Source organism: Camelus ferus, chromosome 25, assembly GCF_009834535.1.
Source record: "Camelus ferus isolate YT-003-E chromosome 25, BCGSAC_Cfer_1.0, whole genome shotgun sequence".
NCBI classification, from domain to species: domain Eukaryota; kingdom Metazoa; phylum Chordata; class Mammalia; order Artiodactyla; family Camelidae; genus Camelus; species Camelus ferus.
In genome coordinates, this window is record NC_045720.1 from 35,520,608 (window position 1) to 35,592,696 (window position 72,089).

Genomic DNA, 72,089 nt, shown 5'->3' on the forward strand with positions numbered 1-72,089 from the left:
TTTGTTTTTTGCCTCCATTGGTCTATTTGTCAAACCATTACCAGTGTCACATTTCTTTAACTATAATGGCTTTATAATAAGTCTTGTCATCTAGTAGAAAAATTTCTCTCATCTTGTTTTTCTTCAAGCGAGCTTGCTTGTTCTTAGCCACTTGCATTTTCTTATAATCTTAGAAATGGCTTGTCAGTTTCCTCAGAAACAAATGTTGGGGTTTTAAGTATGATTTCTCTGACTCTATAGAAAAGCTGAGGGAGAACCAGTATTTTTGTAGTGCTGAGTCTTGCGGTCTCTATATATAATTGGAATCCTATGTTCATGAGGGAGATTAGTCCATGATTCTCCATTCTTATAATGGTTTTGTCAGGTTTAGGCATCAAGATTATGCTGGTCTCAACAACATGAGCTATTTTTATAGTCTCTAAGGGGTTTGCATAGATTTGTAGTCATTCCTTCACCAGTGAGACTGGGATCTGGCGTTTTCTTGGTAGGATGATTTTTATTTACTGATCAAACAAATTTAATAATTACAAGACTATTCTGATTTTTCTATTTCTTAGATTTTTTGTATATCACTATATATATTTAAATAATTTGTTTTTTAGAGCACTTTTAGTTTCATAACAAAATTCAGAGGAAGGTACAGAGATTCTGATATACCTCCTGCCTCCACACATGCTTAGCTGCCCCCCATTATCAATATCACCCACCAGAATGTACATTTATTAACAAGGATGCACCTACATGAACATGTCATAATCATCCAGGTCCATAATTTGCCTTAGGGTTCACTTTTGGTATATGCTGTATGGTCTGGGACAAATGAATAACGATATACATCCATTGCTATAATATCACAGAGAATATTTTCACTGCCCTAAAAATCCTCTGTGTTTTGCCTGTTCATTCCTTCCCCCACTGCCAATGCCTGGTAACCACTGATCTTTTTATAGCCTCTATAGTTTCACCTTTTCCAGAAGGTCATATAGTTGGAATCATACACTATGTAGTGTTCTCAGATTTACTTCTTTCATTTAGTAATATGTGTTTAAAGTTTCTCCACTTTTCATGGCTTGATAGCTCATTTCTTTTCAGCACAAAATAATATTCCATTGTCTAGACATACCACAGTGTATCCATTCACCTACTGAAGGACATCTTGATTGCTATCACGTTTTGATAGTTGTGAATAAAGCTGCTATAAACATCCATGTGTAGGTTTTTGTGTGGTCATAAGTTTTCCTCTCCTTTGGATAAATACCAAGGAACATGATTGCTGGGCTGCATGGTAAGAGTATGTTCACTTTTGCAAGAAACTGCCCAACTGTCTTCCAAAGTGGCTATACCACCTGCATTCCCACAAGAAACAAATGAGCTTTCCTCTTGCTCCAAATCCTCGCCAGCATTTGGTATTGTCTGTGTTCTAGATTAGGGCCATTCTAAAAGATTTGTAGTAGTATCACATTTTTGTTTTAATTTGCATTTCCCTGATGACATATGATGTGGATCATCTTTTCATATATTTATTTGCCATCTGTGCGTCTTTTTGGTGAGGTGTCTGTTAAGGTCTTTGGCCCAGTTTTTAATCTAGTCTGATATTTTGGGTTTAAATCTCCTGTCTTTTACATACATATATATTTTAAAAAATTAATCTAACCTTCTTTACGCTATTTTCCTTCTTTACTGCCTTGTTTTTTTTTGTATATTTCACATAGGTTAACTTAACTCAAGCTCGCAGCTTGTATGTAGCAAAGCTAGGAGTCATGGACACGTGGTCTCTTAATTGTAATCCGGTATTTCTCTAACTTGTCATTTAGTGACAGAAAATTAACCAGTCACCTGGAGAGATCCAGCTCTGACCTCTGTGGGTGAGCTTTTCCGCTTCTTCTTCTCTGAGCACACAGCAGCATCAGCAAATGATCCCAAGAGATGCAGGTGGTTGACCACGTGGATCATCTACTTGTTCTGTGTTTTATTGGTACATGGTACACACCTTATTTGGGGCCAGTTTTTTTCATAAGTGCCTACTGCCAGTCCACAAGAATGGAAAAAGACACCATGGATGAGTATGTACGACTTGAACGTCATTAATAGAAAAAACAATCATGTTCCACAGAGGATGTTGGTATATGAATTATTTTAACTTACTGTAAGATCTTTCACCTACATCTGAGTGACCAATTATGTCCCTTTTTTACTTTATATAGTATAAAGGAAAGTAAAAATTAAATGAATAGACTATGCAAGAAAAACTTGCTCTTGAAATGGTCAAATGTCGCATTTGTAATGTCACAAATGAGTGGCATATACATTCTTTAGTTTACCATTTTTACATTTATGCCTGATTAGCCCTCTTCAGAAGGAGGGATGTTGGCTAACCCAGCTCCTGTGGAACAATGAGGAGGTTGGACAATTCATTTTGTTTTGCACACAATTTAGCTAGAAAGCTGAAGATTTATTGATACCAAGTAAAATATTAGCGGGCAGGTAAAAATAAGCCTATTAATGAATGCGATTAGAGCAGCAGCTGGAATGAATTGCAGTGTTTGCAACATCAATGGAATTAATAGACCTTAAAATATTCAGGGAATCAATTAAAAGTCTTCTTTGGGATTCAAAAAATGTACTGTTCATGTGCTTAACTTTAAAATGAGCACCGGGAGAAGAAATGGCCAAACCTTCTGTCAGAAAAGCTTTTAAAGATTCCAAGGGCGTCTGACTGTTTCTGGGCCCAGCCAGCTTCTGAAGGAAGGGAGCCCTGGTGGGCTGAGCAGCGGGCATCTTGGAACACAGGCTCCAGACTGTGCTTGCAAGAATTAAACAATAGAAACACGTGAGAGCAATTGAAATGGGTGTCCTGGCCAGGCTCCCTGGAGGTTTTGCAACCTCGTTAACCTTTGAGAAGAGCACAGCTTCCTACCAGGATGAAAGAATAAAAGAAGGGGATGGTTTCTTAAACATGTTCTTCCTTAATGGTCACCCCGAAGACCTTGAAAAGTTTCAAGCCAGAAGTTTGAGCTGAACAGTCTTGTATAAAACTCCTTAGGGGGAATTAATTGGACAGCATAATGTCCAAGCAATGGAACACAGATATTATCTAGCATTCCTCAGACTCGATTAATTAACCTCCATTTCCTCCACTAACAAACAAATTAAATAGACTTTTTAAAGCTACGCCTTTATATTTTACCTCCAGGGATGAGACAAGAGAAGCACCCATTGTCCCCATAATTGTTCTATAATGCAAAGTTGAAGTTTCCCTTTAAATTAATATAAAATAGAAGCACAAGATAATAAAGCTGGGAGAGTATTTAGTTCAGACTATGATTTTCTAAAACCTTACTTTAATGTTGGAAATGTATTCATGCTTTATTCCGTGTCTAAGTCCAAGAGATATTTACTTGTTCACGGGTTAACTGTATCCTACACAATTTCTATGACTTTTTTCCCCCATTGTATCAGTAGGAATTTGGGCAGGGTCAGAAATCCTGCAGGCATAGCTCCTGGTTTTGTGAAGATGACTTCAGGATTTCCGGACTTGTGAAACTTCCAACTGGTTTCTCATTGCCCATGGTTCCCAGCTTCAGTGTCACCCCGAGACTCAAGCAGCCAGGCCCCAAACTGCTCATGGACATCTTTCTGGGGACAGGAGCAGCGGGGAGATGGCTGAGGGGTGTGCCCACTCAGTGCCGAGACTCCTCTTCTAGACCACACCCTGGGGAACTAGGACCTCAAAGTTCCTGCTTAAATTTGAGAACTGGCTTTTAAGACTACAGTTTGCCCTCATGAGAGTGGACTGAGGTGCTGTGAGTGCGTGTACCTGTACATCTAAGGAGTAGACAGTGGGTGGCTCTTTATGGGGGGAGAGGATGCATGGGAGGGGGTGAAGGGAGCTTAGACATGCAGATGCGCCCAGGTCCATGGTGGGGGAAATCGAGGCTGACCACACAGTTAGGGAGCCTCTGTCTGTGCTCTTGCCCCAGGCTCCACAGGCCCTGCCAGCTGCTGCAGACAACCATGGTCATGGCCACATCAGGGGATGAGCTGTCTGTGCCTTGGGTGACTGAGAAAAAAGACACTGAAGACATGATTTGCCTTCTCACCAGTTCTCTCTAGGTGTTTTCCTCAGCAACTGAAGCACCCGCTTGACATTATCAGAAGCAACAAGGGTAATCCCACTGTTGAGTCTACCTTCCTTCTAGTCTCAGAAACTTGTCTCCTATTTTAGTATCTCCTGTGGCTCCTCCTATTTGCATATTAATTTTCTGGCAGAGTCTCCCTCCATGATCCAGCCATCGGACTTGACCTCATCTCACCCCTCAACCAACTCTTCCAAGTTTTTTCTCACAGTATTACTCCCTATGGTTTTCCACTTTGGCCCCACAAATGGCTTCTATCCTCTTTGCCTTAGTCTAGTCCGCAGTTTGCCATGATGAAATTTTCAGGTGGAAGGGGAGTGCGGTGCTGTCTCCCTGTGGACACGTGTGCTTGCAGGTAGCAGAGGGAAGAGCACAGTGTATATTTTGCAGTGGACACCTTGAAGCTACAGAATCTTGAGGCTGCATATTCTTCTAGGATTTATAATATTTGTCAATTAACCACTTAAAGACTCATAAAAAGAAAAATGCATTCCCTGAGAAGAGCACCAAAGAGATAAAATTATTTATTTATTTTTGACCAAAAATGAAGAGTTAACATGTAAACCTCTTCACCAAGATCCCAGGTCCTAATCTGGGGACAAAAGGGATAGATAGAAGGTAGGCTTAAATCCCACTAGTTCAGGGGAAAAAAAAGACAATTTGAAACCAAGAAAGTACATGCATTTGAGTGGTGAAAACAATACACTGAACTGCCATGAGGTAGGAAGACTTCATTCTGGATTTTATCATCCATTACCCATGTGGACTTGAGCAGTTTACTAAAGTATTTTCAGCTTCAGTTTCCTCATTTGTTTCTGTTTCTTGTGTGTGTGTGTGTATATATATATATATATATATATATATATATATATATATAATTGAAATATAGTCAATTTACAATGTTGTGTCAATTTCTGGTGAACAGCATAATGCTTCAGTCATACATGAACACACATACATTCATTTTCATATTCTTTTTCACCATAAGTTACTACAAGATATTGAATATAGTCCCCTGTGCTATACAGTATAAACTTGTTGTTTATCTATTTTATATATATTAGTTAGTATCTGCAAATCTTAAACTCCCAATTTATCTCTTCCCACCCCCTTCTTGCTCCTGGTAACCATAAGTTTGTTTTCCATGCCTGTGAGTCTGTTTCTGTTTTGTAAATAAGTTCTTTTGTGTCTTTTTTTTTTTTAATATTCCACATATAAGTGATATCATATGGTATTTTTCTTTCTCTTTCTGGCTTACTTCACTTAGAATGACAATATCCAGATCCATCCATGTTGCTGCAAATGGCATTATTTTATTCTTTTTTATGGCTGAGTAGTATTCCATTGTATAAATATACAACAGCTTCATTTGTAAACTTAGAATATCTTCCCTGATCCCTTAGAGGGTGGTTGTGAAGATGCAGTGAGACAATGACTATGAAAACACTTTGTCTACTGGAACATACCACGCATACATGTTTGAGCCCCATGTTCTCTCCCAAGCTCAGATACGTCTAAGAGCCAGACCCAGTCAACACTAGTAAACATGGTGGTGCTTGTGCATGTTTTCCCACAAGTCGCTCTCCCCAGGACATTAAAACTTGCTGGCAAAGTGAAAATAATACAGGACAATATTCTGCTCTGTCACACAATCCTTTATCTCAGTTTTTGGTTTGTTTTGTTCTGTAAATAGAGATCTGCATATATTCTGGTAAGCCAACAAGATCACACCAAGGACCCCCCCAAACAGCTCCTTATGTAGGAAGGATAATCTCCAAGGAAGACTAATTCTATGAGACATCAGTGGTTTAAGGGTTAGAATAGCAGCTTGGCCATTATCCAGCTGTGATGGACTTTGGGCATCATGTTACCTAGCCTGTTGGAACCTAGTGTCCTTGGCTATAACATTAATATTTTGATTAATATAATTTCTAGATCTCTTTTAGGTCCAATTTCTAAGATTCTGAATCTACCATACATACACACTTAGCTTTTCTCTTTCTTTATAAAATGATGTAACAGGCAAAAGCGAAGTCAACCAGAACCTAAATCATCAAAATAATTAACTGATTGAGTAATTATTTTATTTGTTCAATGATAATTTCTTGAATATAATCTCTATGCCAGTACTAGGTGCTGGGGACACTGGGGAAAACAAGATACACAAGGTTTCTGTCTCATGGTGCTCACTGCTTAGTGGGAAGGAAAACAAAGGGACAAGTAGTGAGTAAGGGAAAAGTTGAACAGAGACATGTGCTCTAAAATGGAACATTTTAGATTCAAGTTAACCATACCTCCCCCTTCCCCAAATTCCAAGATTTCTGAGCATCACCTTTTAAGTAGACTAAGAGCACTTGGTTTGCTTGCATGGGAATGAGGGAGAGAAAATAAATTGAAACAAGTTTAGGGAATTCTGAATCTGGGAAATTATTAACTCTTTTACTTTTGATGGCAGGAAATCTAGACCCCAAATTGAGCAACTCTTGGCCTTAGACAAAGCGTCCAGTATTGGAGGTTTGTCTGAGGGGAAAATGCTGAACTGTACATACTCATCGACTTACAGTGGGTCACAGTACAGGTCTTCATTTGCATCTTGATCAAGTATATTGATAGGGAAAAGGTCCCAAATGTGATGGAACTAATTTGAAATATTACAAAGCCTTATTAGCCCAGTGAAACTAGTCACTATATATCTACAATTTTTAAAAAAGAGAGAGAGAGAAGAATATGTATATAATGCTAGGAAACAAACAAAACAGAAAACTTAAAAATAGGGAACAAATAGTTTTGAATGTATATGGACTATCAGCACTAGAAGCAAATCAGTCAAACCTGAGGAAATAAGAGAGGGAAGCCTTTGCAGGCATTTTGGCGGGTTCAGCGGTTGAGGGGGTGTCCCTTATTATGCCATTTTTGTGTGTGTGTCTAAATATATGGCTTTCCTTTTCCTTGATTTAGCGATGTCATGAATGCTACACTTACGCCTCGCAGCCGTGACTATAGTCATTTTGTTTGGTTCATAAATAGAACAAAATAAGGAGAAAAAAGTATAAAAATTTAGGGTTGAAGGATGGTTGGGAAGAAGGAAGGGATGGAGAGAGATGAGGGTGTGCAGTCACTTCAGAAAGAAGGCCTGACATGCACCCAGTCAGTAACTATGTCCTGGAGAGCCAACGTGCAGCACGGTGACTGCGGACCACAACACTGTGTCGTAAACACTGAACTTTCCAAAAGACTAGATGTTAGTTATTCCCACCACAAAACAGAAATGATAATTATTCAATGAGTGGAGGTGTTAGCTAAAGCTCTAAGGGCAATCACATTGTTGTATATAAATGTATCAAATCAACATGTTGTACACCTTAAACTCACACGATTATATTTCAGTGCTAAAGGAAGAAGAAAAGATGTGTTTAAAATTCATCCAGTTGTTGGGGGGTGAAAGGCAAGAAACAGGACAGTGGGGTGAAGGGTATTTGATCTTGTGGCCACAAAGGTAAAGGCTTCCAGGATAGTGGAACCAGCGCTGAGTATCCTCATGGTGCTGGTGACAGATTGCAACCTATGATTTATATTTGGGAATCTTTGTAAATCAGACATTGGTGTGTTAAGGTGTGCCTATATTTTGAACATTTGTCTTGGATGGACCAGTGTTTTTAACTACGCTGCATCTTCCTTTAAGACAAGCTTAATGCCCTTCTTTGTTATTCAGCAAATCCACCATCAGAATTGGATGATTTGCTGACATATTACCACCGACTACATTTTGTCCTCACTAAATGTTGAATTAGGGACTTTATGCCCAAAATATGGATTTAAAGAAATTTCCTTGCAGAGGTTAATGTGCTTAAAGGTCAACGAAGGAGGGTGTGCTTTGGAAGAACATAATATAAAGCATTTAAAAAATACAGATTTGAGAGGTCCTTTGCAAGCTTTATTGTCTAAAAGGCCATATTTGTTTCTGTGAGATTAATATGCCCACAAAAGAAATCATTACTTTGCCTGAGTTGTTTCTGAATCTACTGCAACACCAAATCTATACTGAACACGATATGCATGGGCGTCAGTGAACCTGTAACTTAGCCTCGTGTGATTATGATGTTTAAGTAGAAAACAAGATTCAGGGAAAGTGTTTTGCAACAAAGTCTTCTCCAAATAACAGAGTATTTACTGATTCACCAAGAAAACGCCAGTGTTCAAGAGGATTGTGGCTGTCACAAGCAATTAGTGTGTCTGTGAAGGATCTCCTGCAATTCCCAGGGAAGACAGGAAGATGTTACATAGAATGTGAAATGTAGGGGTCATTTCAAAAGTAATGGATACCGACACAGAGCTACAAACAATTTTAAGGTTTACACATCACTCAGAGAAATTGGATTAGAGCCAGAGAAAATGATGTTTTATATTACAGTTTCAAAAAAAAAAAATTTAAAAGGTGTTTGATACAAGACAGCATAATATCTACCTTTTTTTTTTTTGAAATGCAATGTTCACGAAGGCAAAGAGTTCTATGTCATTTTTGAGGGGAAATGTTACCATTGTCAGCGTATTACTTTCCAAAAGACTTCACACCAACAATAACCTGTACATATTAAAATAGTTTACAAGTGGCATGTAAATAAACTACCTAAATCCTAGTGTTCAAAAGCCCTTTCATCTTTTACTGAAAGAATTGCTCATCAGATGTTTCATAGCCTTTGTCTAAATTCTCAGATAGAAGCAGACTGCCACTTGCTTTTCTTAGAAACACATTTAAACAGTTTAGTGCTTTGACTCAGACTTGGGACGATATTGTTGTGGAAACACGGCCTCTGTACCCTGCTTACTGAACTGAGTCTTCAGGACAGAGTTTTGGATGAAGTAGAAAAGGCAGCTTTATTTCTTTGCCAGGCAATGGATGTCACAGTGGGCTAATGCCTCTAAGACCGTGAGTCTGTTAGGGAGAGAAGGCAGGGGGTTTTACAGTAAAGTTCCAGAGTTCAAGGGGCAGAGCTAGTTTCCACAGAGATTGTAACAAATTGTTGCAAAGTTGTTCTTGCTTTTGCAGATACAGTAGTCCCTTCCCTCTGCTGGGCATGAAGTTCACATCTGGCTTTGGGACTCTTAATATTCTTGTACCTGTAACAAAGGATGCATAGGAAGGGGGTCTGTGGAAAAGAGCTCTAGAGAAAAATTTGTGCATTTTAATGCCAGGTTGATAAATACTTTTAAGCAGGATGAGGCCTGGGACCTTCTGCTGCAGGCTTCAGCCTGAGCTCAAACAACAGGATACAAGGAAACCACAAGGGGCCAAAACCAACTGCAGACATGAGCAGTTAGGGTGAGTAATGAACAAGATGCCCAAAACACCCAACTGCCATTTCTGAGGTGTCGGGGTCTGAGGAGGGAAGGCACTGGGGGACAAAAGCAAGGCACTGGGGTCAGGAGCAGGGCACTGAGCATGATCCCCTCATGCAGCACCCCAAGGGGGTTTGGAGGACCACCCAAGTCTCCCTCCTCTCCAGCCTACCCCTGGTCAGCAAGAGAATAAGAAAAAAGAAAAAAAAAAAAAACCTTTAAACCATTATACAGTTAGGCAGTTACAAACGCCATTACAGCTATCAGATGGTCACTGATGACAACAGGGTCCTGCTCAGTTACAATATTTGTGGGCATTAGTTGGGTGAGTGGTTGATTCTTTGAGGCAGAGCTCTGATAGACATCATGAAAGATACCTCTAATTTCTGTGGACATTGTAGTGCTGCCAATGGTGGCCTCCAAAAAGACCTGCTCACTTCCTAATTCCTGAAATCTGGGGATGTTACCTTATTTGGAAAAAGCATCACTGGAGATGTAAGTCAGTCAAGGACCTTGAGATGAAGAGATCATCCTGGATTATGTGGGTGGGGCCCTAAGTCCAAAAGACAGATGTCCCTGTAAGAGAAAGGCAGAAGGAGACGTGAGACAGAAGACAAGACACTGAGGCTGAGGCAGCGTGAAGACATAGAAGAGACCGGAATGACACAGCCACGCAGCCCCGGGAGCTGAGAAATGCCGCACACCTCAATTTTGACCTCTGGCCTGTAAAACTGTGGGAAAATGATTTTTATTGTTCTAAGTACCAAGTTTGTGATCCTTTATTACTTAACAGCAGCCACAGGAAGCTAATACAGAAACCTTCAACTCGCACGGTTCTTACACACCAAAGAAAGGACAGGGTGCCACGTAGAACACAGTCTAGCTCACCCTCCCTCCATGTCTCATTCTGCACATACAAGGCCACAGGCACACCGGGCGGTGACAGAAAAGATGGAGCGAGGGGTTCTAAGTTCCAAATGCGTGAGGGAAGATAGGAACCATTTCTGTCCACTTACTTACCACCATATCTCTCTGCTTCCTCTCTGCTTGCCGCCTGTCCACCTGTTTTGGCCTTGGCCAGAGGAGGGCAGGTGAGACATTGGAAGAGGAAGGGGTTGGAAGGAAGCAAGTACTAAGATGGGATGAGAGTAGTAAGGACGCTTCTCTGTCAAGAGTGTACAACTGTGGTAAATAGATGAAGAAACCACGAGAAACAAACACACAAAAACCAGCAAAAGAAGCCAGACACAAATCCAGGATAGATGTAAGTTAACAACGAGAGAGGAATGGGACTTTTTACAACCTTAAAATTTGATGCAGTAGATAGATTTTACCATCAAATTAGAATAAATATGTCTATGTCTTGCCAAAGTGGCTGGATACAGATACACAGCAGTGACTATTCATAACATTATTTAGGCTTAAACAGATGATTATTATTTTTTTTCTTTCTGGGACAATCTGGAGTGTATCATTTTGCCCCTTATTGAAATCAGAGACTGTTTTTAGTCCCTAATACCTGTTCTCTTTCTTGCTCTCTCTTTCTGTTTTTTTTCTTTCTTTTTAGCCCTACCTTTGATTTGGGATTCCTCAGGCTTCCCTCAAAAGGAGTGAATCTTCTTGATCTTCTCAGACTGAGGTCTCCTCAGTCAATTCAATTTAGGATGTTAGTTCAACCAATTAATTTATCAATCAATTTATCAATTCAATTATGATGTTAGTTCAACCAATTAATTTATCTTTTAATGAGTGCATTTTTTGGCCTCTTGAGTTTAAGTAGGTTATATATGGATGTGTTTTTAGGAAACTCTGACTTCATACAGGCTTCATAAAATAGCAGCCTTGTCCTCTAAAGTCCAAAGAAATGGAGGGTCCTCTAAGTGAAAAGAAATACACATCTAGACAAAAGTATCGGAATTAGCTCAGGATTTACCCTGTGCAAGTTACTTTAATGGGAAAACCAAGCATTTTCGTCAAACTCTCAGAGGCTTAGAGTGTCTTACTTGGGTAATGGCAACATCTCCTAGCTGGTCTCTGTCCTGGTTGCTTCCTCCAAACCACAGTCTTCAAAAGGAAACAGAAAATGGAAAGGTGACGGTGCTTTGGTCCTGCCATCAGGACGGTGTCCAGATGCTGTGGCCTGGCCTGTGAGGCCTTGATGACCTTCCCCACCTGCCTCTCCAGTCGTGTCCCTGAAGGGCTATTCATGCTCTCCTTTCAGATTCATTGCTTGTGCTTCTCTTGGACCCCTGATTTTTGGGGAATTTTTTTTCCTGGAATTTTCTCACTCTTTTCATCTTTCAAAATAATTCCTTCTTGTCCTTTCAGAATCAGTTTAAGCAAATTCTTTTTTAGGCTGAGTGTGCTCCGTGTGCAAACACTACCACAGCACCTTCTAGCATAGCATTTCCTACGTTTTACCACAGAAATTGATATCTTTTGTTTTCTTCTCTAGCGGGGGCCAGAATTGTGTCCTATTCACAGTCTAGAGCGTGGGAATCCCAGCTGTTTTGGGCAACGATGCAGGTGAGTTTCCCCAGGAAGAACACATAGACTGAAAAGAGCATCAGGTTGAGAAAGGAGACCAGGAAGGCCAGCTGTCATCAGGTCAGTGGAAGAAAAGTACCCTCCGATGGAGACTAAAAAGAAAGAAGAATCAGAAGAGAGCCGCGTTTGGAATCCAAGGGAGGAAAAAGTTTTATGTTGAAAAAATGTTCAGCTGCATGAAATATTGTAAAAAAAAAAAAAATCAAGCTAAGTATCCACTGAAGGGTGCTCATTGGGTCTGGTGCTTGGGAGCTCACTGGTGGCCTTCACAGCAGATCACAAGATCTTTTTCAAGGGTTTAGAATACACCCGGACACTCTCTCACACCAGGGGCAGAACATGTGACTTGGCTGGAGCCTTTGGAATGCCCAGGTTGGCAAGCCTACCCTACTTCTGTCATCAGGGACACAGTCCAGGCTCTAAGTACAAAGAGGAATTTGGCAAAAGCTGAAGAAGGAGCATCTATTTCTATGCTTTGGATATGATTTTTAACACCACCTCCTGGTGCATAACAATCTTACATCCCTCATCAGAGTCTCAAATCCTCACTTGCTTGCTAGTCCCTCGGCTGCTATGTGAGACTGACCGGCCTCTGCGGGCCCATGCGGTTTCACCACCTGAGGCTGGCCAGCTGCCCTCCCGGGGTCTCTGCCTACCACGGCCACTTCCAGGCTCGGATGCGGGAGGACATGGCAGTACTACGATGGGCTCCTTCAGCAGCCGTCCGGGGAGCTGGGTGCCCTGACTTGGAATCCGGGGGAAGGAACTCCCTGTGTGGTGAACCTGGGAGACTGTAGGTGCAAAGGAGCCGAAGGGATCAATTTCCTCTCCTTCCCCCTTGAAGGGATGGCTTTGAGCAGCTTCTCTGAACAGCCTGTCTGGAGACATCCCAGGTGGCTGAGTGGCTGCATCTGCTAAGCCACCAGCTGTGTGTGTTTGCAGCTCAGGATAAAGCAGTGGTCAGTGCAATGACAAGCTGTGGCTTCCCAAACCTGCCCTGTCACCCTTCCCTCTCACTACCTCTCACAGCCTCGGGAACTCTACTTTTGAAATAAAGCACACTAGACCAGGCTCTGTTTCCAGTGGAACCCAGGCTGAGACATTCCTTTATCTCCCAGGTCCCTTAGGATGCTGGTGATTGTGGCAATACCAGCAGCAAAGCCCAGGCTTTTCCAGTCAAGAACTGACCTGTCCCTTCCTTACCAACCTCACAACAATCGATAGAGCAAGGATGTCACATGATTTGAATGTCTTGAGTAATTGGTCAGGATTCATTTTGACTGACATCCGGCCTATTCTCCAAAAGTTAAAAAATGGAATTGAATACAGAAATTGTTGTTTATTTTGGGGATGAAAATCCAAAATCCACATGCCAGCTCATCACTAAGGCACTTACTTTTCTTGGCTGCATATGGCAGGCGGATAGGCCTATTCATACATAGCGAAGAAGAAGATGATTGAATCAAAACTCCACCAGTCTACTGAGTCCACTGTCAACTGGGCCCCATCTGTCCGAATGTGAAATTGTATTCCTCTTGAAACAAGAGTCCTTTAGGTTAAAAGTAATAATATTATGTTACTTAATTGAAAGATAGTTAGGATTGTTTCTTAGGGTTTTGGCAAACCCCCCAAGAGGAAAAGTGAACTCAGATGTCCTGGAGGAGAAGGAATGAGTTAAATGCTGGAATCTGGAGTGAACTTCTTAGCAGCTGGACAAGAGGTGAGAGAACGGGAAGATTCTGAATAGGAATTGAGGGGAGAAAATAAGGTCAGTAAGTGCCAAATGCTATTTCTAGAAGTTTGGTTAGGATACAAAAGACAGTTGCCGGAGGAAGAAGCTAGGTCAAGGCATTCATCTTTTTGTACTTTAATTTTTCAATACCATGTAGAATTTTGTCTATTTACATGCAAAGGGGAAGGAGCCAGCTGGTAAGTTAGAGTGTAGACACAGAGAGAAAACGTCTCCCTTGTTACCAGGTGACTCGGGATTTTATGGCCATTTTATCTCTCTGGGCCTCAGTTTCCTTTATTTGTAAAATGGGGACACTACACTAGGTGGGCTCCGTGGTTGCTGGGGCAGATGGAAGTTTCATGTGCATTTATTTCACTGTCTAAACTGTGTTATGGGCCATGTATTGACTTGTCTTCAGGTTCCCCACCCTTTCCTTCATCTCTGGATGTCAGAATGGAAATATGTTGCATATCACTGGCCACCCTTGTTCTAATGGCAAGGTGACCACTCTGAGCACTGTATGTGAGGGAATATCAGGGTGTGACAGTAACAAAAAAATCAAAACTAAAAATAATAATACTTTAATAGATTGGCTGCACAGATCCTGAGGTCCTGATGCACCCAAGGAAGATGGCTGATGTATAGATGAGTAGAGATTAGGGCAACTGGAGACAGAGAGACAGAGAGCTAATGAATTCAGCATTGAAATAAAGATCAGGAGTCCGGGTTCTGTTCCCAGTTGGGCAATGCTTCGTGAACTCTCAGACCTACTAGCCTTCTCAAAAATTCAAACTGTCACATCTCGCTTTTGTCTCTCTGCAACTTGGTGGGAAAGATGTCACAGTCAGAGCCTTGCAACTTTTTCATGGTTATTCTCAATCATTGTCCCAAATAGTTTCTGTGCCTGTTAGCTGGTTGATGTGACAATGGCTGGGGACACAATTGAGGTAGCCTTTTAAATAGGGGAAAAGCACCTAGAATTTGGGTGGGTGGGTGTGGCAGGCCTACTGGCTTGACTGTATTTTCTGAGAATCTATAATACATGAAGGACTGCACCCCAAGATGGTGCACAGGAGTGAGCAAGACTGACAGGGTCCCTGAGCTCACGGAGCTTCCATCCCAGGTCAGGCTATCTCTTAGGGACCTGATCCCATATTCTGTGTAATGGTAAAGAATTATTTCTCATTTTTTCATAGACAGTTTAGAAGAGTGATGCAGATTTTATTCATTTAATGGACAAAGGTTTTGTTGAACATCTACTGTGTATCAATGAACTTTCCAGGTGTTGGAGATAAAATGTGGAACAAGACAGATGCTGTTCTGCCTCTTTGGAGTTCATGCTTGAGTGTGGAAAACAGAGACTGAACAAAGAATCATGTGTGGTGTTGTAAGGGTTAGGAAGAAATACCCAGGTTGGAGAGGCGCTCACGGGGGTATAGCACTGAGTGGTCAGGGAGCAGTTGCTGAAGAGGTCACATTTGAGACGCTCATTCTCAATTGTTTGAGTTTGGAAAACACAAAGCAGAGTAACATTTTAACCTCTCATTTGGCTTCCTACTCTTACCTCGAATGAATGTGGGTCGTCTCCTGTAATCAGTTGCCGCTTGCTAGAGAGCTGCATCCTCATTTGCATGCTAATATAAGCAAAACATTATTAGGAAGGTAACTTTGATCCAAATAAATAAAGAGTTCTAAAGACAAATACTAATTATTTAAAAACTGTCTGCCATGTTCAATTATCTGTGTCACTTTTGATGAACATGGGTGGTTGAGAACTGACTGTAAAATACTATTTCCAGCAGCTAATCAATCTCCTCCATAGATCAGTTTAAGTTTTATTGTTTGTGCTTAATTCTTAAAAGAGTGTTAATGTTTCTCGATTACTTTGCTGTGTATCAAATTAACCAGATCCTATGATGTTCCAGGAAAACATTTCTTAAATTCTAGCTTGAGACGCTAAGGACTCACTTGTGGGGACCGTGAGCTGTGGTGGCTAGGGACACAATCAGATAGCCCCTCAAATGGGGGAAAACGCCTATGATTTGGTTGGGCTACTAGCTTCATTAAGACTGGATGCTTTGGGCTAGCATTACCTTTCAGGCAGCAGCTAGACCAAGAATAACCTAGTCCAACTGTAGACACAAGGGAGAGGCCAAGGCCTTGGAAAGCCAGTAGCCAGGAACTGAGCATTAGGAAACCAGACCACTTGGGTTACATGTATCTTATGTCAAAACATAGGATCAAAAAACCTGCATGTCACAATTCACTGAAAAGAGTCAAAATGTAGCCAGAGCAGGGGTAACCTCAATGAGCCACCAAATTCTTAGAAGATGTCAGTTTCTATGGCCTAGAAAACCACACAGTAAATTTCAGAGCTAATTTCCATCTTCTCCAGATCTAAACCACATGTGTCCTGGAACCACGTCAGAAAGGCTTTCTGGGCTGTGGCTCAGTCTGTGCCCACCTCTCAGGTCCACTTTAATATAGAGTCAGCTGGGAACTGGCCACAAGTGCTGCATCTGGAGGAGACACAAACCGGACCTAAAGCCAAAGTCTAAGATTTTCCTGGGCTTCCAAAAGTTGTATAATTTGGGAATAATTTTAACCTTTTTTTGTGACCCATAAAAGCTGTGGAGTCTCTCTCCAGAAAAAGGCACATACACATGTACATTTGTACATAAAATGCTGCTTGTTCTTTTTCAGGGGCTTGGGGCCTCAGGTTAGGAGCTCTTAGCCAAGAGATAAAATGGAGCCCAACCACTCTTAGTCAGACTGGAATATTCTCCCATTGAGTTTTCTTTGGTGTTGACATAACGGGTCTTGGGTCTGTGGGGGGCTCCTGTTCCATTATATTCGCTTTGATATCTCTAATTTCCAGTCAATTTCAGGTGATAGAATTTCCTGTACTTCCATTCAGTCCCAAGCATAGTATCAAATAAATCCGTCATAGATCAAGTCTGCTGTCATAATCATAATACAAACCCTGACCTTTATTTAACAGTAACCTCTTTTCCCTCGGATTGTGGAACCGGAGTATGGGCCTCCTTCAGACTGGAGGCCCAAAGCTTATGTCTGGCAAGGGTTTTGCCTGGCTTCTGTTTCCTTCCCTCTGCATACTCATTTATTGTCCTGGATCCTGCCAGCTGTCATTCTGAGCCCTTGAGGGTTGGAACAAGGTGAGAAAGAAGAGGAAGGACAGCAGGAAAGACCCCACTGACAGACGCTGTTGTGATCTGGCTTCAGTTGATGATACTATTGATTTTCTGCTTTCTTACAAGATTCAGTAGACTCCGTAAGGGTAAACTGGGGTAATTTTTGGACAGCAGAAGCTGCCGGTAAATGTTTGGTGAATTATTACCCACTGTGGTTGAGTATCAATGAGCCCAATGAAGAAAATGAATCCTTATTGATGCCTCTGGCTCACTTTGGTACCACTGAGCCTTAATAATTGTGAACACTTATTAATAATACATTGTTGAAAGAATGGGCATATTCAACTATTTACAATAAGCCAGGACATGGAAACAACCTAAATGCCCAATGACAGAGGACTGGATAAAGAAGTTGTGGTGTATATATACAAAATGGAATACTACTCAGCCATAAAAATGAATAAAACAATGCCATTTGCAGCAACATGGATGGACCTGGATATTATCATTCTAAGTGATGTAAGCCAGAAAGAGAAAGAAAAATACCATATGATATCACTTATATGTGGAATCTAAAAAATAAAAAGACAAAAATGAACTTATTTACAAAATAGAAATAGACTCCCAGACATAGAATACAAACATGTTTACTGGGGGGGGGGAAGGGGTGGGAAGGGACAAATTGGGAATTCAAGATTTGCAGATACTGATAACTATATATAAAATAGATAAACAAGTTTCTACTGTATAGCATAGGGAACAGGATTCAGTATCTTGTAGTGACCTATAAAGAAAAAGAGTATGAAAATGAATATATGTATGCATATGTATGACTGAAACATTATGCCGTACACCAGAAATTGATACCACATTGTAAACTGACTATATTCAACAAAAAGAGTTTTTTTTAAAAAGAAAGAATGGGCATATTCAGATCTGACTTTCCTTATCATTAGCTTTGAAGATCCCAGTCCAACTTTAGCTAGAAATTCTCTGCACATATCTTAGCCTAATATTCTCTCTCCCTCTCTCTCTCTCTCTCTCTCTCTCTATATATATATATATATATATATGGAGATATATATATATCTCCTTTGACACAACCCCTGGCTACACTCTGCCTACTTAATGGAGTTCAGCAAGCACAGGTAGCCAACATTTGTCACTTTTAGCATTTCTCGACGGGTAGAGAAGAAAGTGTCATGAGGAGAAGGACTGTAGGCTTTGAAGACAAAAGAAGTCATGTCCCAAACTACCCTTTCTCTTCACCAGTTGTGGAAACTTGATGAGTCATGTGTTATTTTGGTGGTTAGTTTTTCCAGTTAGAGAAAATGAGCACAGTAATAACACCTTTGTGGCCCTACTGGAGAATTAGAGATAATGTTTATTAGGTGCCTGACACTTCGTAGGCACTCAATGAATGGTAGCTATTAAGATTATTTTGAAAACATAGCTCAAGTCCCTCCAGTGCAGATGTTTATAAGCACAGCATATCCACACCCCTTCTCAGTCTGTAGCAAATATTCAGCCTGGCCTCCAATGCATTTGCTGCTTTGAGAAGAAAAATAATACTCAAGCTGAGGGTTATTTTTCTCTCGCACATGTGGTTTCTCACAGTTCTACATGTGTGGCTGGGTTCTTGGAATCCACTCAGTCATTATGCAACATCCTGATGTTCCAAAGATGTTGTTTAGGAGAGAGAGGTACATTTAAAACAGACTCAACTAACAGAGTTGGACTCATTGGTGGTGGCGGGAGATGAACTTGACCAGATGCTCTCCACCTCCCACAGGCTGTGACTCACTGGTGGCCCCTGGTGCTGTGTGTGGTGGCTTGGGGGGTAACCCGTTCTCCCAGCTGAGCTCTCCATCATGGTTAGGTCAGAGCCCAGATTTATGAGCTCCCGGAGAGGTGGAGTAGAGATGGAGAATATGCCAACTTTAGCTTTTGGGAGAGGATCAGGAAGGACCTTTAGGACTTGCCACCGCCATGACTCATTGGAGGGTTTATACTTAGGCACCCTTTCTCCTGTGTGGCTCCCCTCCAACGCTGACTGCTTCCCCTCTTGCCTCTGCACAACTTCTGATTATGCCTATGGACCGAATCCTTATTTTTGACACCCTCTTCTCTTGATACGTGTTGGATGCTTCTTTTGTCTACACTCCTGGATGGATCTGGAATTCCACATGGCCATGCAGATTCCTGACTGATGGCAGACCTTGGAATATGGGATTGCGTGACTCAGAGAGCTTGCAGATGGAAGTTGTCTCTGCTTTCTCTCCCTTAGTGGTCTTTACCATTGTCTTATACCAAGTGAACTGCTCTTCTTGGGTGTGCATTTTGATGCTGATGAAATGGGCTGGTGTTGAACAATGTGTCTTGACATGTGTTTCTTTATCCTTGTCTGGGAAAAAGAAAAGAAAAGAAAGGAAGAAAGGAAGGAAGGAAAGGAAGAAGGAAGAAGAGAGAAAGAGAGAGAAAGAAAGAAAGAAAGAGAGAAAAAGAGAAAGAAGTGAAGGAAGGGGGAAAGAAAGGAGGACAGGAGGAGAGAGAGAAAGAAAGAAAGAAAGGAAGAAAGAAAGAGGGAGAAAGAAAGAAAGAGAGAGAGAAAGGAAGGAAGAAAGGAAAGAAGAAAATGGGAAAATGTTTAATGTGAGTTGCTTGTTTTTAAATGGAAAACAAATTAAATAGTCTAAATAGTTCGTGGAATGAAAAAGGGCTCAGTTTGGGAAGTAGAACTCACTCTCAACAGAATTCAGACACATCCTCTAGAAATGGTCCCGTCCCAGTGCTAGCCTTTTTGGTGTATGACTCCCCAGCCTCTATTCCAGCCAACAGCTGCTGGCAATTTTGCAATGAATCTCCCCTTTAATTAATCAATTGGGGTCCACATGGAGGAGGTCTGTATTTACTGTGTCAAAATTTGACAAAAGCATGCATGAAAGGGAATCAGGCATGCACAAAAAATCCAATTTCTTTTTGACTGTATTCAAATAGTAATCAGAAAGCTGCACACAGGAAACATGCAACTGCCTTACCATAGACAATGAACATGGCTTTTTTTTTTTTCTAAAAAGTGGGCATGCTTTAGTTATTAGAATAAACACGATAGTACTATAAGATCAAGAACAGAATATTATGTTTAGGAAAGAAAAACAAAGGTCATATACCCAAGAACTGGAATAACTGAGAGTTGTTAAGGAATAAGAATTTTGGAGAATAGGGGTGTTTACCATTCTATCCCAATGTAAGCAGAAACTTAGGCAGAAGATATGTCTTGAAGTGTTATGAACATGGGACGGTTTTGCTCACAGAGAGTGAAGCTGGGGAACACGGAAGGTACAGAAACCCACTTTCTGACATACTCTGAGGCAGGTGGAGTGTAGGAAAATGAACTTACTCATAAGAAAATGAGGCCGGGGATGGGGCAGCCTCATGTGAGAACCAGATTTCAATGAAGACAGGTAAGGAGAGGGGTGTTCCATGAGGACATTCAGGATATGAGGGCATTTGTTAACAAGGGAAGGGGCTTCCAGAAGGAGCAACTACACCATGGAATGCATTTTGCTTTGTTATTTGCCACATGCCACTGTATGTTGCAACATATGTGTGCCAATATATATGTTGCCAGTATATGCATGTGTTTATAATTATATATATACATATCCTTACAACTTTATCAATTTTATTTAAAAAAAAAGTTTCCACAATATCAAAGCATTTGCAAAGGCTAGAAAAATCTCTTTAACCAAGATGCTTTTTTAACCATAAAATAACTGAATTAAAACAAACTGAAAATAAAAACTGAATACAGTACAATACTCTCTCTGGATAAATATATACTTACGATAAATTCTGGGCAAAATAAAAGAAGGCAGTCAGGAAGTAGGTAAGGAAAACTACCTACATTTCCAGGGCTTGGCAATGACATAGCTTCTACTTTTTCTAACCCTTGGCCTTCAGTGTCAGACAGTGCTAACATCAGGGCCCCTCTGGGGCGGCTTCCTGCCGCAGGGAGTCAGGACAGGAGACTCCTGCTAGGATGTTTAGGGTCTGGGTGGGTGGGTGGCTTTTGTCATTTTTTGTTTTCTGCTTTATATATTGTTTCTCCCTTGTTAGAAATGACACTGCTGACAGTGTTCTTTCTCAGCAGTTTCCCTGCCACAGAATGTGCTGAAGTCGTCTGGCAGCTTGCATGATGAGGATAATCACCCTCGCAGACGCTGGTCCTCGTGCACCTGCGCTTGGCTCCGCAGCAGCGGGTCCTCACCCTCCGCTGGGCCCCTCCCCTCTCTCTGCTCAGCTGCAGTGGGCTGAGGCTGCTGGCTCCCCACTTGGGAGTGCGCAGTGTGGGGTGAAGGGGCGGGGGCCCGAGTTTCTGCTTCCCAGAATGCTGTCACCTCCTAATGTACTGGGCTCCTGGGAGTGCATGAAGGTTTCTTATATGAAGAGTAATGGGCTATTTGACCCAGCAAGATGAGAAAACACAGACCACTTAGCTCTGTAGCTAGAAAGAACCAGAGATGGGGTTAAAACTACATGGTAGGAAGCAGCTGTCTTGTGCTGGACTAAATTCTATGTCTTATGGAACATTCTCGAAAGCATCACCAAACATTTATTCCAAATAGAGATGGAGGTTGTTGCTTGAAACAGAGAGGCCGTCCATAAAACACAACAAGCAGTTTCCGAGCGCTCTCTCATCCCAGACACTGCTAGGGGAATGTCTGGGCTAGGCTCTGAGGGACTCTCCGTGGAAAATGTAGTAGAGACAGGCACTTCTACTGTTACAGAAAACATGAGCTCCAAGAATTAAGAGGGGGGTTTGTTAGCTGAGCGACACAGATGGGATTCCAGACCTGGAAGGAAAGGTGGGATTTACATGGGGCTAGAGAAAGAAGAATCTTGAGACAGACATAAATTTTAAGTTCTTCTAGCCCATATCGGGTGTTGTTGGGGTCAAGAACTGGTATTAAGCCATGAGTGTCTTTCACCAAAACAGGGTGGGAAGGGGCCAGAGCTAGGATCTGCCTGGGGAGGCCTCCATGCAAAGACGACTCAGATGGTAGGAACAGACAGGAAATGGGGGCGGGGAGGAGTGGGGAGGAGGAGAATGAGATGGAGTTGGCGGCAGGGACTAATTACCCCATCGAGGAGAGATTAAATCTTGAAATTTAAAGAGTTGAGACACAGTTGTTCTTAGAAGGCTTAAGAAAATGTTACGCCGGTGTTTAACAGGTGTAATTTCACCTGCTTAACAGCTGGGAAGAAGCCTGGGACAGGAGTACCTGTGTGAACCACAGCCTGAAAGAAAGGAGGTAAGGTAAATAAAAGAGAAGATGAGAAGTGGCCTCATTGCAAACGGCACTGTGTCCTGCCTCTTTGCTTCTAGGACTTTATTTTTAGACTACCTTTATGTTGCTTTGAATTATTTGGAATTTCTTAAAGTGATTTAGCTATTTATTGTCTTGTTCCAGTAAATAATACTTTTGCCTAATAAAAATGCCAGTGAATTGGCTGTATGGTGCAGAGTTACTATTGTCCTGTTAAGGAAATTAAATCCGTAGGTCTCTGTTAAAGTAACGAGCACCTGAAATCATTTGTTGGCCGAAGGGATGGCATCCTCCTGGCCCCCAGCTGCCCTGTTTCACTCTCCTCCTCCTCCCACTGCCCTGCATCTAACGCGCTGTCCCATCTGAAAGACTCTCTTTCTGTTGTATGCCGTACGTTTCCAGTCTTTCCCATGCTCCTGGCAACTATCCACGCTGGGGTGCCCCTGCCTTCCACCTGGACACCAGCGTATCCTCATTCACTCCAAACAGCACCATTTGAGCACTAAGATAGGATTTGGGGTTGCAGTTATGCTTGAGACACAGTCCCCGCTTTTAAGTTGCCCTTAGTCTAGTTAAAAAGTAGGACAGGCATGCCGACGATGGAAATACTATTTTATTTATGTGTTTAGTTTTGATGGCGGTGCTGGGGACTGAACCCAGGGCCTCATACATGCTAAGCACGTGCTCTACCACTGAACTATCCCTGTGCCCCCCACTCCCCGGAAGTACTGTTTTAGAGCAAAGAAATGGAGACTTTTCAGCATGCATAGGAGGGCTACCCAACCCAGGCAGCAGTTCAGAGGTGACTTTATGGAGAAGAAGGGGATGCCAAGCGAGTCAGAGAATGTGGGTGAGAAGGACGTGACCCACACAGTGGTTCGGAGGCATGAGCGAGCGTGGCACGTGTAGGGAACTGTGAGGAGTTCCGACTCACATCCCCAGCAAAGTGGGTAACAGGAAGGCAGTTGCCAAGCAAGGAGACAGGAGCCGGCTGTGTTGGGTCTGCATTGCATTCATTTGTCATTGTCATTCGTCTGTTCCTGGTTTTGGGTGTTTACCATGCACAAAGCAAGAGACCAGGCACCATATCTTTCAGGGAACTGAGAATCATGTCAAAAATTTGTTGATAAAAAAGATCACAGGTGAGGTGTCATTGATGCTAGTTGCGGAGAGAAAGGGGTTGATGCCTGTCTGATGTACTGGCCAGTGTCGTCTTCCCACCCCTGCTGTCCCCAGACCCCAGGTGCACAACGCAGCTTCAGTGACACTGCAACTAAATGTCAGGTTAACTTTCCTCTTTCCTTACAAAAATATAAATGTGGAAAGGATGATGGGGCATTCAGCAGTGAGGAAATGAGTCAGGGATGAAGGAGAAGCAAGCTAGATGGCTGAGCAATTTTCTTAAATGATGTATGAAAGGAGAATCTTGGAAAGGAATAGGGTTTGACTTGACTCCATATTCAGAACTTATAAACATGCCGGGCGACATGCACTCGACAGAAAATCAGTGCATTAGGAGCTGTAATCTAGTTGAGTTTCTACTAAGTAACTCCAACCAAGAAGTGAAAAATGAGGGTGTTTGATATCTGCAGAATCAATTTTTGAAAAAAAAAAGTAGTGAATAATGGATGCAATAGGATGGAATAACTGAATAATACAATGGGAAGGATTTAGGAGCAAAAAAGGGAAAAGAGAGAGCTCCAAGATCATCTGATCTATGACTAAGCGTTATAAACTACCATTTTTAGCAATAAAGGTAGTTTGGGGCCAGAGAAAAGAATAAGAAAAATAAAAAGTAATTTACGGGAAAAAAAAAGAGACACGTGAAATATTAAACACATAGGCCAGGCAATATGGAAAAGACGGAACAAAATTAAACTAATATATAAACTTTGACAGTTCTCACTTTTTAAAAAAAGTGGTGCTGTCTTAACCTGGCTTCCAAACTACTACTGCCACCTTCCTGGTGGCCTTGCTCAAAGCCCCTGGGGAAGCGCTGAGGTCTGCTAGACTTCCCTTTCCCTCTCTCTTCAGGCAACTCAGCTACCCCTTCTCTCTGCTGCCACCACTCCAGCCACTCAGTTGGATGAGTTTCTGTTCAACTTCAGGTACTGCTCTTGTTCTTGGGGTCCTGGAATAAGAGAGAGTCCCAGCTTCTTCTGAGCCAGGTGGCCAAGGTTCTGGAGACAAAATGATGCAGCACATTAATGGAAAATGAACTCTAAAAAGAGATGTGATGGGGAGGTGGGTATAGCTCAGTAGTAGAGCACGTGCTCAGCAGACATGAGGTCCTGGGTTCAATCCCCAACCTCCACTAACAAATAAAGAAAGAAACCTAATTACCCCCCCCCACCCAAAAAAAGCCAAAAAATAAAAAATAAAAAGAGATGTGATCTTCTTCTGGAAACTGTGTTCTGGTACCATTGAATCAAAGTCTCTTTCCCCTTTGGTCTTTTCTCTCCAAGGACTTCTCTGCCTCAGTGGTCCTCAAAGGGTAGCTCCCCGACCAGCAGTATCCAGGATACCTGGGAAGTCATTAGGAATGCAGATTTCAAGAGCCTCTCCAGACCTACCGAACCAGAGACTGACTCTGGGTGAGGCCTAGAACCCTGTGCTTGGACGGGCCCTCCTGCTGGTCCTGGTGCACACGCAAGTGTGAAAAGCCCTGTCCTGTCTTCTGACCCAGCTTGTGCTGACCATTCCTTCCCCCTGAAACCCAGACCAGAGCCAGGTGCTTCCCACACGTGCTCCTTCTTAATCCTGGAAACGACCCTGTGAAATGTTTCTTTGTTACTTGCCATTAACACAGAGGACAAGGCAGCAATAGGAACAAGGAAAGAGCTGGGATCTGAATGTCTGTCTGGTCAATTCCAAAGTCCACGTTCCTTCCTCTACTCGTTGTCATCTTCTCTGAGCAATGCAACCTCTTCTAATTCAACCTCTCATTTTCCGATCAACAGTTTCTCCCGCTTTTAAGTCTGCTGTGTCCTACCTCAGAATGTCTGTTGTCTGCTCTTCACTGCCTCCTGCAGAGAGAGGGAAGGAATCCCTTTTCGAAGGGGAATGCTTCCAGTCTGTGCTTCCCATCAAGATTCCTCCTCCTCTCTTGCCTCTCTGCCGCTTTCTGTCTTTTCCTTTCTTTTGTTTTCATCAGTCCTTCTGATCCTGTTTATCTCTTTCCTTCCTTCATTTAATTTTTTTTTCTTAAAAACAAAATTTTAATCGAAAAATGGTTGATTTAGCATATGTATATATGCTGTTTCATTATAGGTTACTACAAAATATTGAATATAGTTCCCCGCACTCTACAGTAGGACCTTGTTGTAACTTCTTCCATTTTTAACCATTAGACTCCCTTTTCTGCCCTTCTTGTTTCATATTCTCTCACTGATTTTCTCACCCATTCCCAGGATTTCCCTCTGGATGAGGTCTGAATGTGAGTTTCCAGTCTTGGCCTCTTTCTGATGGTTCAAACCATACGGGCTTCTTGCTGCATTTCTGATTCAGCCTCAGCTCAGTGTGCCTGAAACAGAGTTGTTGCTCTTCTCCCCAGATCTGCTCCCTGTCTGGTTAGTAGGATCATTCTCCATCCATTTTGTCAGGAGAGAAAACCTTGTTTCATGCTCTTTATCCAGTCAGTCCCTGTGACTTAATAATTCTTCCTTAAAATAGTCTTCAGATCTGGTCCTCTTAGTTCTATTCCTCAACTAGATTACAGGCTCTTTGAAGGACGGAAAGGCTCTCATTCCCCTTACATCTCTGCATCTAGCTCATTGCGGTGCGTGTTACAGGTGCTCCAAAATTACTGGGTGAATATACAGAAAAATTAAGAGTTTAAAAAAGTAACGATTGTTATTCTCATAGGAAGAAGGGAGAAGTGGCAGACACTCTAAAGGTAAGTTAAAATAATTTATTGACAGCCTAGGTGACTGTTAGAATGCTTGCTGAATTATTAGTCCCAGAGGAGCAAGAGGATGGAGACCTGAAAGACATATCAAATGATGAATCAAAGGATGGTCCCTGCAGCCTTCTGTTAAGAGGCAGAGATATTTCAACATCTCAAGAATCAAGTACTACAATCTTTTATGAGACTAGAAAATCATTGTAGGTCTCATAAATTTCCCTCTTCTCATTGTTCCAAAGGCTTAATTTAGGATGAGTCACTCCATAAATCCAGGCAAAGATGACTCATGATTATAATAACAATATCATAAATTATATAGCGCTTTTCCTCCAAAGAAAAACTGTACCTAATTTATTCACACCGTATTCCCCGTTGGTTGCTGGGGCCAGGGATCACTATCTCTGGTTCTCAGCTACCTGGGCGTGGAGACGTCCTCAACGCCACGCCATGCCCTTCGGCTGCATCCCCGCGTCTAGCCAGACTGACTTCCGGGTGGATTCCCACCCCCTCCTCGCCTTCCTCAGTCTCCAAGCCTCCGCTGGGAATTCTTCCCTTCTACTTGTCACGTCACATTCCCAACCAGATAGAAGAACATTTTCTAACTTACTCATCGACTACCTCATTGCCCCAGAAGTTCAGAAAACCCACCTGACCAAAGGTGAGTGAAAAGAGGTAGAGAACCCTGCAAAGTGAATTGTGGCTCAGTTTCCTGTCAATAATTACAGTGCTCTCCTCTCCTAGGACAGAGATTCAAAGCTCCTGCAACTGCAGGCTTCCTTTTGGGGTATTCATTTCAAATAGTCCAGCTTCCTCTCGTCTACTGGCTGTTAACGCCAATGAAACAGGAAGTATGCACTTCAGTCCCTGTTTATCAGACTACACGAGACGGATATGAAGCACATAGTCATTTACTAAACGATCTGGTTAAAGTCATGGGTTCAGTAATAGTGTGGTCCAAGTATTTTAGTCATTAGAACATGAATACGCATCTTTTAATACTGGGTTTATTATTTGGTCCAGAAATCTATTATTTTGTAAACATTTAAACAGAACTTTAGAATATTTTTCCTAGTAGAACCTCACCCATGATTATTGTTCATAATCTATGAACCATTATCTTAAGACAATAATGGCAAAAAAATAATGCCTTGGATTTTAAAATTTATTTCTTGATGTATTCAAATTGCTTTGTGTGTATTATTTTAAATGACTTTAGATGGTAAGGAAAAGAGATATTCTTGCTTTTCCCTTCATAGATAGAGTTGATAATACTTCATTCATTCATTCATTTATTCCACAAGGATTTGTTGATGGCCAGCTGCATGCTCTGATCTCTGCTGGGTGTTGAGTAGATGGTAATGAACAAATCTAACCGTCCTTTTTCTTGAGGAGCTTAACGTTTAAAACAAGATACAGATAATAAGTAAAGAGACAGACAGAAGATGCATACCTTCCGATTACGATGAGTGTGATGACGTAAAAGAATTGAGAGGGACAACATTTACATCAAGGAATCCAAGAAGGTCTCTTTGAGGAAGAGACATTTGTTGTGGGGTTGAAGGGTGAGAGCTGGGCTGGGTGGCATGCAGATGATGCAGCACGTGTGATGACCAGAAATGCAGCGGAGAACCTGCAAAGCAGAGTGTGGCCTGCTGGTCCTGAGAGGGGAGGGTGTCACAAAGTGAGGCACAAGGAGGAGGCGGGGGGGGGGGGGGCCCTGCCAGACAGTACATCATCTTGTTGTCCACAGTAAGGATTTGGGATGTTGTTTTAAGTGCAAAGGGAAAGTGCTGAAGGGTTTTAAGCAGAGGAATAAGTAGAATCAAATTTTTATTTTAAAGGACACTCTGGCTGCTTTGCGGGAGCACAGGTTGCAGAGGTGTGAGAGAAGGACCCATGAGGAAGCTCTCAGATTAGTCCAGGTGACTAAATATCAGGGTGGTCACCACACAGGTGGACAGACTTAAAACATATTCTAGAGTCATGTCAGTGGAACTTAGTGATGGATTGAAAAGAGCCAAGGTGAGGGATGTCGGAGAATGAGATGCTTTAAGTCACTGAGTCGCTGATGTTAGAGCCAGAAGGAACCTTAGAGGCCACCTGAGTCACTGCTCCAGAATATAAAGTGAGGTTCTAAGATGTGAGGTGATTTATCGACACAAATAGTGATTTTACTACAGGTAAGGAAACGAGTGTTGTTCAAAGCCAAAAGGATGAGCCAATGGAATGAAATATCATCTCTTTATAGTTAATTATTACCTCTAAGAAAAATACTTAGAATAACTATTATGAGAAGCTCACCATTTATTTGACAAATATTTGCGATGAGTCTGAGCATGGAGGGGAAACCTTCCAGTTCCTCTTCCGGTAAGTTTGAGTGACTCGTGGGCCAGGAGGGCCATTTCCCCATCTGGTCAGTTTCACCGTCTGATGATGCTATAAAATAAGCCCTTGAAATTCAGCCCAAGTTTTCACTTGTCCAACGTCAGATGTTATATTTTATTTGGAAACATAAGAGAAACCAGTATTTCCTGGTCTGCCTCTAAAAAGAAGATAGGGAGCATTAGTCTTTACGTGAATCATGTTCACGCATGCAAATTTTAATTTTTTTGTTTCTCTCTTGCTGATGCAAAAAGAATTGACTGCTGAGAAATGAGTCACAGTCCTTCCTTAGTCCTGTTTTGGTTGATACAGTCTATTCTTTGAACGTTTGACTATTTGTTAAAATAAATGACACTTTTAATCATTCTCTTGGGAGAATGAGGCTTGTATCCCAGGATAATGATAACTATGTTTTAATAATGATAGCTGATACATACGGAGCAGTCTCCTATGTGCCAGGCACTGTACCAGAGCTGTCAACATGTAGTGTTTGCAAAGAGTCATGCAGCTAATGTTGACAGAGCTGACATTCAAGCCCAAGTCTTTCTGATTATGGAGCCCAAGTTCAAAGCCATTTCTTGTATATTCATCCATCCACTCCATAAATGTCAAGCAGTTGTGCGCTAGGACTGTTCCCAGAGCTGGGAATATTGCTGTGAAAAAAAAATGGACAGAAATTCAATTCCTACTTTCATGAATTTAGATTCCATTTGGGGGCAGAAAGGGGTAAAATAATGGAGCAAAATAAATAAGTAAAATATATAGCACGCTAGAGAGTGATACATTCTATGGAGAAAAATAAATCTGAGTAAGAAGAGGTGCTGGGATTTTAAATTGAAGGCCCAGGGAGGGCATCATTGAGAAGGTAACATTTGAGCGAAGACTCCAAAGGGACGAGGGGCTGAGCTCTGTGGCTATGCAGGGAACAGCATTCCAAACAGAGGGAATTGCAGTGCAAAGGCTCTCCTTCAGGAACTGCCTGGCACGTCTGGAGACCAGCAGGGAGGCCAGGGTCGCGGCAGTGGAGGAAGCAAAGGGCAGGTGGTAGGTACCGTTAGTGATGGAAGGCCACCCTGTCCTGTAGGGTCTTTCCAGCCAGAGTAAGGTTGGCTGGTTTGTTTTTAACTATATAAGCTATAAAAAAAAATCCAGGCTGCCTGTCGTGCCATTATGGGGCGGGTCAGGCTCGTTCACGCTGTGTTGGGCATCTCTGCGAACTGACAGATGAAGTGGTGCTGCTTCCTGGAGACGTCTGGTCCTCTGAGGAAGCAGGGCTGACTTGGGCAGTCCACTGCATGGCTGAAATTTCAGGAGTCAAGAGGTGGATGGGTTTTACCCAACTTAGGCAACCAGTGTACAAATCCATTTTTTAAAAATAATGCTTTAGAGCCGTGTTTCCCAAACTCGACTGTGCACGTCCTCTACCTTGATGGCGTCACCATACTGATTCTGATCCAGTGCCTCTGAGGGGGTGCCTGTGAGCCCGCATTTCCCCCAGGCTCCCATTTGGGGTCCGGGCGCTGCTCTGTCTGGGGTCCGTGCCTGGAGGAGCACGGCTTTAGGAGCTGGCGGAAGACTTCCTCTGTGTCAACTCGTTTTAATTTGGTTCTTCGTCAGATCCCTGAATTAACTGCTTCCGACATTATCCTCTTCATTTACAAATGAAGAGATTGAAGCTTGGAGTGGGTGAGATGACCTGGCAGAGGTCACCTGGCCAAATGACAGAGCTGGGACTTGAAATTAGTTCCTTGGCTTCTAGGCAACAGCTACCTTGATGGCTTTTAAGCTCTGAAACATAAAAGCAGGCTAATGAATGTTTTTGGCTGGTGCTTGCACGCGCGTGCACACACACACAGCCACATACACACATGCACACACACACACATGCACACACGGCTGGAGGAGGGTGGGGGAGAGAGCGTGATGGAGCCTCACTGAAGCTGCAGCTGCCCAGAGGCCCGCCTTGGCAGCCGTCTCTGGAAATGATCCAGTCATCACGCCATGCCCGGGAAATGTCTTCCCGTGCCTCTCCCCTGCCCAGTGCCAGCCCCACCTCTGGTGGGAACATTCTCCTCGCATGTCCTTTGCACATGAGCTAAACTGCATGTACGTCTGAGGTAATCTGGTCCCACTCTCTTGCCCAAGTCAAAAAGTTACTTACTGTTAAGCTGGAAAACACTGCTCTTCCCGCCCAAGGAGAGCCCTGTTCTCGGAGATGAAGCATGTCCCTTCCTACTGAGCCCCAGCTTTCTGGGACAAGCAGAGCTCTTTGAAGCGTTTCCAACCAAATCCTTGGAGAGGCAAACATATTTTTCAGCTGCAGGATTCCAGGTTAAAGAAGTGTGTCCCCCACTTGTTTACAAAGCAGCAGAGCAGCTGTTCGAAGGCCTCCACCTCCCTGGAGAGACAGGCGTTTGGAAGATGCACTGAGCCCCACCAGACAGTCTGCTCGGGGGTTCCCCTCTCCCCCGTCCTGAGCCCTCACCGCCGTCAGCCTCCAGCAGCCCCAGCAGCTCAGCGCCTGGTTCTCAGATTCCATTTTGTTGTGCTCTTTTCATTAACATTAAAAAAAAAATCACGCTGCCTCTTAAATTGATCTGCAGGTGATGATTAAAGAAAGACTCGTACCCGTGGCCTCTCTTGCTGCCTGTGAGAAACAGGGCTCCGGAGTCATAGGCATGAGTTTCTTGGGTGCTGCGGGGACAAGGGCTCTACCCCGTCCCTCTGTCTGTGTGCCCCAGACTCAGCTCCTGTCCTGTTCTCTGTCAGGTCCTCTGGGACACACCACTGCACGGGGACTGCTGGCTGTCCTAATTCCTAGGACACAAGGAGTTTTTACTTATTGGACGTTTATCGCATCCTGCCTTGGATGGGTATCATAATACCAATGTGTCTAATAAGAGTTAGCCCGCATAGCGTAACTCCAGTTCGTCCCACGCTGCGCTGAGCACTTTCTATGGATTGTTCCATTTATCCTCCAAATGAACCTCATGAGTTTGGTATCACCTTCCCCATTTTAAGATGACAAGAAAAGGCGTAGGGAAATTAGGGTTCGAGTTTGCCCAAGGTCATCCAGCCCAGAAGTCAGAGTCCGAACTCGAACCAGGTGTGTTTGGACACTGGTCATCTTTTACATACGTAAAGATAATGCCTCTTCTCCTATTATGTTGTAAACTCTCTCTCAGTGAATCACAGGCTTTAATAAACATCCTTGTGTTTCAGCAAAAACAACTTCACCTTAATATGAATACCTAGCAGTACTGCTGTTGCTCGCAGTTGCAGACCTCCAGAGGATTTGGTAGCTGTAGTGGGTGTGTGGTGCGTGTGTGTGTTTGCTTGTCTTTGGAGGAACCCCCCCCCCCCGATTTCCATTCTCAGTCCATGTGACTGGGGTGAGTGTGAACTTCTCCTTGCCCCCTTACCCCAAACCTGGCTCTCAGCCCTTGCTTATAAAACCAAGCTTTAGTGGCTCATGATCTGTTCTGACTTAATCCCATCACGTGTGACCACTGTACGCAGCTGAAATAACTTGAGAGGGACAAGCACATGGAAGTTTTGATTCACTTTAATTTTTTAATTTTCGAGATGTTTATTGAGTCATGGGCCCCATTAAGTGTCATTAACAACAGTGTGATTTACATGTATTATCTTCTGTCCTCACCCCATTCCTTTGAGGTACATATTATATTTGTTGCCATTTGACGGAGGATAATCAGGATCCAAGAGTTAAAATGACATGCCCAAGAGGGGGCTGCAAGGAAATGACAGAGTTGATTTGCATGTGGGGAGTATTTGGCCCCAGAGCCCATTCTAGAAGCCACAATACCTACGGCATTATCACACTTTCAACTCTTTCTAGTCACCGCGATGTTTTGTCCATAGGTGAGATCATAGTAAATACTGGCCAATTACAAGCCTGAGGCTCTATGGCAGAGTGGGGTGGGGGGTGGGAGAGTTGAGCTTTAATTCAAATTAAAACAGAACCGACACAGTCCTGTTGTGAGCTGCTGCTTCTCTGTACCGCCGACATTCAGGTGAACTGGGTTGGAATCACCTGCTCGGCCTCCTGGTTAATACCTCTTCTGACCTCGAGCTTTATTCTCCTCCCTCTGGACAGGTCCTATTTCTGAGCCGACTTGATGCAAAATTTACCCCCTGCAGGTTTCCACAAGGCGTCCAACCTCACGATACCATGTTTTTCTATTACTTTTCCTGAAGGTTTGGAAGTCACATTGCGCAGTTACAATATTTTGCTAGTGTCCCGCTGTCAGCTGGCTCTCAGACTCACTTTCCTCTTCGACTGCTCCTTGGCCCCAGACGCCCAGAATCACACACACACACTTCGCAAATCTTCCAAAAATCCATGCTTGAGCTCCCACCGGGGTAACCTCTGCTTGCAGCCTCCCCACGAAGCTGTGTCCATTCCCTCTCTCTATGTTTCTTTCTTTGGAAAGCTGGTGAATAACATCCTTTATAGTTCTGCACTGACAATTCTATGTACATTTTCATTTGATCCTTACAATTACCCTATGAATTAGAGGTCTTGTCTTCCTCGTATGATGGAAAAACAGAGTCAGAAAAGCTGTGATGTGTCTAAGTCTGGTTGTCACCCGGGGAGCTATGTCTAGACCCTTGGCCTCTACCTGGATTCTGATGCTTTTCCCATTGCATCCAGCCTCCCTAGTCTGATGGAGGCATGCAGCAGAGAGCAGGAAGGGGTTCTTCCTTAGCTAGGCAGCGCCGTCAGTGTTTCTCGGTGGACTGCTACTGACACTTTGGGGTGGGCAGATTTGCTGCAGGGAACTGTCCTGGGCTGTGCAGGGCCCCGCCTGGGAAAGGGTGGTAGTGTCCTCCAGTCATCGTGATAACAACGAAATGTCCCCGTACACGTTGAAGGATCATGTTTTGGGGAGAAGTGGTCCCTCCACCCTGGAGAAAAGCAGATTATCCCTGCAGATCAATGGAGAGATAAATCCTCTTTTACAGACTAATCAATTAATTATATGCCCAGTATGAATACAGCAGCCCCTACTAATGTTAAAATGAAGTCATGGAACAAAGTGGTCAGAGAAGCTCAGAAGACAGTAGGAAAACAGAAAACAGCAGGAAAACGTAGGTCCTGTGGAAGGTCCAGACTTCAAGGGCATTGTCAACCCTGGAATTAGGCTGTGGGAGGGATCCAGGACAAGATCAGCAGTGCCTGGAAAACAGCAGGAAGGGAGGAGCCAGCACGTGGTGGTGAAGTCAGTGTGCAAGCGGAAGGGGGTCTGGATCTAGTCTTTGCTGGGTTGCAAGTAACTGTGTAGATCAATCTCAGGCACTAACTAGCCTCCTGGCCTGCAGAGGAAGAGAGCTGGATGGAGGGTGGCTTCGAGTTCTCTTGGCCCTGTGTCCCACACTGGGGACCTCGGGGAGGGCAGAAATGCTGGCCATTTTGTTAACTGAGAGCCCTTAATGCTTTGGTGATTGTGCACAGCTTATCCTGCTAATGATTTCCATGCTTCTCGGCTGCTTCTGCCCGGATCATCCTTATCCCGAAGGAGGAAGGAGAGGCCCAGCCCGTGAGCTGATTCTGCCCAGAAACTGTAACCCTCGAGCCCAGCTCAGGGCTTGCTGCTGCCCTGTGCCTCCCTGCTGGCGAGCCACGAGCTCTGGGTGGGGAGACACGCGATCTGAGATGTCAGCAGAGTCAGATGTGCCCAGCGGAGCAGTCTGGCTAACTCACAACAGATTCTCAGCCCTCTTGGCTGTTCTCCAGAAAGCATGTCTGGTAGGATTTCTGCAACAGATCCGATAGTTGCTGACTTGGAGAACTTGTAAGCTGTTTGTGGATTCACGGTGGATGCCCGAATTCCAGACACAAATTCCCATTGACAGTAAGAGACCAGAAATACACAGAAAATGCATTGAAAGCTTATTTGTGAAGCGTGTATGTGTTAGAGAGAGAGAGAGAGGAGAGTGCGTGATATGAAAACAATTTGGGTTGGTAGAGGCTGGATATCTCTAAATGGAACATTTTGCATAGATGGCTGTGTTGGGAGGGAGGTTAGGCTGGGGTGATGAGTTCTACTGCCTTTCCTAACACGGAACTTAACTTCCCCTCACAAGACACTCTACCAAAACATAACATGCTCTGCTAAAAGGCCAGTGAGTGGCTTTTGACAACTGAGAGAAACAGGACAGGAGAGCTGATGAAACGTACCAGAACTGAACGTCGGGTAAACTTTTGGGGGAGATTAGATTATTTTCTAACAACTTTCCCTTTCTGAAGCACCGATGACTTCCTGTGTTTTTTAATTTATTCAGTAAGTGTTTCTCAGATCCTGACTCTATTCCGGGTCCCAGGCACACACTACTGGCATGTGTATGACTTCGTGCGTGTGTGTCTGGTACAGACGGCCACACGAATGTTAAGTTAAAAGAGGCAAATCAGGGGGTTTGAAGCACAATTTGATACTTGGTCTTCTTTTTCTTTTTTCTTTTTTAAAGAATAGGATCTGGGACCACTTCCTATGTTAGCAGGAGCTGGCACGGTTTTCCTTCCTGTGAAAGGGAAGACTTTTCAAAATAGTTGTTACCAATGATTCTTTATTTACCCCTCAGCTGGGGAATCCCCCACCTCACGTAAGAGGTGCGCCAGGGTTTCAGGTGTTTGCGAGGATCGGGGGGACTTCACTTCCTCCAGGTCCAGGGCCGGATTTCAGTCTGGGTGTGGAAGGAACGGTGCGGGGCCCAGGCCTGGACTGAGGAGACTGATCTGTAAGGAAAAAGGAAAAAGACAAGGTGCTCGGGGAGCAGGAGCAATGCAGCGTCTCCTGGGACAACTTCCAAATTGTCTGCATGTTCCCAGGGACACCCAGACCTTCGGATCCCTGATTCCAGGGCATAGACAGTGTGGAGATGGCCCTGGGAGGGCCCACGGTCAGCCTTGGTTTCCATCAGCCGTGGTTGGTGCAGTCATGTCCCCATCACATGGGGCTGTGCACTGCCCTCCGGCTTCTCCGCTTCAACCCCAGAGTTCTCCCACCCTGGCCAGCCTTCCAGGCTTCATCACGCTCCAGCTTTGTGGCTTGGTCCTTCCCCTGGTCCCCTCTGCTTAAGACTGACCTTACCCCTGAGCGTTAGCCCCATCTTGTCCTGGTTTCTCACCACCTGCCCTGCATCAGTACAGTGTCTAGATCTGTGTTGTCCACTGGTGCTGCCTGGGACCTCAAAGCGTGGCTTCCAGCAAGTGGCCCCTCATTCCGCTGCCTGCTTTCACGTGAACTCTGTCAGTGGTTTGTGCTGCCTCATGCTTGGCCTTGCCTGTGACCTCACACCTGTGGACTCCACACCCACATCTGCCCCACATACCCAGCAGTCTTTGCCTCCCCCCCAGATCCTTCTGATTGGACCTCCCTCTGCTGTAGCAGCCCCCAGTCATTCGCCCTCGGACTAGTGAGAGCTTTTAATTTCCATACACACTTGGCCCAGGGGGTTCTTCTGGGGGCCTGTTACGGGTTGGATTGTGTGTCCCCACAGATTCATATGTTTAAATCCTCATCCCTGGTGCCTTAGAATGTGACAATATTTGGAGATAAGGTCTTTGGAGAGATTAAGTTAGAATGAGGTCACCAGGGTGGGCTTTAATCCAGAAAGACTGGTGTCCTTCACAAAAGAGGAAACTGGAGATAGACTCACATCCAGGGGGAGCACCATGTGCACGTGGAGATGGTCACCTGCAGGCCGAGGAGAGAGGCCAGGAACAGATCCTTCCCTCACCGCCCTCCGCAGGACCACGCCCTGACGCCCCGATTGCGGCCCTCTAGCCTCCAGAACTATGACAATAAGTTCCTGCTGCTAAAGCCCCCAGTTGGCTGTTCTTTGTGATGGCAGCCCCAGCAAGCTAGGAGAAGCCCTTCCGACACAGCTTCTCAGCCCCACTTCTTGGCTCCTCCTGAGCGTTCAAAGGTTCCAAGTCTGCGCGGTGACAGTCATCCTCTTGACTCCCGAGAGCGTGTTGCCATCTGCACAGGAAGTGAACTTCCAAGCATGCAACTTGCTGAAAAGTGTCTGGCCTGAGCCCCGGGGATCTCTTGGCTTCCTTGAGACTCAGGTTTCTGAAGGGTCTCTCACACGGATGTCTGTCCTCATCTCTGGCTGTGTCTAGCCTGGTCTGGCCTTGGAGTACCCAGCGTTCAGTCAGTGACTTCAGACCATCGTTTCCTCCCGTCCCTGGCTTCCTCCTGAATGGATGGAGTGAAAGCAAGTCGGCCCTCAGATACGCTCCAGGGAGGACAGTGGCCAGTGTCCGACTCGGCTGCTTCATCACAGAGGGTGACAGTGGGGCCGCTCATGCCACCAGGGCCACAAATCAAATGTAGCTGATTCCTTACAGTCAGATACAATATTGTTTCCTCTGCCCTCCCCACAAGCAAGTGGTCAGAGCCATAATTACTCCTGATGGCAGGTGGCAGGTCTACATCACATCTTGACATTAGCTTTTAGCTATTTTTTTTTTTTTTTTTTTTTGTATAGCTGCCAGTGTGCTCCGTCAAATACCTGTCTGTCATCACAATCAGACAGGTCTTAATGTCTCTGCATTACGGAGGAGGACCTCGGCTCCCTTCCAGCCCGTTTATTATGGTCCCAGTGTAGCGTTTTATCACACATTCCTCACACATAGCCTCCTCTCCACCACCACGGAAATCTTCCAAGTTGGCAGCTTTAGTGTCTACTGCCATTAATCTTCACTAGGCTGGGATCATGGGGCAAAGGATGATTTATTGCAATTACCTGTTACAGTGCAGAGCTCAGGTGAGCTGGGCTCACATGCATTTACTGGGCTGCCTTCCATTCTCCCACAGCCAAGGAGTAAAACGCGCCTGCTTTGTTTCCATGTGAATCTTCTTGCACTGAGCTCATCAAGTGTTAGTTAATTAACAGAGAAGTGAGGAGAAAATAGATTTCGATAGGAGTAGGGTTATGTATAGACATGGCTGTTCAAAGCCAGCACTGACACTGACGTTTGACAGTCCATTTAATTTCTTTGTTGTTTCTGCATTTGAAGAAACATCCAAAGGAAATTCGAATTTGCACTTACCTGCCGCTTTCTGCACCATCTGTTCCAGGTGATTAAAACCAATCTGCATATAGTGTGTTTCATTTCCAATTTCTCGCTCCCTGGGATGGCAGGGGGCAGTGCATGAAGTGGGGATAATGTGTGCTTGGGCTCCGCCGGTGAGGGAGCAGCAGGGCAGGGGGTGGAATGCAGGGGAGAAGAAAGTTCCGTGAAAAGCTCTTTGCAGCAGAAACAAATGTGTTTCTAAAAGTAGCCCACTGTTTCCCCATTACCAGCTCTGATGACAACTCCTTGTCTGCTCTAAGTGAAGAAGCCCCAATGCTCTCATGTCCCTGGCCTGATGAGAAAGTGACAATTTTCAGGATAGATTAAGAAGCTTTTGTTTTTTCCTATTGTATCTGGAATCTGATTCATTCACAAGTTAGATGTGATCTGTAGGAGTACTATTTGGTGGTCCATATGATGGGCAATAAATCATTTGTTTCCTACTGGAGGGGGATTTGAACTAACTGATCCCCCTGCCTCTCTCCCTCCTCCTGCCCTCCCCTCCCTCTCTCTCTGATGAAGCCAGCTGCCATGTTGTGGGCTGCCCTATGGAGAGACCCACGTGGCAAGGAACTGAGGGTGGCCTCTGGCCGGCAGCCGGGGAAGAGCTGAGGCCCTCGTACCAAACTCTGTGAGAAACTGAATCTTGCCAACCATGTGAACTTGGAGGCAGATCCGTCTCCTCTTGAACCTTGAGATGCCTGTAGCCCAGCTAGCACCTTGATCAAAGCACGTGAAAGGCCCTGAGCTAGAAGATCCAGCAAAGCCTTCCATAGAGTCCCCACTTGGGGAAACCATGAGGTAATGTGTTGCTTTAAGCCATTATACTTGGGGGCATTTTGTTACACAGCCATAGATAACGAATACAACATGGACAACTTAACCACACAGGAATATTTCTCTAATACTCTTCACTATAGAGAGGGATTTAGGAAAAGCTACATTTGCCTTGGAGTCCTGTAGGTAGTACAAAGTGAGACCCATAAAGTAATGATAAAAGTATTTAACAAATCTGATTGGCACCGACACCAGGCAACCAGAAAGCAGCCTTGCCACTGAGCAGTGTGCTGGCGGCATTCTGTGGTGCCAGGGCCATGGTGCCCTCAAGCTGCTGACTTGTTCCAGGTGGTTCCAGGAGAAAGGGATGGGGACTTACAGGTCCTTGTGGGGCTCAGAGAAGGCGTGAATTACCCACTGATTGAGTGTGTCCGTATTTTACCCGTCAGCATGCCTACATTAGTGCCTCCCTCCTGGACACCAGCCCTGGGCTGGTTCAGGGAAGCTCGTTTCAGGGAGTGTCGCCTGAATCAGAAGGCACAGACCCTAGGGTGGAAGCCGGGAGGTGGGCACCCCCTTTGCTCTTCCCTCTGACTTAGCGAGGAGACTCTTCTGGCTCCAGGACTCCAAAAGACCACAGTCAGCTGGCTTTTCCACTTTGCTTCTTGGTAAGCAGTCTGCTGGAAACCCAAGGTTTCAGAGAACATACCCTCCCTGCAGCTGGAAGCCCAGGTTTTGCTCCGACATCCTTCCTCCCATTTTTATGCATTAGTGAACGTAATTCCTCAGCGTGCAGGGGCCTGGGCAAGGCAGGCCTTTTAAACATTCAGCTGCATGCTTGAACTGGGGAAATCACAGCTGCTCCTCGCTTTTGATAATGCCAGGGAAACTGGTAAATAAATAAATAACCAGGGCCCAGGGTTCATTTACTAAATACCCCAATATGTGCAAGCAAGCCACGTCAGGCACATCAAAGGAAAATAAAAGCATAATTTAGTAATAACATGGTCTCCTGCAGCCTCCTGCTTAACGCGAGTGTTAAGTTAAAAGAGGCAAATCAGGGGGTTTGGAGCACAATTTGATACTTGGTCTTCTTTTTCTTTTTTCTTTTTTAAAGAATAGGATCTGGGCCCACTTCCTATGTTAGCAGGAGCTGGCACGGTTTCCTTCCCGTGAAAGGGGAGATTTTTCAAAATAGTTGTTACCAATGATTCTTTATTTACCCCTCAGCTGGGGAATCCCCCACCTCACGTAAGAGGTGCGCCAGGGTTTCAGGTGTTTGCGAGGATCGGGGGGACTTCACTTCCTCCAGGTCCAGGGCCGGATTTCAGTCTGGGTGTGGAAGGAACGGTGCGGGGCCCAGGCCTGGACTGAGGAGACTGATCTGTAAGGAAAAAGGAAAAAGACAAGGTGCTCGGGGAGCAGGAGCAATGCAGCGTCTCCTGGGACAACTTCCAAATTGTCTGCATGTTCCCAGGGACACCCAGACCTTCGGATCCCTGATTCCAGGGCATAGACAGTGTGGAGATGGCCCTGGGAGGGCCCACGGTCGGCCTTGGTTTCCATCAGCCGTGGTTGGTGCAGTCATGTCCCCATCACATGGGGCTGTGCACTGCCCTCTGGCTTCTCCGCTTCAACCCCAGAGTTCTCCCACCCTGGCCAGCCTTCCAGGCTTCATCACGCTCCAGCTTTGTGGCTTGGTCCTTCCCCTGGTCCCCTCTGCTTAAGGCTGACCTCACCCCTGAGCGTTGGCCCCATCTTGTCCTGGTTCCTCACGACCTGCCCTGCATCTGGGCACCGAGTCTCTTCACTTCCAGCATCCTGCATGGTTTGGTGTTTAAAACCACTCTTTCTGCAGCTGCTCCAAGCGAAGTGACACTTTCTGTCCATCAAGTCCTACATTCGATGCACCCACCGAATACATGGGCGCTGGAGTCCAGCTGCCTGGGGTCAAAGGCTGACCTCCCTAGGTATTAGCCGTATGACCTCAGGAAGGTCCCCTGACTTTGCTAAGCTGTGGCTTCCCACGGTTAAAATGGAAATTTCTCCAAACCTCGCCTTTTTTCTTTCAGATGAGAGTCAGTAATCCCTAACTCGTAAGGCTGTTGTGACAATGACATAAGACTGTATAAAATGTTACACTTGCTGACTGGCCTACACGGGGAGCCCTCGATAACTGACCTGTACACACGTGACTGAATTCTCCTCTACTGTCACTGGTGTTTCTTTGAATATTGGATTATCTTATCCTCTTAACTGCTCTCCTAGGTAAGTACCATTATTATCTCCTTTGCCCAAGAAGTGTCACATAACTTGCCCAAACTCCTACATCGATCGAGAGAAGATTGTCTGTTATAGGCCAGAATTCCGGACCAGCTTCCACATTCCCTTAAAATGTTGAAGGATTTACTCTCCTTGTTACTCTTCATTTTGGCTGAGAGCTGATGAAGTGTTCACACTTCGAATGGTTTTTACCCACACAAAGGGATAAAGTAAGAGAGCTGGGGATTCAGCACAGGTGTCGTTAGGCAGATCATCTGCTGTGGATGGCGACTCTCCCGAATGTCAACAGAGCAAGTTCCTACGTGGAGTGGATGCTGGTAGCAAACTGGAAAGCAAGCCACGCCTTGGGAAGATCAAGCGCTGTGGCTGATGGAAGGGAGCGAGAGCGCGATTAATTCAGCACACGGATAGACAGTAATTTACACTTCGGTTTACTTCGTACCCGTATTGGTTCAGGGGGAAATTTGAGCACTTTAACCAGTTGGAGAAATCATGCCATGAAGACGACCTTTTCAGGGACTGGAAGCCGCACCCTCCCGCGCTCTCCTTCCCATCCGCACGCCAGGCGATGCTGCCCTTTCCCACCTCAGGGAAGCCCCGCTAAGTTTCCTGTCCTCTGCCGGCCTTCTTGGTAACTTGCTTAGAAATGCCAGATGTTTGACCAGATCTCAGCCACCTTCTGCCTGACACCCTCCCTTTTAGAGCAGGAGGTGAAACCCAGCACAGAACTTGAGTGCTTAGGGCCAGCTGACAATGACTGAGGCGCCAGGCTGGGGTGGGGGAGCCAGTTCTCTGACCTGCCCGGAGACCCCCCTCCTTTCCTCTGCAGCACTTTAACCCTCTCTTCCCCGTTACTTCCAGGGTGGAGAAAACCCCTGCAGCCTGGTGGGATGGGGAAGCTGGAGGGAGGGGTGGTCTGAGGACCCCCTCGTGCCCCTGTGCGACTCTTGGATTATTTATGTGTTGTGGTTAGGCTGAGGCCACAGGGTGGGCCATCCTCCCCTCTCACCCCCTCTTTCCTCCATAGCCTTTCCGAACAAACGGGTCAACATTCAGAGTTAACAAAAGGTTGCTGCCAGAGCAGAAGTTCCCCGGCAGTGTTGTCATGTGCGGGAAGTGCAAACCAGAAGCATATAGGTATTAGTCTGATTTTGTTTGGTTTGGAGAGAGTTTTAAAAATAATTTGAACTTCATTGCTGATATTTACAAATCAAGACATTTCACATGAAAATCTAGATTTTTGCTTTTGCTTGGAAAATAGGAAATTTTGGTGACAGCAGATCTGCATTTCCATTAGTTGGGGCTGAGTGACCGCCAGCTCTGTAGACAGAGGCTGGACTCCCCAGTTCCGTCCACTCCTGGGCAGGACACTTCGTATTGTCTCTTGGGTCTCAGAATTAGTATATTTGCCACTCATCTTGACACTCATTTCTTGTCTTCCTTACATTCTACTTTTTTTTCTTATTCTATGTTATTTTATATTGTTCCTGTACTTGGCCCATTTACATGACTGCGGATTGTTAATTTCTTTTTTTTTAACTTTTTTTAGTGGAAGTCTATTCAGTTTATAATGTGTTAATTTCTGGTGTACAGCATAATGTTTCAGTCATACATACATATATATATTCGTTTTCATATTCTTTTTCATTATAGGTTACTACAAGATATTGAATATAGTTCCTTGTTCTATACAGAAGAAACTTTTTGTACATAGTTGTTAATGTTTGCAACAGATTGTTAATTTCTGATCTCTGCTTTAGATAAATCCCAAATACATATCATTCGGAAGTGCAGAGCTGGCGTAGCCAACCGGGCAGAGGATCAGTTCTAACAGGACGTTACTTACTTAGCCAGTGACTCTAAATGCCATTTGGGTCAAGACCCAGTTCAGCTCTCTCTCCCTGAAGACCTAAAAGTGTTCTTTTAATTTGGGGCTTTACAAGGATGACTGTATATGAGCAGAGAATATGAAACACAGTCCATCGAGCACCTGAGCATTTACCTGTCTGCAACACCTCCTGGTGCTTTGTGCCTGGCGTTGCACTAAGCACATGACATCCATCCTCTCGTTAATTCTTCATACTAGCCCTGTGATGATATTGTGATAACTAATGATATTAATAAAAGGATGCAACATTAGCCGATATTTTATAAATGAGGAAACTGAGGAATGGGTAACGTTAGCGGTTGCCCATGTCGGCAGCTGCCAAGTAGCAGAACCAGGGATTCCAAGCCAGCAGCCGGGCTCAAGAACCCGCTTTCGTACTCACCTCCCTCCCTGCCACCGCCTTCCTGTCTGCCGGGGAGAAGTCAACAGCAGCTCCAAGGCCCTGCAGGCAGTCTCCTCAGATGTGGAGTTTGTGAAGAGTGAAATGAGTATCAAATGAGTGCCTGTTAGAGGATCCTGAGTTAAAATGAAAAATTACAGCACACAGCCTCCCCGGGCAAATCAGATTACGCACGAGCCCTGCGGACTCTGGGCTGGCTGAGCTTCCAGCTGCTTTCCAAGTACTATGGACAGTCGGACCCTGGGGAAGTCTGAAGGGGTAGGTGCAGGGTACGTGCGGGACTCTGATGCCATATTACCTGGCGCTGTTGGTGTTTTGTGGGGTGACAGGGGGCCCACCTCTGCCGTGAGGAATGCATGTAATCCTGGTGCTGGCAGCCGCCCTGGCACCAAGGATTACAGACCAGTCGTGCGGCAGTGGAGGGCGCGCTGTCCCTCCTTGCACGATGCGCTCTGTGCCTTCGTGCTCCTCATGCTAACAAACATCTTGTTAGACAGAAACTTAACCACCGTCGCCCTGTGTCCCACTGTGAGTGTGGAAAGCCTCAAACTCTGTGTTGCTGGGCCAGGAGCTAGTGTGTTATTGTGATTAAAAAAAACCATCTCGGGGCTTGAATGGACCTGCCTTTGAATCTCAGCTTTGTTGTTTAATAGCTGTGCAGTTTGGGGCTTGTTAATTAACCTGAGTGTCAGTTTCACTCTTCATAAAATAAGGACTAATGTAAGTACCTACTCTGTAGTAGTATTTGGATGATAATTGAATAAGATGGCTCAAAAAAAAATCGCTCAATATAATGTCTGGGTGTATAGTAAATACTTTATTGATGGTAATTTTATTTTAAATATTAGGAGCAGATGGAAAACATTTGTGGATCTCTTTAACTTAGCCCCATCAGTGGAGCTGTTAAACCACATTTCTTTGATTCCAAGTCACCCTTGATTGTAACATCATCAAATTCATAACTTTGGGGGAGGAGAAGAGACACTAACACACTGAACCACTTGTAAAGCACATCTTGGTGTCAGGTGTGAAGCTATGAAAAAAATTTCTATCTTAGAGTGGGATTTATTAAGTCTGAGATGTACCTGATCAAAAGGAGTTTATTTTTCTTCCAGAGTAATATCTGAAGGACTGCGGCCTTCATCCTCGTCGCTTCTCTCACAAAGTGTTTGACGTGCCCTTGTCTGTTCTGTTTCCCACACTGGTGCTGCAGCAGAAAGAACTCGAGCTCCTCCTGCTTATGGACACTGCCTTTTGATGAGCCTTAGGTTTTCCATCCATAAAATGGGATACTACCCACCCCATAGGTTTGTCGTGAGAATGGACTGAGACAACAGTAGACAAGTCACCCAGCCTAGTTCCTTACCCAGAAAAGGAGCCCATATATTCTCGTGTGCCCCGTCTCTCTTTGACACGGCCGACTGTGTGCGACATGGACTAGCAGTAAGTGACCTGTGTATGGAGGAGGTGGCATGGGATGACAGGGAACATTTCTGAATTAAAAAAAAAAACACCTTAGATCACTGAGAATTCTTCGGCCTGTGTATTTAGCCTGCACTCAAACACCAACGTGTTAAGCTGACTGCAAAACCCTTGAATTAATTTTGCTGCCTGCTGGGAGGTAGCCTAGAGAATGTATTTCTATCTGGGATCCACAGAAGAGGGAATCTTCTGAGGAACAGGCGAGCATTTAGAGGCTCTGAGAGACCGAAGTGAGCGTGGGAAGGGGCACTTCTGCTCTTCGCAAAGAGCTGGACTTTTCATTCATTTGTTCAACTGTTATTTTTTCTTTTCTTTTCTTTTTAATTTTTAAAATCTTTTTGAGATCACTATGATTATTTTTTTAATTTTGTTTATTTAAAAATACTTTATTTTAATATTTGAAAATAAGTATTATTTAAAAAATAAAATAATATTAAAAAATTGTTGGGGGAGGTAATTAGGTTTGTTTGTTTGTTTGTTTATTTATTAATGGAGATACTGGGGATTGAACCCAGGACCTTGTGTGTACTAGGCGCACATTCTACCACTGAGCTATACCCTCCTCCCCACCCCCAAATGTTATTTTTAAAGTGCCACCTTTGCACAGGGCACTGTGCTCTGTTGGGGATACATTGATGGATAACAGAGCACGTGGCCCTTGCCCTGTGGAGCTTAGGGCCTTAAGGGGGAGACAGGCAATGAACAAGAAGGCAGATCAACATGGAATTATAAATCGGGCTAGTGCCACGAAGGAAAAGAGCAGAGAATAATAGGAGAACGAGGGGTGATCGGGGAAAGCCTCTTGGTGGGGCTGACAGCTACGCTGGAAAAGATGCAACGCAAGGCACAGAGAAGAGTGTTCCAGGCTGAGGGAACAGCATATGAGGAGCCTCTGAGATGAGAAAGCGCTTGGCGTGCTCTAGACCTGAAGAAAGGCCATTGGGTAGGAACACAGCGACCAAAGGGAACTCTGTTCTCAACGACTGATCTGCTTATTGCTTCAGTAATGTGTTGAGTTGAATTTAAAAGGATAATTATAAACTGAACAAAATACTCGATCTTCCAGGGAGGACCTGCAGGAAGCGGAATGTGAAAGGGGGCCGCGAGGGGGACTGGCCGTATTTCCCTTCTCACGGCGCAGCTGTCAGTTACCCGGCCTACGAGTGTCACCTTGTGCGGGGACTCAGGCACGCTCTGCCCTCCAGGAGCGGGGGTCCAGAGAGTGAAGCAAACACCCCCGGGAGTTCTGCTTCTCCGCCTGGTCCTTACCTCATCCCAGCTGCTTAGCATCATCCAGAAGCAGCGGGTTCAGAGCTCTGTGGAGAATACGTTTTTCTCCCACTAGCAGGGTATCTGAAAATAGTTTCTTTTCCTTTTCCTCCTGGGGCAGTGCATTTCTTAGTGGGTGCTGTTTTCTGAATGTCTGTGTCCTTCCGAATTCATCTGTGAAATCTTAACGCCTCAGGAGTAGGTGTTAGGAGGTGGGGCTTTTGGGAGCTGCTTAGGTCCTGGGCATGGAGCCCTCATGAACGGGATTAGAGCCATTATAAAAGGCCCGGGAGAGTTTGCCCCTTCCACCATGTGAGGACACCGGGAGGAAGTGCCAGCTCTGAGCCGGGAAGAGAGCCCTCACCACGATGCCGCCGGGTTGGCACGTTGACTTTGGAATTCTCAGCCCCCAGCACTAGGAGAAATACAATTCTGTAGTTTTTAAGCTACTCATTCTGCGTACATCAGCCCAAACAGACTAATACAAAAGTATTGAATGAAAAAAACTTCTATTAAAAAATAAGTTTAGGAAGTCTTGGAGCATGGATGATAAACAATGTTAAAAATTACTTTATTTCAAGACTTCCCAGAGCTTTTCATAATCTTGGATTTCCCCAAATATGGTAATGAGTGTTTATATTTCTGTTGGGGTAAATATCAAGTAAGAGGGAAAGTCTGAGAAAATGATGTTTAATATTTCTTTTGAATAACAAATTGAGAAAAGACCCAATTTATCCTAATATATGCCAGGATCAAGATCAATAGCATTAGAAAACCAGGAATGCAAGCAGATAGATGCAACAATATAAGAAATGCACGGAATGGAATTTAAGCTGGGATATTAAAGACAACAGTATTTGTAGAAGTTCTGAATGAATTCTCTTTAGAAATACACTACATGAGCCCTAATCAGCAAGATACGTCCCAGTGCGTGTGTGGAAGCCAAGGGACCTTGCAACACACTGGAGGCATGGATGCATTTGTGAGAAGGGGTCATCTGGGGGAGAATCTAGAACTAAATGCCCTCCGTGAAAATAGTCTGAACTGGACAGTAAGGGAGATGGAATTATTAAGAGAGAGGGTGGAGCTGAGCCTAGCCATATGGTCAGTGCCACAGCCAGGCAAGCCTGTCAGGGGCAGGCACGCTCAGAATGCAGGCGACAGGGCATTGTCCTGAGAGAACCACACGCACTCCGCCACGAGGAAATGAGGACAGAGGGCTGTGGGCAAGAATCTTGCTCAGTGACTGACACTTGAGCTGATCGGAGCCAACACTGGATGTTGCATCATGTCTACACAGAGTTGATTAGGATGGATGGGAGCCTTCTAATGCCCCAAAAACATTCAATCCAGGGCAAACCCTGCTTATCCAAAGTGCCATGTACAAGATTGGCTTCTGCTTTGCAGTGCATGTGACTAAATTTGCTCAACTGATCAGAGGCACAGGACTAGGCCTACCAAGGAAGTCCTCCTCCCCTAGCCGCCCGGCACCCCAGAGGTCCCCCAACAGCTGCCATTTCGCCATTAAAAATATATGTGGGTTGTATTCAAAATTCAGGCTTTCTGGATTAGATGTAAAACAGTGTTAACTTTAGCTACGTGACTTTGGGTCTACAGACCCGCTGCCTTGGTGCTGTGCATGCATTAGAATTTGCTAACAGTGTTGGTGAAAACATACTGTTGGCCAGGCGATTCCCATCGCATCAGCAGGGGTTGAACGTGGGGTGGCTACGAGACATTCGGTCGTTGACTATCCATTCAAGGTTTGCTTTGCCCCCTACTCCCCACCCCCTCACCCATTGTGCTAGACATGCCCTTTCACGACAAGTCACCAGCCCCCAAGCATCTCAAGCCAACCTGATGGACTTAGCCTCGTTGCTGAATTAGCCCCTCTCACTCACACACACTCACACGCAATCACATACATACATTATAGTCTTTTAATGTTCTGCTGGAAAGATTGCTTGAAATATTTGCACAAAAGAATTATTATCATAGTTATGGTTATATTAGAATATACACAGATGACCTTAATGTCATGTCAAAATGTGTATCCCCAGGAAAACTCTTGTTTCAAGTCCTCATTGCAAAACTGATGTTGTGAAACAAAGTATTTCATGGCACACTAATGGCTTCATTTACTCACAACGTCTTACAAACAGTTGCTAAAATCAAATCATCCTTTCATTAGTGACAGTGGTTTAAAATATCTTACCTAAATGCATTTCATTTATATTAGAATATGTGATGTCTGGTGTAGTCTCCTAGAGTCTTGAATTGTTGTCTTTCAAACAAAGGTAGCAATGACAATTCTTTTTGCAATAAAATCTAGCTCTTCTCCTTGAACTTAGAATTTTGACGTCTGTGGTCTTCAGGGGTGGGGCATGTATTATATTCCAGTTTTCTCCTGTGATGCCTGAGATGTCTTCCCAGAAGGAGATCCAAGGATCTCCTTTGGTATAAAGCAAAGTACTCCAAGGGCCATGCCAAGGTTAGAAACTCTCTGGTTTTAGTATGTAATTTGGACGATAAATCGTGTGCTGCGGTTTGGATTGGGCTCCAGTGCTGTCTCGAATGGTGAAAACGTCTCTCCTCTGTCTTGCTTGTCTATACATTTTCCTCCTGGCCAAGAAAATTTCCCCCACTTTTTTTTTCTAAAGTCCTTCTGGATCTTTGTTGCTTTGGTTTTAGCAGCCTTTACCAAACTTGCCTAACAACATTAACGCTCCTGTTCACATCTATAGCTGTGTCTGAGTGAAAATACGAAAAGCCTGGCAGCACTAAGCAGGTCCCAGCAAGTGTATCGCTTAATCAGTACGTAGCCACAGGTTAAGAGCCTGGGATTCCCATTTGAGCCTATATGGTTCCCTGACGCTATAAGGAAAAGAAAAACCCACAACTTATTCTGAGACTGGGACCTGATCCACCTGCCACTGAACCCAGTACTTTGCCTGCATTACGTAGGCTGACGGGTTAGACTCCAGTTACGCCGCGGGTAGACTTGTTGAGAAGATGCTCCAGGAGTGTTTAGAAAAGCACATCTCCTTTCTAAGTTAGGAAAGCTGTGCTTCTCTCGTGCTGCAGGTCTAAGGTAGATGTCTAAGACTCTGGGTCCCCAGGGCCTCATGGAGCGTCATCTTTCTCTGGCTCTTCAATGTGGCTTCATGAAAGTGCCTGTTAGGAACAGTAACAAGGATTAAGGGTGAGGTTTTCCATTTATTTTATTCCCTACCTGAAATCTAGATGTTTATTGTTGTTTTACTTTGAATTATTCAATTCAGCTTGGGTTTATAAAGCACCAGCTGTATGTCCAGTCCCTGGTGAGGGGAGGAGTTTCCAGAGGTGTTCAGAACTTGGTCTCCGTTTGGGAAGTTACAGTCAGGTTAGGAGGCAAGACGCGCTTACATTGAACAACCAAGAGGTCATCCCTGTAACGCGATGCCAGCACATACGATGCAGTGAGCTCTGTCCTCTGCGTGTGAAAGGTGCGACAGGTCCCTTGGGAGCTCGCTGTGAGTACAGGCTGCATTTTAACAGGATCTGCGCCTTGAAGTGTAAGGAATCCTCACATGAACAGAGAGCCCCAAGGGACGCAGCCCTGGGTGAGGCCGGTGTGGACTAGAGCTGAGGGGAAAGGCTTTGCAGAGAACTACAGAGGTTCCTGGAAGGGAGTTAGGATTTAGGTAATGTGGACCAGTATTAAATTGGCACCTGCACAGAAGCCACTCCCAGGGTTCTCGTTTAAAATTCAGATTCCTGAAACCCTCTCCCTAGCCTTTCCTGAATGAGAGTCTGTAGGGTGGGCCCCAGGAAAACATTTTTAACAAGCTCCACAGGATACTTTCTAAGTTTTTATTTTTAAAATGAAGTATAATCAGTTACAATTTCTGGTATACAGCAAAATGTCATATAACATGTATATAAAAACACACATACATTCTCTCATATTCTTTTTCATTATATTATGTATTTCATTATAGGTTACTACAAGATATTGAATATAGTTCCCAATGCTATACTGAAGAAATTAATTTTTTAAATCTATTCTATATACAGTAGTTAATATTTGCAAATCTTGAACTCCCAATTTATCCCTTCCCACCCTCTTTCCCCCTGATAACCATAAGATCGTTTACTACATCTGTGAGTCTGTTTCTGTTTTGCAGGCACTGTCTAAGCCAATTTTGAGAAAGGCAGAAACAGGTGGAAGGGGGTGCGTGCAAGGCAGGCCAGCTCGCACGCCGAGGCCACACCGCGCCTGCTGTCTGTGTGGCTTCCTTCCCCACGGCCTTTGCCCGCCCCGCTTCTCACCAGTCTCCCTTCCAGTCTGTCCTCTTACTGCTGCTGGAGGGGACAATATGAAATGAATCGGAGCATGCGTCTTGCCCCCTGCAAAACTCCGCTCTCACCTAAAGCTTGCCTCCTGCTTAGTGCATCAGGGAAGCCCCACCCGGCCCGCCGCCCCACCTCCCAGCTCTGCCGGGCCGGGCCGGCTGCGCTTCCCCCGCCGCCCGCCCAGAGCACGGGGCCCTTCCTGCCTGAGCCGCTTCCTGGCGCTGCCCTTCTATTCCTCCTCTGTCCGGCAAACTCTCAGCCCTCACCCTGATCACACTTCTGGCAGAAAGAACAATAAACTGTCTTTTTGTGGAGCTGTTTGCTGTCTATATTCTAAAGCTGGCAACTGAATTCAGTGGAAGGAGACAGTCATTCTTTTTGGAGGGGGGGGCAATTTAAGACTTTTGATGATGCAAAGGCCCGGTATATTCTGGAGGGACAGTTGGGGACAGTGAGGAGCTAAGCTGCTTTTTTTATATTAAAGTGTGTGTCTTCTTGAGACAAGAGATTGTTGTCTGTTACCTTTTTTTTAAAAAAAATCTCTGTGGTTTTATTTTTTTTCTCCATTTTCAGTTTTATTAGGTAGAATTATTACAGTTTGACTGCACAGACACATTATATTGCATGTAAATACATATATACAGCATACTGCACATTTTTTCATGTTACATTTTTGGTCTGTGCTTTTGCTTGTTTTATCTATACGGCAGGGAAAGCCAACCAAATGGGCATGGGTGAGGCGAAGGGAGAGGGAGAAATAGTCTGACCTCCCTGTAAAACGGTGGTGAGCCAGATGTGGAAACAGAGGCAGGCGGAGATGCCCAGGAGGGGCATGGATGGGGTGTCCTGTGATAATCTGACAGCTGCTTTTCACTTGGTCTTTTTCCAAATTGTTATCCTCAAGTCCTCAGTTAAGTTCGTCTGCTATAATTGACCCCTCTTGGTCTACGTCAGGACCACCTTGGACAAAAAAAGAACTAGCTGTATCTGTATTTTGGAGCTGCATCAATGTGGAAAGAGAGAAAGGATTTGACAGACTTAATGGAGGAAAACTCTGAGCCTTGCTCTGGAGACAGAAAACTCATGGAATAACAGAGCAGGTATATTGTCTAGTCTTCAGGATCATCATTCATTCATTTATTCATTCATTCAGTAGAATTTACTGAGCCCCCACTGTGTGTCTGGAACTGGTCACCTCCTGGCTTCACTTCACCGGCGTCCACGGAGGAAATGCCACAATTCTTCCAGGAGTCGTCAGACTGGGACTTAGGCTCAGCGAACCTTTCACTCCCAAACACATCGCCTCCTTCCTCACGGACTCGGAAACCCTCATCCTCCTGCATCCGGTTTCCATCCCTACCACTCCCCTGCAAACTTCTCCGTCCAAGGTTGCCAGTGACCCTCTCACTTCCAAACCCAACATCCTTTCAAAACCCTCACGCGATTTACTCCTTAAATCTTGATCTCAACATTTCAAACTGTCGGTCAGTAGATCACTCCCTCCTTGACATTTTTCTGCTCTTGTGTTCTTTCTACTTGTTATTTTCCTGTCTCTTTCAGAGTCTCCCTCTGTCCACCTTCTCCTGTTTTTGTGCTTCAAAATGTATCCTTGGTCTTCTGTTTTTCTCTCTCTTTAGCTCTCTGTTAAATACTTTCTCTGAACAAGCTTCTCCCTACTCTAAAGCTTGGGCTATCATCCATATGCAATTAGTTCTCAAAACTCCAACTTTCCAACTCTTGTTACTAGGTCTTATTTCCAGCTGCAATGGAAATGATTGTAAATACAGAAATAACTGCAACTTAAGGCTGTTGATGGGATAGACTGAGATAGTGCCTGAAGGACGCTTCGCACAGTGACTGGCATATTGTGAGCCCTCCAGATGATGAGCTGGTTTATCCTGCACAAAAGCAAGAGGATGACAATGTTACTGAACAAAAGCTCGTGTGCCCGATGCACTATGAGGACAAAGAAACTGAAATGGCAGAACTTGGGGCAGAGAAAGTTTTATTGCAGGGCTGAGCAAGGAAGATGGGGTGACTCAGGTTGAAGAAAACCCCAAACTCCCCAAAGGGTTTCAGCAAAGCATATTTAAAGGCCAGGTAAGAAAGGGGGGGGGTCGCAGGGTACGTGATCAGCTCGTGTGCAATTCTCTAACTGGTTGATGTGGAGGTAACAGGGCAGTCAACACTGTCTGCTTCTGGGCACCAGGAGGTCGGAGGCCACGTGCTCTAGTTCCTCCCTTTGGTGGTGGTTTTTACGCATCTGAAAAGCTCAGGAAGTATACATGAGGTACTATTATCTGGGTGCTTCAGAGAGGGGCCGTGGCAGAGGGCGTGGGGGAGGGGTCTGACGCTGGAAGGCCCCCTAGCGTCCTGCTCTGCATTACAACAAAGTCATCCTTACCCATCGCGGCCACCAAAGAAAGGCACACTGCATGAGGCAGTATGAGGTTGATTAAAACTCCAAGTCAGCTGTGGGCTTTGCAGTACCCTGTCAGGGTCCCCTGAAAGGGTCTTGTTAGTGATATGAAGATCACTTCTCTTTACTGACTGTATCCAGATCTCTGGCTCTGGGCACATGATAAAATGGTGTGTATATATATACACACACACCCATATATATATATGTACATATATATATACACACACACACACACTATATATATAATATGTATTTGTTATATATATTTATATATATTTGTTATATATTTATATGTATATATTTTTATAAATATATATTTTATATATATATAAGTGGTGAGTGTGTATATATATATATATATTTTGGCCTCCTGGTGTCGGTGGGGCTCTGTGACCAGCTGTGGCCAGCGAGCTGTGGCAGAGGGGATGTGCATCATTTCTGGGGCAAGCTTTTAGATGCTGACGCAAACCTCTCCAGAGAGTTCTTTTCCTGCTGCCAGAATGTTCCAGATGATGGTTGCTCTATCAGCCAGGTTTCTTGGCTCTCACGGACAAATAACATGCAGGGTCGCTGCCTTTCATTCACGAGGGGAATTGTGACCGATGACCGGACTTGGTAACGTGAGTGCCTCCCCAGGGCTGGGGACGGCGAGTCACAGCCACGCCGCCGGCAGGAGGGAACGTGAAGCTAGTCAGGCTGCTCCGAGCTCAGGAAGCCTCCCTCGTCATCGGTGTGACTGGGCTGGCGGTGGCTTTCAGTTTTTATTCTAGTTAATGATCAGTTATTATTAACTTGGTTTTTTCGGATCAGTTTAACTGGTTGTGGCTTATTTAACTATACGGCATGTAAGATGCGTATTTATTTCAGCAGTATTTTTGACCTCTCTTTTTCTAATAACTCGACTTTAAGGCACAGGGGTGATAAAATTTAATGTAAATATCTGTATATTTTCCTCAAAGAAAATGTATGCACTCTCCCTCAGAAATCTGCTTGCATAGTGACACCTTATTGGTGATATTTTCCTGTTATTTCATGACAATTCTGAAAGACAAGTAGTTTATTTTTCAGAGCTGTCTATGGAGATATGATGAAAATTTTATGTGGAAGATTATATTTTTCTCTATGGGAGAAACAGTGAGCAATTAAATTATGCTGTTAGCAAAAAGGTTATTAACTTTTAAATTTTGATCCTCTGAAATTGTGTTTTATTGCCAAGCTCTGGAACTGTGGGAAGGGTTGATGACACGTGTCACAGGATAGGTGGCCTTGAGATGGGGGCTGGAATAAAAACATTTGAAAGTCACTGACAGAGTGTGGCAAAGGGCTCAGTCTTCAGTGTAATTTTATTTAAAACATCTTCAGGTTTTAAGGGTGTGAAAGGGGGTAAAAAGGAGAAGGATTTGATCTATTTTATGTGGCCCCAGAGAAAGGTTACAAACTTCAGCGACACCTGCAGCCAACAGGCAGGTGATGCACACGATTGCATCGTGTTCTGGGGATTGGACTGAGGGTAAGACCCACTTAAAAGCATTTAAAACCAAACAAAAAAATGAACCAAAACACAGCAAAACAGGCCTGCAGGTGAATTCAGTTCACGGACACACAGTTATCACTCTGTTCCAGAAGGCAGACCGAGGTCGGTAAAGAGAGAGAGCGTGGTAGAAATGTTGGCTCCGGTTCAACATTAGACTCAGTTTCTAGTAGTAACTGCATGCAGCTGAAAAGGGGACGTGTATCATCTTACGGGAAAGAGCTACCGACATCTACTCCTCCTTAAGCCTGTCTCTAGAAGTGACATATTTTTCCTTGAAAGGATAAATTTTGATATATTAATTTCACTTTTTTGTCTTAATTTCTGTTATCAGAGGGAAGGGTACAGCTCAGTGATAGAGTGCACGCCTAGGATGCACAAGGTCCGGGGTTCAATTCCCTGAACCTCCATTAAAAATAAATGCATAAATAAATCTAATTGTCCCCCACCGCCAAAAAAAAGAAAAGAATTTCTGTTGCCCCCGGTGCTTCTCCCGTACAGCATGTGGTGCTCCTGGTGAGGCAGGGCATACCTTGGTATATGTATTTGGAATTTTGGGAAAATAATTGCTTGATTGTTTTGTTTCCTTTTTTTTTGGATTTCTGATTTCTCTTGGATTATTAGTAGCAATCCTGCAATTCCATCAGCAAGTTATCCCCGAAATGCATCTGGGATAGGAGACTCGAGTTTATAGATTAGCTATAAATTATCTATAGATTATCTTTATTTACTATAAACATCCCAGCATTATAGTCTGAAGATTATTTTTCTTGGAGGGAAAAACTTAGCAAAGTTGATGATGAATAATTTCTGCCTTTTCTTTGTCATCCTGTCAGCATAGTATCACTCACTCCACGCAATGGGTCAGTCCATTCCTTTATGTTTTTCGCTCCCATAAAAGTTTAGCAACATATTTGTTGTCTATGGCATCTTCCCCAAGCCTCATTTGGTTCTGGACTTAGCCAAGCGAACCCTGGAATGATTAATTCCAGTTTGTGCTGCCTCTTCATAATTTGATGGCTCACACATTTTGATCAAGATCTTGTAGAATCCAACTTTGTCAGAGAAATCCCTTTGTGGCCACACCTACTTCTCTGATTGCCTTGCCTCTCTTGTTTCACTCTTTGATGGTATTAAACTTGACTATCAGTCATGTGTTTGATTATAGCTTCCCATCTGAAGAGTCAAAGTCCATGGTAATGTATCCATCATTCACCCTTCCCAAACATTTTGAAATCTGCTCACCTAAAATCAGGGATACATTTATGATCATACATTTAGTTCTTTTTATTATAATTCAAACTTACTCTCAACACAGCCACTTTCTTTCAGTGTTAGCACTTCCATACTACCAACGCGTTCTCAAGAATGAGGTCCAAGCTCAGGGAGGCAGTGTAGTATGGTGGGAGTGGCGAGGTTCTGCCTCTCATGAGCTGTGTGACCTTGGGCGAGTTGGTTAAACTTTCTAAGCCTCAGTGCTGTTTCTGATCTGTAAAATGCAGACAGTGTCTACCTTATGGGGTTATTGTGGCAATTAGATGAGAAATGGTTCTAGCAGAGTGCCCGCTATGATACAGAAGTTCTGTAAAATGCAGTCAGTATCTTCTTTTAAGATGTAAAACTTTCATAGAGTGAACTAAGAAGCTATCAGATGCTTCACTTTTAGCAGAAGGAGGAGGAACTTCTACTACCTGACGATGAAGAGAATGATGACTTGGGTACCATTTATTACCTGGGTACCATGTACTATACGCCACTATTTACCTCTGCCAGCAGCCCTAAACAGCAAGTCCTGTTCTCATTCCCATTTTACAGTGGAGGAAATGAACAGTCTAAAGAGGTTAAGCAATTTGCTTAAAGGGGCAGAGTCCGGATCCAAACCAACATGCACCTGATTTTGAAATCTGTGCTCTTTGATGTTTGATGACCGCTGCTGATAAATAGTCTAGGCCAGGTTGGCCACGGCTCTTGGCAAGCCTGTCCACGCGATGCGTCTGGAAGGTCTGCATTACATCCACAGTGACACTGCTTCCCTGCCTCTCTCTGTTAGCCTGACCGACTTTTCTCCACGATGTCCTCACCCTCTGCTCTTTGCACATGCACACGACTGGGTGCCTCTGAATTCTCAGTGTGTGGCATCTCCCTAAAATTTCGTAGTTTCTCAGATGGTTACCACTCTGCTGTGTTGAACTGTCCTTTCCTACTTGGTACTTACCTCAGTGACACAGTGACATCTTGGGCCAGTTCCACAAGTTTCTAGTCGCCTCCAGTGATGAACACGGCTTCAGTTTAGTGATCAAGTTGCAGTCATACTGATTTCTAATCTTCAGTCTTTGATTTGATTCAAAGCTCTCTTTTTTCAGCTTGAATCTAAGAGCAGAGTCGGGGTTGCTTTCTCTTTTGCTCTCCTCTTCCTCTTTCTGCACGGATGCCTCCGGGGTTGGGATAGGAACGAAGAAGAGGAGAGACGCCTGTCATTCTGTCCATCTTTGGGGTTCCTCTTTCCTATCTGTGGGGCATCAGCACAGCGAAGTGCATAGTAATAAGTTGCGATGGTTAATTGCATGTGTCGACGTGGCTAGACTGTGGTTAGCAGTTGTTTGATCAAATGCTGGTCTAGGTGTTGCTGTAAAGGTGTTTTGAAGATGTAACTAACATTTAGCATCAGTTGGCTTTAAGTAGAGCAGATTTCCTTCCACAATGCAGGTGGGTCTCATCCAGTCAGTTGAAGGCCTTAAGAAAAAAGGTTGAGGTGGGAGAGGGAGGGTGTAGCTCAAGTAGTAGAGCACATGGTTAGCGTGCATTGAGGTCCTGGGTTTAATCCCCAGTACATCCTCCAAGAATAAATAAACGAATAAACCTAATTACCTCCCCCTACCAAAAAAACTCAAAACAAAACAAAAATTAAAAGAGAAAGAAGCTTTTTTTTTTTTTTTTTGAGGCTTCCCAAAGAAGAAATTCTGCCTTCAGCCTGCCTAGTAGGAATTCTGCCTGAGTTTCTAGCCTCAGGACTGCAGCATGAACTCTTACCTGAATCACCAGCCTGGTGGCTTGCCCTGCAGATTTGAACGTGCCAGCCCCGACAATATGATGAACCACTTCCTTACGCTCTCTCTCTGTCTTCATCTATGTTCTGTCCTTGGAGAAAGTGGTCCTATTGGTTCTATTTTTCTGCAGGATCCTGATGAATAGAGTAATGATCCCTCAGAGGGGCCACATAAAATGGGAAGTTTTTAGTATCAGCAGAGGTTCAAGGAGCTTCACTGGGACGTTGCAAGAAAATATTAGAACTTCTATCTGTAGGTGTTGTTTTTAATCCAAAGAAATAAAAATGTTTTCTTCATGAATGTTTAACGTGCATATTGAAAACAGGACCTTCCTTGGATCCTCATATCAGATGGTCATATTTTATATACAAATTCTGAAGGTTCATGGGGCAAAGGGGACATTCCACAAAGCAGAGAACTCACCAGTGGTGCCTTCCCACACTCATTGGCTTTCAGTGTATTCATGCACTTGGCAATTACCTAAAAATACATTTCTGTTTAAATGTGTCTGCGGAAGATATTATCTGATTTTAGCTAAACCAACTCTGATACAATGGACGATAGTACACATAAAGATACGTAACGAGCGTTCCATTTTGAAGAACCAGACAAAATTTGTAAATTGTACTCTTTAGAAATGGAAGTGTATTAACACAGTATGCCGAAGTAATGTACTATATTATGCTTTAAAAAATACAGATATTAACTGTTGAGTGTATGGATAACACATTTTGAGGAGAAATCGTCCATTTTAAAGCAGTGGTGCACAAAAAGGCAGATACTGTGCCATTTTAATTGCTCATGGTGCAAATAAAATACGCCATTCCTTTCAAAACATTTTTTATTGCTTGTTTATGAATTTCACAAAGCTGGTATTTTTCACATGCTTCCTCACCACACGTCCGTGGACTGATGAGGGCGTAAGGTGAGGATGCCGTGGTCAGCTCAGCTCAGCGTGGGGAGAAACCAGAAGCCACGCAGGCAAATCGGAACTTCTCAGCTAAGCCTAATGCACTGCATGAGCCTGCAAAGTCTGGGCCCCCTGAAAGCAGCCCTCTGAGGCGAAGATCAAGCCTCCTCCCCTTTGTGCTCTCCGTGTGCCTGGCCTCTCCCCTGCCCAGACGCCTCTCTCTGCCGCGCGTGCCTCCACGGACCGCTGGAGTACTGAACCACCAGCAAAGGACAATGAGTTAAGTCAGTCTGAGTCGAGGGCTTTTGGCCTCATGAGGGTTATCTCGTCTGAGCTCATCTTACTCATTTGCTTGGTCACAATTCTGCAAATGTCATACAGCAGCAGAGAGAGTGTAGTGTCCTGTGTGGCCTGTGTATGGCCTGAAGGCACTGACTGGGCGGATCTAGTTCTTTAAAAAAAAAAAAAAAAAAAAAGAAAGGAAGGAAGGAAAAAGAAACCACCCCAAATCACACAGTACCATGAGGCAGAATATCTGATGACGAAGTCTAAAACTGCCTTGTGTATGTAATTTTGGAAAAGAAAACAAAAAAAAAAAATTACAAGCCAGTGGCAAGGAAGTGCTTAGTGCGAGATTTCAGCTTTCAACCTTGCAGCTATCACATTTCAATCTGAGCAGCGGGAAGATTCTGCTGATCCTAAACTAACGGATGTCAAGAAGGAACTGGCTTTCTTTCGTTTAGCAGGTGGTTATTGTTTTAAAAACGAAGAGCCTCCAACCTGGCTGGAGTCCAAGGCACGTCACATAATCCTGATCTAGAGATACGCAGTGCGAATCCCCAGCCCCCAAATATTTGATTAGAGCGTATGTAAATCGTCCTGTGTTCCTGGCATGGGCTGAATCAGGAATGACAACGTGGATTGTGACGTTCTTATGCAATCAAAGGTTATTATTACTATTCTTTTTCCCCAAAGGAAGTAAAACCTGTTTGGTCGGGAGGCCTGATGCCTCTTGGTGTGGCAGATACTTTCTGCCGATTCTCAATGAGGAAATAAACAACGGACGTAACAGTTCATGGCATTCTCTAAATATAACTTGGATTTCTTGAAAAGTTAATAGCCTAGCTAACACTGACATATGTAGTCACTCAGATGACTACAGGCGATTTTCTTTATTGACCCCTTTTTCTGAGGGCTATAGTAACTGACCCCGAGCCCAGATCAGAAAATTAAATTCCAGAGCCTCCAATGTGTATCAAAATCATTTAGAAATGGTGTAGTAGCCAAAATATGAAAGAGATTTTCTTGTTGTGTAATTAGTTGACGAGGAATTGCAGCATCTTATCTCCTGTGTGTATAGAGCAACATCAGGAGAAGCAAAAATCGCTATAATCTTAAATGCTTAAATTGGAGAGTTTGCAGAAAACAGCTCAGTGCTCTCACTAATGTCCCTGGTTTGATCCTATGGATCTGGTTACATAGAGTGTGGGCCCTAACCCCAATCCAAATATAGTTAAATAATTCTAGGCAATGCTTTTATCATAGTGATAAAAAGACACAAGACTGAATTCACCAAGAAAATGACAGTGCTGTGATTTAACACAATAAAAAAGTGGAATGATATATATTTAATATAAAGTGCCATCTTCAAGAATTACTGTTTGTCTAGAGAGCAAATCCTGGAGGTGTGGGCATTTCATGTATATTTCATGCATGATTTGAGAAAACAACCAAAAACAGGTTTGCATACCAGAGTCGCCAGGTTCTTTTTTTTTTTTTTTAATGCAGGGGAAATCTTTTTGGATTAGTTCCAGAAGGAGTTAAATTATTGAATTAAACGTATTTCTTACTCATAAGACTAAAGAGAGGGAAGACATGGAAACGGAGTGCAGATAGAACCAGTCTTGCCTGGAGGTAGAAGTGCCTCTGCACAGACAATAGAAAACTAATGAGGTAAGAAGTCTGGCATGATTGTGATCTGATTTCCGCAGATTAAACTAATGTCAATGAGGAAAAGAGGAGAGTGAATGAGCCTAAATGGCTTTGAGACACCTGCAAATAATTGTATTTCCAGCGATGGATTGTTGGCGCATTGTCTTACACCGCGTTTTACAGCAGAAGGAATGGAGTGGGGACTTGGGTGATGGCATTCTCTCCTCCCCACCCCCCCCACCTCAAACACGCACCCTCCATAAGCCCCCACAGGAGCAGTGTCCCAGGAAGGGGCTGCCCACGGAGCCCTCCTCCTGTTTTATAAATTATGTAATTCAATGGATAAGAAAATAAAATCACTGAAGCTGGAAGCTGCACACCAATCTTTAGAAAAACAAGATTCCTAGTATTAATATCTTACAGTGCATCTGTGCAGCATAGGAGTCGCAATTCTTGGCAGACTTCTAGAGGCGATTTTTGATTCATTCCTTTTAGTCTCTCTTCATTTGGGCCCTTGATCAGATATTTCTGGGTACATATTTCACTCAGAATTCAATTCAGGTGAGTTCCTTTTGTAACCAACTGAAATTTTTGACTCATAGCCCCGTATCTGGGGAAATATTCCCATCCCTATGGGCAACACTTATAAAACAAAGTTATAAACAGTTCTCTAAGGGCTTGGTGAGGATGGAGGGGACGTAAAATCGATATAACTATGCTTAAGACTTGAAATCTTTTACTCCCATCTGAGAATCAATAAAAATGAAATGGTGATCACTGTAAGGTAATGACATTATTTGGACACTGGTAATTAATCACTGATGTGGTAGATATATAGTGAAAACTTTATTTCAAAGTTTAACCATATTCAACAAAGTGTCTAATACTTCATCTGATCAGAAACCAATCTGACTTGCCATGAAAATATAATTTGATTTTAAAGGAAGAATCATAATCCAAGCAGGGTAACAAACTCATGTTGACTTTTCCATGGTTCTTTTATTTTTTTTAATGTCAGATTTATCTGAGCTGTAATTTGCATATACTGACATCCCCCCTTTTGAGTAATCATTGCCACACCAAAATACACACAATTTTCTTACCCTCAAAAATTTCTTCCTGTCCCTTTGCAGTCAGTCTCCTCCCTTTGACCCCCCAGCTCCTGGCAACTGCTGATCTTTTTTCTGTCCTATAGTTACATAGTTTTCCCTTTTCTAGAATATCATGTGAGTGGAATCATACAGTATATAGCTTTTTGAGTCTAGCTTCTTTCATTTAGTGTAAATGTATTTGAGATTCACTTATGTTGTTGTGTGTATTAGTAGTTCATTTCTTTTTGTTGCTGAATGCTATTCCATGTGGGTGCACTTTTAAAATAGGATTACATCTGGTGGTTAACCCTTCCTCTTGGTTTATAATGGAGTCAATGGCAGAGAGAGACTTATCTGGTGGCAGTGGGACCCTCTTTGCAAAATCACCAATGAAAATCCCCTGGACAGTTTCAACCCTTTCATGGCCTAGAAGAACCCAAACTGAAGTAGCATGATGGTTCTGTATACAGACTGTGCTCTTGTACCATCTGGGGATGATTTTGAAGACAGAAGAGTGACCGGAACCGAAAGGAACTAAAATCCCAGTGGTACCAGGGATTGATTTTTTTTTTTAAATAAATCACTGCAAATAAACAACTCAACGTTTATGATTTTCTGAACAAAAGAAAAATAAAGAATCATCTATAGAAATCAATTAGAGAAAATCTTAAAAGATGATGACACAGGTCATTGACTAATTTAAGATATTACTTTTCAAAATAACAGTGCATGTATTTGTCTGGTACTTTCCAATATTTAGAGCACTTACCACACGAGCTACCTCATTTAATTCTCACAGCAACCCCAGGCAGGCCAGCAGGGCAGATGTCGGTACTCGTAATTTACAGATGAAGAAACCGAGCGTCCGAGGACACGGTGGCTTGCTCAAGGTCAAACGGTAAGTGACCGTCAGCACTGGCTCAAAAGCCTGAAACTCCCGACTTCCAACCTAGTGGAAACTGACAGGACCGATTCTGAACAATGAATTTAAGCAGAAGCAAACATTGTCAGAGTTTAGTGTTTAAGGTTGTAGTAGCTAAACTCGCAGGAAAATTCAGCCACGAGTCCCTTGTTAATTCATAAAAGATTGAAATTAAAAAATACAATCTTACCATGTTATTAGGTTAAGCGCTTTCTAAAACAAACAAGCAAACAACGATGTATTGTAAATTAGACCATTTTGGAATTTGTGCAGTTTAAATGGTTGAGTTGTTTTATGTTAGGGAAGTGACTGCACAATATTCATTAGCTAATTTTCTTGATGTTTTGGTTTTTTTTTTTAAACACATTGGGCCAAATTACACTTTCAGAAATGCCCGCAGAATTTTAATTAAAGTATCAGATCTGATTTCAGTTCTTTATAGAGTGGCTTCCTTTTGATTCAGGGAGGTGTTGAGTATTGTAATACCCCATTTTATAAGGGATGAAAGTCAGTCTTTGGAGGCTGAGTTACACACCTATGGTGAGACAATGAATTGTAGAATTGTTCATCATTGGTGTGCATTTTATGAAAGTGAAGTTTTTGCCCTAATAATTTGGCCCAAAATGTTAAAAGCAAAGACATCCACATTTGTCCCACTGAGTGGCTTAATTATCTTATCTTCCCCATTTCCCAACCGCAAACCCCTTACTTGTTCTATTTTTATTTTGTGGAAATGTCAGAATCATGGAGAGGACAAAGATCTGAGTATATTAAATGGACATGTTAAAATATCCACTAAAAATACAGTAATAAAAACAAAACTTTACTGTTCATGTCTATATGGTAGCACTTTCCACCAAAGCTTTGGCATAAATTGTCACCATCCTCCTGGGAGGTAAGTGGTAATAATATCTATAAGCCAATGAGTTTATTTAAATTTAGTTTTTCATATGCACGTGATTTTTACTCAAAGGAGCTTGAAGATGAAAGAAACACAGCATAAAGAACAGCCTACCCTGTGTCGTTTTGATGTCTGAGGGTTTCAAGATCTGAATATACATGTATAGCATCTCAGTAGCGGCAGACTGGGGTTAGAAACTCCCCGGGGAACGGAGTCACCTTTAGCATCTTAGAGCTATTATCACGTGTCTTGTGGCTCTCCGGTTAAAATATATACATATTAGCAGAGGCTAGGGAGCGCGGGATGCTTAACACAAACAGCTGTTAATTATAAACCTGCCGTCATTTGTATTTTACTAAAAATGTTGGGGCGGCTCTCCAAGAATTTTTAGGAAGACATTAAACCTCTTTCATCTCTGCATCTGATTTCTACATTTGCTATCTTCTTTCCCCTAAAGAATATCTATGCTCCCTTCCGAGCCCCATCAAGGCTCATAAAACCAATAAAATATCTTTTTGGAGGAAGCCAAAATGTATTTGAAGGAATTAGGGTTGATCTGGGAGATGCAACGCTGGTGTTATAGCAAATTAGTTCTGTTAAATATGAGTAGGACAAGTGCTCTGTATATTGTTCCGTAATAAAAATCTTACGGTCATGGGTAGGCATGGATACAAGCGTGGTGCACACCCGGAGGAAGCGGCGTGCAGGTATCAAGAGGGGTTTAATCACGGTCATGCTGCAAGAAAATGAAAGACTGGCCGAGGACAATAGATTTTTTTTCTGTAGCAGCTACAGACACCAGTACAGACTAAGATATATTTCTCATATTCAAGCCTGTCTTTTGTTTACACAACAAAGTTATTATGGTAATTACATGGTAATGTGCTGCCCCCGAGGACTTTCTGCGTTGATAGCACCTACTTGAGGATGCAGATTTGGAGCCAATATGTGATTATTACTATTTCAAAATGATATGATCAGAATGACAGTCTTGCCTTCTAGGGGCGTCCTCACTAGGCTCTCTGCTGCTGAGTGTGGGGTGTAACAGCGAACAGGAGGAAATGTCCAGGAGAGTTTGGGGAATTTTGCTTCATGTTGTTTTAAAAGAGTGTGGGGCTGGACAACATTTGGGATTAAAGAGACAAGTGTAGGACTCTGTGTGTGTGTGTATGTGTGTGTTTGCACGCCCGGAGACCGGGAGATCTCCCACTCATGTGTGTGCAGCCTCACTAGGGGGAGCTCTTGGCTGGCTGTTCGGAGCCTTGACCATTGTCTGTAGGAGACAATTTTTCTTTGTTTGAAAATTTACAAATCATCAGTGAAAATGCCACAGATATGGCAGAAGCTTTGGGGCTAAGTCACTGGCTCCCAGTTCTGCCTTCAGGTGGGGATGGTGGGGGTGATGTGTTTGCCCTCCTCTGCCCAGCAATTATTTTTCTGTGTCCCCATCATTTAACAGATTTCAGAACTCCTGCCAATATTTCTTTTCACCCAGAAATAGAGCTTCCCTGCAGCCTCTTCCTTCCTAAAGGCTCTCCACTGAAGCTTGGTGGTAACAATGAAAAAGTATACATTTACAAAAGCCTTTTCTTTTCAATCTGTACTCAGATCAATTAATTAAATGATGATAAAAACAGGATTGCCATGAATGACGTCGTAATGCTGGTTTAAACACTGGGAACTTTGTTATTACAAATGCACCTGATTAAGAGAGCCATTGGGGGAAAATGATCAGCTGAAGAGACAGAAAAAATTACTTGAAAATCTTTGTAATGTGATCACTTTGGGAAGGAAAAGAGAATATGCCAGTGCTAAGGTAATGGTGACACTGGCTGAGACAATTTGGGGACAATTTTATTGTTCTTATTCTCCAAATATTCTCTTCCGACCCCTCACCATGTTTGTTTGTTTGTTTGTTTGTTTGTTTTGTCTTTTTAGATTGGAGGAAAAAAATAAAGCAAAGTGCTTCTTTCCCTACCATGTTCCTTTCCTTTTTTCTCCACTCTAATGACATTTGGCAGGCTCGGCTGTGTAATGCTTGACTGGTTTTATTGTTGTCTGTTCCCAGTGGGGAATAGTTGACACTGCTCTCTGTTTCCAATTGATATCCATTTTCAACAATATTGCTTTCTATTAGATTCCTGCACAGTTTGTGCCAAGCAAACTGAATATTTACTGGGCTGACCGCAAAGCCTTCAAATCAACAAACACCAGAATAAGCTAAATATGCATTTTTAAGATCAAATGTTTTCAAATGCGCCTTTCAAAATTATTATTTTTAAATGCCCCGTGAACCGCAGATTAAAGGATATTGTATTGCCACTTCTGTCAGCCCGTTTTTATTTATATATTTTCACACATTAAATAATGGGATTAAGCATTGAAAGAATAGTTGTATACGCTACCTAGGCAAGGTTAAAAGCAATTCAATTTTTCCATATTTAGCGATTCTTCCTTCTAAGCGAGAAAGCGTGTTTGCTCACTGCTTTTTAATGTAGGCATAATTAATAGTACCACAGTGAGCAGGGCAACTGAGTCTGACAGACCAGAACACAGAACCATTTCGAGTCTTCCCCGGTGGCTGGGGGCTCCGTGTTAGAACTATGGGGTGGAAGATTGAACTTAACCATGAAGAAAGCCAAATAGCCAATGAAATACATAAATTTTTCCAACATCTTTCTTTAATTTGCTAAGCAAAATTTTTAGCATCTTATTTGTACACCCTACCTACATCAAAGAGTATCTGGCATATAGGAAAGAGAGATGTTTGGGTTTTGGAGATAATAAAAAAAAAAGGATTAAAAACAAACAAACAAATGTTTAGGATCAACACCTCAGAACTATTGCAACACAGTCAAACCTATTTAGTTACTTTGTAAAAGGCTGTATTTTTTTTTTTTTTTTTTTTTGGCATTAAAGTTGAAACAAACACAGTAGCTAGAATGTGTTTGCATGAAATTTACTGGTTAGGTTGATGCAACTGCTGGTTAATTCAGGCAAAGAAGCCTGCACAGTGAGGTGGAGTTGACTTTTATATTAAGCGTGGTCTTAAAAAAACGATACAGCCAAAATACACATTTTTAAAGATATCTAGACCACCAAACTCCCACGTTACAGAAGATAAAGCCATTTTACAAGACTCTCACAAGTCACAGGAAAGGGATTATGAGCCAGATTTTCCATTTAAAAACGTTTTCTCGCTCTCCCGTGTCTTCCTTCCGTAAATATCTACCGACTGTCGGCATCAGCTGCCTCATTCCCTTCCGGGCAGAGCCTCTTTCCTTGTTGCCATTTCCTGTGGCCAAACTACCTGCCAGCTCCTCGGGGCCGAGCACTTTCCACGCATATCATTTACCCCTCATGGCAACCCCATGCCCGGAATCCTTTATTTCGTAGTAACCTCTCAAACTATGTGTGTATTGCAGTTGAAACACACCAAAGCCTTTAATGACCATCTGCCATGGGAAGCGTCTTGGAAACTGTGGTCAAGCAGAGATTGTGCAGGCACACTGTGGCCGGGCTCTGATGTGCTGGGTGGTTCTGGGAAAATCCCTTACTCAGCTTCATTCTTCGCCATCTGTGTCTCGGTTTTTCTACATGTAAACCAGGCATCGTTAAAACTGCCCACTGGGCCTTTCACAGGCATGTTGGGAGGCTTAGCGGGCGGGCTGCAAACCTTCCTCAGCTCTTGAAAAGAGGTGCTCCAAGCTGTTCAAGGCAGGCACCTTTCAGGCAAGGCATTGGCTGCATTTACATTGAAACTTCTACTTTTTGAAATTAACTATGGCATTCTTTGGCTAGAACACAGAGCACAATTAGTCAGCACGGTCTCAATCAAAAATACAATTTTCACGGATTCCAGGAAATGCCTAGAGGCTCCTGGCCTGTGTGGAAGTGGCCTAACAGGCGGATGTGATGCTGGGTGCTCTGGATGGTGTTTAACAACCTCGGGGGCCGATCCAATGCCGTCACTCACCAGCTGTGTCTGCCTTGGCAGGAGGCTCTCCCTCCTTGCAAAAATAATGCACTTTCTGACTTCTTCATAGGGTTATAGGCAGAATAAAAGTAGGGAGCGTCTGCCAGTATTTAGGATGATACAAAGCATTATTTGTGGGAAATATGCGTTCTTGGTGATTTTTGAAAATGGGATGAGATAGTCCCAAACCTTCCCCTTTTGATGAACTGCAGTTGCGTGAAAACTTTGCAATACTGATTATTTAAAGAGTGAAAAATGCCATTCTCCCCACTATTCCTTATTCAGCCTTTCTGTCATTAAACTTTGATCGTCCTTCTGGTTGAGTATAGAGGCGGCTACCAGACAGCATTTCCTCTCAGAGCTTTGTTCCTGAAAAGTGCCCTCGGATGGAAGATACATTTCACTCTTGTGGAAAATGTGCATGACTTTTGATCCCAGAGTGTCTTCCATCATGACCCCTGTCCAAGAATCTGCAGATATAATACACAGAGTGCTGGCTGCACAAATGATTTTCTTAGTGTCCCTGGCACCATCTTAAATTCTGCACACCTGTGACAGTATTTTCCGATGGTTATCAGAATTCAATTATGCTTCCCTTGATTCTTTCCCTTTCCAAGTGGGAATGAGTGTTTATCAAAGCAGGGAGCGTACTGATGACAAGAGAGAAGATCAGTTTCATTGAGATCCCCAGCTTTGGCAATTGTTTCCCTTAAATTGGATTGGTAAGGTGAAACTTCCGTTTTCTCTCCATGAGTTGCAAGCCACCCTTGGGAAGCAGACTTGAAGCAGACTTGAGAAGGTTGATGGCACAAGGTGTTGGGATCATCCTGGTGGTGGACACTGTAGGTTCATGGGTGTAAGTTAACTGTGCAGACAGAAGAAAGGTATTAGACAAAGAAACAGAGTGGAAGAAATCACAGTGTGTCCCCCCTAATTCCACTTAGGTCAGATCAGTTTAAAATGAACTCCTCTTTCCTGGAAGGGGGGAAAAGACAAAAAAGTTTTTAAAAAAAAATTTTTTTTTAAAGGCAAAGAGGCAATTGCATGCCGTTTCTCTCCCCCTCCTCCTCATATACCATAAGTCTCTATTAGTCCAGTGTAGTTATTAATCCAAGGCATTGGACTTACTTCCGTGTCATGCCTCAGTGGGATATAGAATCCTCACGTGTCCCTTGCACGTATTCAGAACCGGAAATGAACCGCGGCTGGGGGATGCTGTCATGTATTGAGAGCTCTGTAGCCCAGAGAGGAGGGAACATGGGGGTGGAAGCAGCAAGAGATGAGGTGATAGGCGTGCAGATGGCATTCTGGAGGCATGGGCGAGCGGTACTGTGGTTGTGGCAAAGGTTAGCGGGAAGTCAGATTGAGGAAGTTGACACAGGAGGAGGAAGGAGGCTGAAAGCTGGCCGGAACTAGTCACTCACTTGGTTGTCATGCTAACTGACTTAGGGAGTAAACTTAACTGTCAGGAGCTGGGGTCTCCATCTCCAAAAGGAGAATTTTTAAAAAAGGAGGTGATCTTCAAGAAAGTGGGGAGTAACAGGTGGAATTGTATGTGTAAAACATTTTGTCCAGATCTTCAAATAACGTGCAAACATAAAGACCTCTTGGGACTAAATGTGAAGCTGGCACAACCACAGTAATAGGAAAGGCAGCCTGGAAAGGTCTTCCTGGGTGTGCAGTCAGGAAACCCTCCCCTGTCCCCACGTCAGTGTATCTGGGCCGCCCAGCCTACCCCAGCATCTCCTTGGCACAGCTGATCCTGAACTGAGCCTCCATTTAGTAAGGAGAGAGGGACTCTGAGCACTAACTCATGCAAAAAACTGCTTGGGGCAGAGCTTTCAAGATCCAACTTCAGAACTTTAGCCTCAGGAAGTGATCCAGCAGGACTCCCCCCACCCCCGCCCCCTCTGCTGTGGATGAAGTGACTTGAGGAGGAAGAGGCAGACTTTAAAATGTCTTCACAAGGAAGAAAATACTATCAGCCCAGAGACAGACTCTGTAAAGGCATTGTTCAGTGTCTGGTTGGCCAGATTTCATAAAACGAAGAAAATCAAACCGGAGGCCTGTTTGTGGAGTCAAGGCGTGATGGTATTTTTAGTTTTCTTGACTAAATAAATCCATCAGTTGACAAAGAGGAGAGTGTAGTGGATTAGACAGAGAAGGTGTGATTGAAGACTTGAAGGCAGGGTCAGCTCCAGATACATTGATCACAGTCTCATTAGGCCTGGAACAGAAACAAAAATGAATTTGCAATGGGGGGAGGGGGAGGGGCCGACAGAAGGGAGACCAGAGGGAAATATCAGTCCATTTTCCAACAGTGTGATTCATAACACACAGATGAACTCAGACACTGAGATACAATTCATCGGTTACATTCCTGACAGATACTGAGCCAGGGTAAAATGTTTCTATCACCTTATCTCTCTCTCTCCCTGTCTTTCTTGATAAAGTGCCCTGAAATAATTTTTACAGTATAGTAAAGGCATTCTGCTCCTGATTAAGTATTTTTTTCACTTTGTTGTTGCTATTTTTTTTAATTTACATTCTTTTAAATTGAAATATAGTCAGTTTACAATGTTGTGTCAATTTCTGGTGTACAGCGTAATGTTTCAGTCATATGTGCATGGTAAGTATTTTTAATGTTGTAAGATGGCAAAATATACTCCAAGTGAAGTCAAATAAAGTTAAGGGTGCTGGGAGACACAGACAAAAAAGAGCATGAGGCCTTTATTACTATTGGCAAATCAATATTCCTCTGATTTTGATAGTTAAAAACATACATTGGCCACAAAAGAAATGTATAAAAGAGCTGATTGATTATTTCATTAAATTGAAAGTGAAGCTGATCATAAAATTTAATATTAGGAGAAAGTGGAATAGCTGGTGAAAAATTAAAGCAACTGTTATTAAAAATGTAAATTTAGTCTTCAAGACCCTCCATCAGCTGCCTCATTGTCGTTCCCTTGTCAAACTTCATCCTGTGTTATTTTTCATTTGGAAAACATAGTTATATTCTTCAAACTCATCTTCCTTTTCCTGCCCACTGCATCCTTTTTTTTTGGCTCACACTGTGTCCTTTGCCTGCCTTCTCTCTGACTTTTGTTCTGTTGCCACTACATCCTTCACGAGCTGGTGGAAGCTTCCTTAGGTCTCCTTGAGTCATCCATCCTGGGGTTCGGGGAACCTGATCATGAACACTTCTCTTCCCTTGCTGTGTTCTGAACCAGTTAAAAAATATACAGAAATAGGACAGACGAAGCCTAAAATATGATCTTTGTTCCAATGAGGCTAGAGAACGTGACAAGTGGTTCTCATAATCTGGGATCTAGAGGACACACCCACCCCACCGCAGGCAGAGCCAGCCCACCGCAGAGATCTGCCCCATCAAATTTAGCGCAAGCTTACAGTGCGCTCTCGGCCGGCGGGCTCACTCCCAAGAGCGGGAGGAAGGGGAGGGACAGGGCTGTACGGAGCTACTTCCTTATCCCAAGTTCATCATGGCAAGTGTGACCAGGTGGGGAGAGAGGCTGGGAGGGTTTCACTGGAGGAGCTTCCCCTACATGGAAAGAAGCATCGAGAGTGGGGAAAAGTGTTATTCCCCAGGAGCAACCCTATTTAGAAAAATTTCTTCATGGGCTTGTTATGTCTGTGATGTCATTTTTTTTTTTATCTTTTGATTCTCCTGGAGCTCAGTCAGGGAGGCAGAGCCATTATAAGTATTAGGAGATGAGGAATCGATTACAGACGTCAGGCATTCCAGTCGGGGGAGCCACTGAGGTCTCTAAGGGAGAGGTGGACGGGGAGAGACTCACTAACCGCTCACCCTGCAGCACTGGGGTGGGCGGAGTCTGGGAAGGAAAGCGGAGGAGCCGACCGCGTCCAGTGCCAAAGCGAGGATGTGAAGGGACAGAACATGGAGACCTTCTGGGAAGCTGTTACCTCTGAGCAGCTACTGCGGTTCCGTGGCCAAGCTTCTGGTGGTGGACCTGGGGCTGCTGTGGCCTGCCGGGCCACCGGTCAGGGAGAACGTGACCTGAGGCAGAGGAGAGTGGGACCAAGCAGGGACACCCCAGCACCTCTGATCAGTCTGTCACCTCCTCCACCTGTGAACAGCCTTGTTACTGCTTCTCTCTCAGCTCCTCCTCTGGCCAGTTCTAGCCTGGAATCATCGCGAGGGGAGAGAATTCCAGGAAAAGCAGTTCTCCGCTTAAAGAAGCTGGTGATGGAGCAATCCAGCACAGTCAACACCTTGACCACGTGACCCACATGCTCCTCTTTTTATCCACGTTTAACTTCTGAGTAAAGACAAGAGAGAAATCTTGTTTTGGCTTAACCCATAAAAAATGCTGTAACCCATGTCCTTGAAAAGCATTTATGGTCCTTTATGTCAATGTACTCATCTTCGGGGGACGTTCATAGCTCTTTCCCCGGAATCATATTCCCCCTTTGAGAGCCTGTAACTTACATATTGATATGTAATGTTAATCATCACGAATACATCTCATGTTAGATAGTATGGGAATCAAAGAAAAAGAATGAAAAAATATAGATAGTCATATCAAAGTAAGAAAGGAATACTACTCTTCTTTTCCGCTGGTCACAGGACACAGCTGGTGTTTGTAACTTCCTCCTTCCGGTAACCATGTCATATTCCCTTTGCCCCAAGAAAGTACCTGAACTCACCATGGTTTTTGCCTGGTGATGGAAGGGGACCTAAACCTTCACTCCTGAAGCATTGGTGCTATTAGCAGGCCCTTCTATCCTGAGTTATTGTAGGACTCTGTTTACTTTTATCATAGAGCATGGCACATTGTGTAGTAGCGTGATACAATGTGAAAAATACTTGATCTTTGTCCCCAGTTCCTGGCACAGATCTCCTAAAACCCTTGAGATTTCGTGAGTGATAACGGTGATTGGAGCATCTTTTGCTCTAAAGAGGGGAACTCTTGGCGAGAAGAAGCTTCAGGGTGGGGGTTGGTGACCAGAGGAGCCATGTGATTGGAAGGTTGGAATGTTCGGCCCCACCCCCAGCCTCTGGGGAAAGGAGAGGGTCCAGAGACTGAGTTAATCACCAATGGCCAACAATTTAATCAATCATGTCTATGTAATGAAACCTCCATTAAAAAACCCCTGAACAGTGGGGTTTGGAGAGATTCTGAGTTGGCAAACACATATGTGTGTTGGGAGTGTGGCGCACCTGAACCCCGAATTGTGGGGATGGGAAGCAAAAATTTCACTAGTTGATGGTTACAGGTACTCTGAAAGGAATCACTTCTGTTTTCGTCCCTTGATTC

At 43.9% G+C, this 72,089-nt stretch overlaps 2 long non-coding RNA genes across 2 annotated transcripts; one reads left to right on the forward strand and one right to left on the reverse strand.

Moving 5' to 3' along the window:
• Window positions 1-6,383: 6,383 nt before the first annotated feature.
• LOC116659858 lies at window positions 6,384-26,823 on the reverse strand. The gene is made up of 4 exons (XR_004315217.1): window positions 26,746-26,823; window positions 11,492-11,496; window positions 9,367-9,372; window positions 6,384-6,394 (listed from the first exon to the last, which is right to left on the reverse strand). It is a non-coding gene; the product is annotated as an uncharacterized LOC116659858 (long non-coding RNA).
• Window positions 26,824-37,027: 10,204 nt separating this feature from the next.
• Window positions 37,028-44,787, forward strand: LOC116659856. The gene is made up of 4 exons (XR_004315215.1): window positions 37,028-38,427; window positions 40,476-40,671; window positions 42,447-43,232; window positions 44,090-44,787. It is a non-coding gene; the product is annotated as an uncharacterized LOC116659856 (long non-coding RNA).
• The last annotated feature ends 27,302 nt before the right edge of the window (window positions 44,788-72,089 follow it).